Here is a 59,174-nt window from a genome sequence, read left to right on the forward strand (position 1 = left end):
ACATGGACTTTACCTTGGTGCTTCTAGGAGAGCACTGGGGCTATATATCTGTCTGGGACAGTTCAGTGACCAGAAGCACCAGGCCTTGGGTCAAGAAAACCATGTAGATTATGCATCTTAGCATCAAACAGGAATCATCAAGAGGAGGTTTATTGGTAGAACACTTCAATTCCCTGAAAGATTTGCTAACTCAAACATGCCAGCAACAAACCAAATGAAACAAAAAAGGCAAAATAAGAGAAATGGCAGAAACTAGTTGCCTTGGCAACATCTTGCATTTCTGCCTCTCTAACGGTTTTGCCCTCATATTTACAAATCAAAGCTCCTGAGACCACAGAAGCGAAGAGAAAGTGAACCCTGACTCCCCCTCCCTCCCCCCAGATAAATAGCACACATACAAACAAGCAACAGCCAACACATCCTCAATGCATTGCACGCACCCCCTGCTCATACCACTCCCTCCATGCTCTGAAACCAGAATCTGTTAGGCAATTCCATGAAACCACACTGCAAGGATGGGTAGGAGCAGGGGTTCTTCCAGAGCAGTGGCAACACAAGATGAGTTTTGTACCGGCACTGCCATAGCTTGGCTACTCTCTGGTTCTCAATCCAGTCCTACTACCATTATCTACTTAAGATATATTTTTTTCATTCAGTCCCCCCTTTTTAAAACTGCACAGCCCCTGGGGAGATGTTGAACATCGAAGGGTCAAACGTCTGGCCTCGGAACGGAGATCCTTCAGAGTCCCAGCCTTTCTTTAGCATATCATGGACTTTCTACAAAGCAAGAGAAGACAGTAAGACCATCTTGTGCTGTAGAACTAGGCTAAGAACTAAATCCCAAGTCCAGACACTTTATTAAAACACAGTGCAAACATCAATCTAGATATCAATGGTTGCTGCTGGGCAGGATTCAGGTAGATTGGTAGACAGTGCTGTGCGAGTCTCAGTACTCAACAGCAAGGGCTGCTGCAGAACAGGACTGAGGTGCACTGATCGCTGTGTGCATGGATCTCTTTACTTGTATAGTAGGATATTTCTAGCTTATCAGTGTGCTATAAAATATTTAAAGTTTCCAAACATAGGTATAAAATTAAAAAAAAACTGAAACAAAAACAATGCATTGGGTTCTTTCCACAATAAACATGAAGAAGGAAAAAAAAAAATCTTAGAATCATTACCAGCATACTATATTTTCACAGTATACATTAAGAAAATAAATCCAGCATCATTATTAACATCTCACTTATAGGTTAAGGATGCTGTTGTGAGGTTACCTCAATACACTCAAATCTTTGTGGAGCACAATATTCCTGGTTTGGAGTTTGACTTTCCAAATGATGTTCAGAATTCATGGACACCATCTCAGGATCCAGAGTGTGCACCTTCCTAAGTACCCAAGTGCACCTGGCTAGCCATATTTTATGTCTTATGACAGCATTAATTAGTAGGGATATTTGCTTGAAACATGGGATTTGCCACTGCATGTTATTTCTAACTCAAAAGTACAGGAATAAACACCAAAATAACAGGCTTCTTTATAGTGTCACACATTTCAGCTCCTCCATCCAGAGCTTCATTTCTCCCGGGGGGGGGGGGGGGGGGGGGGGGGGGGGGGGGGGGAGGAATGTGCAGTTAATCACCATCATTGGGCAGCCCGTGTAGCTGCGACCCCTAAGTCTTGCTGTGTAGGGTCTGCGTTGGGTTCTGCCGGGTCTATGGTTGAAGCTGAAGAGTGTGCAAAAGATTTAAGAACTACCATTTGTCTTCCGCTGCTATGAGGATGTGCAACTGTCCATGATTAGTTCCACCAGACGTTGCATGTATAGAAATGCTGGTAATGTTAAAAGAAAAAGAACTTATGGCTTTTCTAGCATGCAGGACAGCAGTTTCTCTTCTAAGCCGCCATCAGTGAGGTGACTTCACTTCCCCTCCAATCGCTGCATGCTTTCTAATGTCATAAATTTGCAAGCCATTAATTTATTGACATTAGCAGTAAAACAGTTTTTGTGTGCATTACAATGCTGTTTGCTGAAGCTTAGCACTCCATTCCAATGCACTACTTCCATACTTAGGCCTTTGTCTCTTTCAAAGTATTATCCCCATGTTCCAGCAAATTCTCTCACAACTACATACATTTAGCAGACACACACAAGGCCTCTGTGTAATGGCTTCTATTTCATCACCATGAACAGCATGTGGTACTGCGGGCATAGGCATCACTACGAGTTGGCAAATACCACCCCAAATTTGCTCCCCCCCCCACCGTGGTCCATTCCCTTCCCTCAATCTTGCCCTCCTCCTGTAGCTCCTTCCTGCTGGTAAGCTTGAGGGAAGAGGGGCACCCCACCACAGGAGGGGTGCAAGTTTCAGAAAATGCTGGGGGGCGGGAGGGGGGGGAAGGTGGCAGGCGGCAGCACAAAAATTCTGTCAATGACTGTAGAGCTTGGAAAGTTCTATGCACAGGACTTGAGAAATGAAAGGAGATAGTCACCAACTGGTGAGGCCTGGGGATCCCCAGCAGCCATAGCAAGGGAGATGTTAACTTTAGGGGACCCTAAGTCCAACGAGGGAGGCCTAGCCCCCTCCCCCGATTATGCCACCGATTGTGTTCAGTACAAAATAAAGTGCATTTCTGGTTTTATTTTTCCAGTGTTGCAGTACCTGCTGAGTCTAACTTCTTGGGATTCCCAGTTCAGTTCTGGTGTTCATATTTCTATTTCTAATTTGTGATCCTTTCCTCTGTATTTGGTGAAGGCCTGTATGTTTTGTGTGTGAAGAAGTAATTTAAAGTTGTTTTATGTGTGGTAGTAATGGTAAGTGGGGAGAATGGGGGGGAGGGGATTGGGGGGGGGACAATCCTTCATTTCTGACCTGGGCCCCAGAATGTCTAACAGCAGCCCTGGGAGCAATGGCTGACAAGTAAAATGAAGAACAGAGAAAAAGATGACAAGACAACAAAGGTAGAAAAGAAAAATCATTTTTAGGGCACATCTGTTTTTTATATATTTGCAAAATACAGAATGAAACGCATTTCAGTTTTTCATTTTCCAGTACTACACTTCTCAGTTTAGCTCTCTGGGGAGTTTCTATTTCACTTTGTCTGCATTTTGTGTTTCTAATTGGTGATCTCTTATTCTGTATTAGATGAGGGTGTATCCATATTTTTACATGTGTGCCAGAAATGAAGGATTCAGCTCATGTGTAGTTCCTGTGTAGGAATCTCTAGAAGTTTGATTTGTTGAGTTTCCCTAGTAGGTGTATTGATTTTTCTAGGGCCTGGTGCAATATTTGCAGTGTTGCCTTTTGTAGTTTGAATTGTGAGAGTTAGTACTAGTTTGGCATCGTGTTTGCTTGGTTCCGAGTATCTTTTTTGAATGGTTTTGTGTTACTTTACAAAGTGTTTTCAGTGGAAGAGGAGTGTGTTCCTAAGATGATACTAGAGTTTTAATATTTCTATATTTTTGTAAACTAAATTATGTTCTAGCTTCATTATTGGGGATGTGGAGTGGTTTACAGAACTGGGAGCAACAGTTTCTGTTCCATCCTGTAGTGCAGTGTTTCTCAACCCAGTCCTCAAGGAACATCCAGCTAGTCAGATTTCCAGCATATCCCCAATGAATATGCATGAGATTGATTTGCATAACAATGGGGCAGTGTATGCAAATCGGTCTCATGCATATTCATTGTGACAGGGGCCTTACATCTTGACCATGTGACACTGCTCCTGCACAAAGAACACTGGTTACCAATCACACTAAGAATCCTATATAATAATTTGCACCTCCAACGTTCCATTGCTGTCTGGCTGCCTGGGTTCGTAACATCTCATGACGTCAGCCAGCCTCCAGCGTTCCATTCCCCCTCACTGCCCCGCCCTTGTGTCAAAACGTAATGACGTCAGAAGGCAGAACAGTGAGAGGGAAGGGAATGCTGGAGGCGAGCTGACGTCAGGATGTTACCAACGGAAGAGAAGCTAGCCAAAAAAAGATGAGGTACAAAGGAAGAGAGAATCGCGGCACATCAAGGGGAGGGAAGAATCGCTGGATATGGATGGGAAGGGAGGACAGGGCAGGGGAGAGACAAAAAAAAAATCGCTTACAAGAGAGCCTTTCTAGGGCCCGTTTCATTGTTGAGGAAATGGGCTGGGTTCCACTAGTCTTATTGCTCCTCCTAGTCCACGAGGGCGGGACAGAGAGGGAAGTCTCTACTGCACATTTGCGGGTGAGTCGGTCACTTGTCTTTTATATGTTTGATTTAAAGGGAGAAGGGGAGTGGTGTGATGTGCAGAAATGTCACTTTGACTTGACTCCCCCAATACATGGGTTGTCTTCCCTGTGACCCCCCCCCCCCCCCCCCCCCCCTCCCCTTCACCAAATACTTTTGTGTAGTGACACCACTGGCTGCAGGGCAGGAGCATGTGCAACTGCAGAGCTGTGTATGTGAATCTCTGTACTGGTACAGCAGCAGGAGGAGGTAACCGTGCAAGAGTAAGGTACATGGCTTGAAAGTCACAGCACAAGTCAGAACTCAACTGCACCAGCTGAACAGCAGGTGATTTTGAAGCAATAAAAGACCGCAAGCCTTAATAATGAAATAAAACAATATCATCTCCCCCCCCCCCCCCCCCCCCCCCCCCCCCCCCCCCCAACTATAAGAAATAGAGCTGTACCGAATATTCGTATTCGATTCAGCCCCAATTATAGTATCCTTCTTCCGCTGAATAGTGATTTAAATTTGAATAATCTGGAGCTCTACTGTGCTAAATCCTACTGAAATAAACACTTGACCTCTGATTTTACATTTCTTCTTTTGTTATGTTAAAATGCAATGCCCATTATTCATACTTAGTATTTGTATTCGTACAACTAATATTTTTCATTATTCGTTTTCGGCTGAGTGGTAAAATATGCTATTCAGTATAGCTCTAATAAGAAATTATTATGTCAGAAATAATGAGACAAGCACTAATTCCTCTCCAACAGTCTTATTTTTACCTAACCAGGTTACTGTATTGGGAAAAATGGTCAGCAATTAGCATTGCACAAACAATCCACCCTCTACTCTGTCTAATTAGCAGCGAATGAATTGGAGAAGCTGCCAAGGTGGCCAGACACTCGCCAGGCCTGCCACTGCTTGTCTCTAGGAGGAAGCGGGAGGGTCGCTGGCACCATTTGCCAACCTTAAGCACTTAACACCAGCTGCAGGTGAAGAGAGAGAGAGAGCGACTGGGATATTATAAATTGCTCTAGTTCCCCAAGGGCTCCTTCTCATTTACCATACATAAGAGAAGGCTATATAGCTGTCATACTGAATTTCATATCCCGAGTCCATACACAGCATAAGAATTTCACACCAACAAAAGCAACACTCCTGGAGGGTAGGAAAAGGCATAGCAAAGGCTACTTGTGACTTTGATGTGTCAGTTGCAGTTGGACTCTGAACTGTTTATTTCACTACAAATCTAAAGCCATCTAAAGCCTCCAATATATAAAACATGAGGTATTCAGGACACACTATGTGACAGTTTGTGAGGACAGCCAAACAGACTGGACTAAGGAGAGAGATCACACATGATGGTGCCAAAGGACAGCAGAATGCTGTAAAAGGGAGTACAGAGAATAGCTAGACAAGTGAGAACAAAAAATGAAATGTCTCTCAGTGTGTGAGGAGAATGGCAATCCACATAAGCATCCCCAGAACACACAGCAAGAAAATGACATGTCTGTAATCGTTTAAGTGTTAAGAGTTTGCAGGTTGCAATATCAGCATGGCAGGATTGAAGCGCACTGCCATAGCTATATGTATGGTGGAGGGGGGAGGGCTCCATATTAGAATAGCAAGGAGTGCTGCATAATAGGACTTAGGTGCACCGTCAAAGCTCCGTGTGTGGGGAAGGGGGTCTCGGCACTGGAACAGGACCGAGAGCCTGATGCTCAAAGCAAACTGGGTTTGCAACGTTTCCTTTAGATTGGTTTTAGCCAGTCTAAAGGAAATGTTCTGCAAGCAATACACAGAAGCTTTCAGACACTGCCTTACTGTGCACAGAAGTAGTGACAAAGTCCCAGGCTAATGAGCTCATAAGAATTAAAATGAGCTCATTAGCAATTCTGTGCAATGCACAGAGAAACGGCTCATGCAAAAACACAGCCCTAACGACCAGAAACTACGGACAGCTCTTGAGCTGTCAACGGTGTCTGGTGCAAACTTTCCTGTCAGTGACTGAAGGTCAGGCCAAGGCCCCTTCCTCCCAAACCCTTCCCCTGCAACCAAAAAAATCCCTGGAGGTCCAGTGTACACCCTTCCAACCCCCTCTCACCCTAGGCAACCAAAATATCCCTGGAGGTCCAATGGACTCCCCTATTGACCCATCCCGTGACCATAAAACTGTGGCCGTGGTGGTCTAGTGAGCCCTCCCCCAACCCCTTCACATACCTGTTGTTGGAGGAACGCCTACGCCTTCCTATTTCTGGGCCCACTCACGTGAAAATGCACCTGTAAGAGCTGGGCACTGCCATATTTACGAGGGCAGGTCCAGAGGCAGGAGGGCATATGCATTCTTCCCGCCTTTGACAAGAGGTATGTGGAGAGGTCGGGAGGGGGGGGGGGGGGGGGCTCAATAGACAACCATGGCTACACAGTTCTTTGGAGGGGGTTCACTGGACCTCCGGAAATTTATCTGGTTGCAGTGGGGTCGGCAAGGGTCCAGTCACGGGACATATGCACAACAGATATACCAAGAATGCTCGGACCCCATTACAGACCAATGCTAAACACTAACAGCGTGCATATAATTTACATGCTGTTAATGTTGAGCATTGGTTGGTAATTCCAACTTGGTGTTGAGCCGGTGTTTTTTTGGCGCTGTCCACTACACCATCTGAGTTCTGTGCATCAGGCCCTAAGATGTACTGTCAAAAATCTGTGTGTGGGGGATCTCAGAATACTGGGGAGGGATGTCAGGCGTGAGCTGCTTTGGCAGAGCTGCGTGCAGAAGAGGAAGATAGTCAATATAGCTCTGTCTGCACTTTTCTATACTATCCATTGCTACCTTTCTATTACTTTTCTTTCCAGCTCCTTTTTAACACACCCTTAGTTTCTATTAAGTATTTCCAAATGTATTGGAGAAAAAGAAGTTGGATAAATAATGATGAGACAGAGGAATGGAAGCTGCAGTCGCTGCAGAGGGAGCTGGAGGCATTGTACAGAGCACAGCATTTCTGCTCTAAAATCAAATTAAGATGATGGCAAATGCTGGATGTTTGCCTTGGGCTTCATAGCTAGCAGAAGAGAATAGTTATCACATGGAATGGATCCCTATGTGTTTTGAGTCTTTTCCTTTTTAAATTCTTTTTATTATTTCCAATCCCACAGAACGTTAAGAAATTATACATAAAGGGTCAAGAATGTCTGTCATCTGTCAGGGGCAAAACAGCTCTGAAAATTTAATGGAATAGGTAAAATTTAATGGAATTTAAGGTAAAAAGATACACTTATTTCAAAAATGGGCCAGGTCAAACTAAGGGATCTAGTAAAATAACCCTCCCCCCCCCCCCCAAAAAAAAAATAGACCCTATGCATTTCTCTGGGATCTGTTCCAGCTTGTGCACCATACAACCACTGACATACAGCAGTTTGAAAAGTAGCAATTCCCTAACTACCTCTCCCCACATATCTATTCTTCTATTCACAGACACACACACAGCCATCATGCACAGAGATGCCAAGCGTGGACTATCCCAAAGCTGGAGATTTAAGGCACACACACACACACACTCATTTTCTACATAACCCTGTCACATTTTAACAAAGTTCAATAAAATTTGGAATACATCACCTGAATACATTTGGAATAAGCCTACACGCACATCAACCACCTCTCCTCACAATCACTTTACTACCTAGTTCTTCAACTGTTGTGATGTTTTCTTCAGTACGTACGAACTGATCGGACCCTCTGTTTCTTGGCAATTTGAGCCCGTTTCTTGCAATTTCTTCAAAACATATTCTACAGTTATCTTCTTTCACCTCTTTTCTGGAAACTCCTGCAGTCTACTGGAACCATAACCTTTCTCAATATACACATTTAAAATAAGGATCAGATTCTCCTGACTGAAAACCATGGCAACTGTTTTATGTTTAGATCAAAATGGCGTCTACATAAGTACATGAAGGTCCATCAAACCCAGCATCCTGTTTCCAACCGTGGCCAATCTAGAACACAAGTACCTGGCAAGATCCCAAAACAGTCCAATACATTTTATGCTGCTTATCCTAGGAAGTGGATTTTCTCCAAGTCCATTTTAATAATGGCTTAAGGACTTTTCTTTTAGGAAACTACCCAAACCTTTTATAAACCCCGCAAAGATAACTGCTTCTACTACATTCTCTGGCAACGAATTCCAGAGTTTAATTACACATTGAGTGAAGAAATATTTTCTCCGATTCATTTCAAATTTACTACTTTGAGCTTCCTTGCGTGTCCCCTAGTCCTAGTATTTTTGGAAAGAGTAATCAATTGATTCACATCTACCCGTTCCATTCCACTCATTATTTTATAGACCTCTATCATATCTCCCCTCAGCTGTCTCTTCTCCAAGCTGAAGATCCCTAGCCGCTTTAGCCTATCCTCAGAAGAAGTCATCCCATCCCCTTTATCAATTTCGATGCCCTTCTCTGTACCTTTTCTAATTCCACCATATCTTTTTTGAGATGCGGTGACCACAACTGTACACAGTATTCGAGGTGCGGTTGCACAGTGGAGCTATACAAAGGAATTATAAAATCCTCATTTTTGTTTTCCATTCCTATCCTAATAATACATAACATTCTATTTGCTTTCTTAGCCGCCGCTGCACACTGAGCAGAGGGTTTCAAAGTATCATCAACAATGACACCTAGATCCCTTTCCTGATCGGTGACTCCTAATGTGGAACCTTGCATTACGTAGCTATAGTTCGGGTTCCTCTTTCCCACATGCATCACTTTGCATTTGCTCACATTAAACGTCATCTGCCATTTGGATGCTCAGTCTCCAGGTCTTGTAAGCTCCTCTTGTAATTTTTCACAATCCTCTCGCGATTTAACAATTTTGAATAACTTTGTGTTGTCAGAAAATTTAATTACCTCACTAGTTACTCCCAACTCTAGATCATTTATAAATATGTTAAAAAGCAGCGGTCCCAGCCCAGACCCCTGGGGAACCCCATTTAACCCTACTCTCTGTTTTATTTATTTATTTATGTATTGCATTTGTATCCCACATTTTCCCACCTATTTGCAGGCTCAATGTGGCTTACAATACATCATGGGTAGTGGAAATATAATAGAAAATAGACATTTAGTGTTACAGAAAATTTTTGGCAACATGGTAATGATAAGACATGATAGTAGTATAACAAGCAAATATTATAAGACATTTCTAACTATGTGTGGAGGAGTTATGTATATTCACATTGACTGATCTTTGTGGTAAGCCTTGTTAAAGAGATGGGTCTTCAGTAGTTTGCGGAAGTCCGTTAGTTCGTAGATCATTTTTTAACCAGTTTTTAATCCACAATAGAACACTACCTCCAATCCCATGACTCTCCAATTTCCTCTGGAGTATCAACCGGCTCACCTTTATCCACATTTGTTCAACCCTTCAAAGAAATGTAGTAGATTGGAGAAGCAAGATTTCCCTTCACTAAATCCATGTCGGCTTTGTTTCATTAATTCATGCTTTTGAATATACTCTGTAATTTTGTTCTTTATAATAGTCTCTACCATTTTGCCTGGCACTGAAGTCAGTCTCACTGGACTATAATTTCCCAGATTACTTTTGGAACTTTTTTAAAAAATCAGCGTTACATTGCCGGCCCTCCAATCTTCCGGTACCATTCTTTATTTTATAGATAAATTACATATTACTAACAATAGTTCATTTTTCAATTCTGTTAGTACTTTTGAATAAATACCATCTGGTCCAAGTGATTTGCTACTCTTCACCTTATCAGCGCTTTGCATTTGGCTTGCCATTCCTTATGCCATTGCTTATTATTTTCAGTCGGATCCTTCTTCCATTCTCTGAAGGATTTTCTTTTAGCTCCAATAGCTTCCTTAACCTCACTTTTTAACCATGCCAGCTGTCATTTGGTCTTCCTTCCTTCTTTTTTTAATACATGGAATATAGACAGACTGGGCTTCCAGGATGGTGTTTTTGAAAAGCATCCATGCCTGATGTAAAGTTTTGACCACTAAGTTGCATTTTCACTGTTCTTCTCATTTTATCATGGTCTCCTTTTTGAAAGTAAAATGCTAACGTATTGGATTTCCTGTGTGTACTTACTCCAGAGCTAATATCAAATCTGATCCTATTATGATCACTGCTATCAAGCAGCCCCAGTACCATTATCTCCTGCACCAGATCACGCACTCCACTAAGTACTAGGTCTAGAATTTTTCCTTCTCTTGCTGGCTCCTGTACCAGCTGCTCTATAAAGCAGTCCTTGATTTCGTCACATTTACCTGGTTTTCATTTACCCAGTCAGTATCAGGGTTATTGAAATCATCCATTATTATTGTGTTCCCCAGTTTGTTAGCCTCCCTAATTTCTGATAATGACTATGCCAATCAAGCTCAAATTTTTACAGGGAAACTATTTATAGGCAGGGTAGGATTAAGGCATAAGCAAACTGGGCATGTGCCTAGAACTCAACTAGTTAGGAGGGACCCCCATCAAAGAACTAATTCAATGGCTACCAAGGAAGATTTCTGCCCTGGTATGCAAGCTGCTGACAAGACAAAAAAAAAAAGTCATGGAGAGGGGACAAGAACCAACCCTGCTCACAGAGGTTTATTTTCCTCACCCCTGTTGGCAGCAGAAGCAAGAAAGCAATGGTTCTTACCTGCTGCTTCTTCCTCTGTGGTCAGAACCATGCAGAGCTCCATTTGCGAGAGTTTTAAAATGTAATTATATGATGATGGCATGGGGCCCCCACATGTTTGATGGGCCCTAATCAAATACCAGCCCTGTTTAAAGAAGACTGTCCTCAAAAGAGATAGGGATGTGGTTGGACATACCAGTTCATGGCTCTGAGGTTTGCCCTGCAGTTTCTGGTGGTAGTCGAAGGTCAGCCTGTCCAGCACAGCATGCTCCTCCTCATCCACTGCTGCCATGGAACGTTCCTTGTTGATTTTATCAATGTCAATCTGCTCCTCGCCTTCGAGGACCGCATTCCACCAGTACTCGCCATTCTTGCTCAGGTTAATCTGTGTTTTGAGAGAGGGGAGAGAACATGATTCTAAAAATGAGCAGCTCATTTCGACGTTAAACCGCAACAAGCATGAAATGGGCATCTTAAAAAAACATACAAATAATGTAAAATAAAAATCTAATACCAATGCAATTACATCAGGCACTGATAGCTCCACTTGGGGAATTGAAATATTGGTCTTGTAAGTATACACATTAATATTTAATCTAGCATATATCTTCTGTTTTACCCAAATGAATTCTAGGTGGATTACAATGAAAAAAAAAAAAAAAAAAAAAAAAAATATATATATATATATATATATATATATATATATATATATAGCATACAATGGAGGCAGGGCATGCAAATAGATATCATGTATGTTCATTAGGGAAATCCTGAATACCTGACTGGACTGCGGCCCTTGAGGACGAAGGTTGGATACCCCTGCTTTAGAGCTTTTCATATCACCCTGAGTTCCAGGAATTTTACCTGATGACACTATTTCTGAGCAGACCACACACCCTGGGAGGAAACACACATACATGAGCTCCGAACCCAGTTTGGATGTATCTGTCATATCATTTGAATCTGAGGAATCAGAAAGGGTAATATCCTCTCAAACCAAGGATGAGTCTCAAAAACCACATGCCTAGAAGGGAAGGGTTAGGACAGTTGTTATAGTTGACGATTCAATTGTTAGGTGTGTAGATAGCTGGGTGGCTAGTGTGCCACAGCTGCTCCCAGGTGTGCTGCAGTAGTTGGGCCAGCTTAATTTGTGCTAGAATGGAGTAAGTTTTCTTGTCTCTAGCAGTCAGTGGCAGGGAGCAGCGATTCATATAGCCTGCTTGCGCCAACCCCAGAGCCTTCTCTCTGACATAACTTCCTGTTTCCCCAAAAGTGGGAAGCGTCGGAGAGAAGGTTCTGGGATTGGCATGAGTAGGTCTTATGAAATCGCTGTGCACTGCTGTCAATTGCCAGACAAGAAAACTTTTAAAAGGTACATGGGGGGGGGGGGGGGGGGGGGGGGAATCAAGAGAGAGACAAGGAGAGATGCCTGGTCACCAGCTACAGAGGAGACAGGAGGGAGAGATTCTGGACTACTTTTATGGTTGTGGGAGGAAGAAAAGATAAATGCTGGACTGTTTGTGAGGGTGGAGAGGAAGAGATTGTAAACGCTGGACTATTTGTGAAAGTGGGGGAAGAGAAGATAAATGCTGGACTCTTTGTGAGAGGGAGAGAAGGTAAAATGCTGGACTATGAATGGGAGGGAAAGTAGGTCAAGAGTAGGACCATGTGTGTATGTGCAGGTGGGGGTGGGAAGAAGATAAAATGCTGGACCATGAATGGGAGGGAAAGTAGGTCAAGAGTAGGACCGTGTGTGTAAGTGCAGGTGGGGGTGGGAAGAAGATAAAATGCTGGACCATGTGTGGGGGTGGGGGTAAGAAGGTAAAATGCTGGACCATGTGTAGGGGGTGTGCCTTGACAATTTTAGCACCGTATAAGTGTTCCGTGAGATGAAAAAGGTTGAAAATCTCTCTTCTAAATGGTTTCAGTGATCAATGGTGTGACTCCAGTTAAGGGCAAAGGTGTCCAGTGATGCTCTTTTCAGATGAGGACATTTGAAAGGTGGTGCACTTGAGCTGTTGATGTGTGGAGTACACAATAATTGCTATGCTACTTGCAGGTGGAGTAACCATTTGTATGTGTCCAGGTTCCCTACGAGGCAGTATGCTATTGTGTTTAGTATGGCCAATAATGTTGTCAGGAGAAATGCTCCACTGGTGATGGAATACTTCCAAATGCTGATAGTTTCTAAGCATAGCCGTAGGGATCCTGTGCCCCCCATGACTGTTGAGCTAGGATGGTTGCCTGTCTTGTTGGATATCTAGAAGCAGCAGAAGATGTGCAGTGTGAGACATGCTTGAAATTCAAGGTGGTTGATGTGTAAGTGTCTCAACTTGGGGCTCCATGTGCCTAAAGATTGGAGATGGGGGTGTGCACCTGAGCCTGTTGTGGAGGCATCTATGGTAACAGCTAGCTAAGCTTGGAATGGTTGAAAAAAGCTTGCCATGCATTAGATTGGAGCTGTGTTACCATCAGATGAAAGCTTTGCAAATCTCATCGTTGACTGCAATTTGTACAGCTTATTAAAGAAGGTCTCATACAAAACAGCAGACCTGTCCATTCAGGACTAGATGTATACAGTTTCAAACTACTGTGTCTGTTGAAAATCAGAATATTTATATATCTTGCCACAGGAGTTCAGGAACAGATTCCCATATGGGCCCAAAGGTCTGGGGGAAGAAGGGGGCCCTTCTCATTATCAAGGCAGGGCTTTGTGTAGCAGCCTACCTGTATAGTCCAGTGGTTGCGTTTTTCAAGAACTTGATAAATCTATTTATAAACACTGCTGAAATATTTACCATTTATTAATGCTTGTGTCAATACCCTATAACACTAAGAGTAATTTGATGTTATAAGCGTACTTGTATAAATTTAAAACATACATGTATATATATTGTGTTCCTTGTGTAACAGTAAAACTATGTACTTGGCAGTTGCAGCCAGGAAGGGGTGGGGGGCACTAAGTACTAGTTGGCCCAGAAGCCCACAAACTTGTGATTTGTCCCTGCAGGACCTAAGTCAGTAGCAAGTGAGCATGCAATCATTTCATTCTCAAACTGTCCCTCCGTATTAACCTCTGTTATTAAATGACACTAATATTGAGTAGAGGAAAATGTAACAATGAAATGTTGTTATTGCTGGAGTTTAATTGAGGGAATAATGCTAAGTGTGTAAAAAAGTCTTCTTCCTCCCTCTAACCCCTTCCTCTCTCTCTCCTCCATTTTACTTCCCACTAGCCTCTATTCCTGCCTTCATCCCCTACTGTTTTGCACCAAGCAATTTTTTATACTGACTATTGTAGCTTAATTCTAACTGGCACACAGGTTGGCAGTTTCAACAAAGGTCAAAGGTTCAAGGAAACTTAATTCCATTCTTAGTACAAGCAGAGGTGAATTCCATACAAAGCAAAGGAACTCTGGAGAAGAAAGTGCTATAGAAAGGAAGTCAACGCTGTATGCTTCCTGTAAGTAAAAGAATGTCTTCAGTTTCTAGGTGTCCACACGACACTAAAAACCAACTCCTCCCCAGCAAACGGGAAAAAAAAAAAAAAAAAAAAAAAAGAGGAAAAGAAAACGGAAGTAGCACAAGAGAAAATTCTTCCTTGCCAATATCAATTCTTGTCCTCCCTTGCACCACCTCAGGGTGCCAAGGCTGCACCCATCCATGCTGCTTGATTAAGACACTGGAGCTATTTGAAAGCAGAGGCAAAGTGTTGAGCAATGAGTGACTGATTCCAGCATGTGGCTGGAAGGAAAAGCCTCTCAACTTTGCCACACTCTGTAGCTAAGAATAAAGACAGTTAAATGTCTCAACACGATAAGTCCTATACACAGGTTTTAAAGCATGCAATACACAAGCAACATACATGACATTCTGCAGAACATACAAGGTATTTCATCTGCACATCAATATGATAGTGATCAGCACACCTCAGAAGTCTGCATGCATATGCCCCTGGCAACTCTCTCAGCTATATCCATGGGAAAGCTAACTTCCAAAAGAGAACAAGAACAGCAATTATGAAGGTAGACATGGATAAACAGTGTAAAGAAAACAATTTGTCCAATCCTATACTACAAAGGTGAAGGGGAAGAGATTCAAACTCAGACTGGACCCATGCTTTCTCTACCCTACTCCAAGCCACTGTATTGCTACCACTACATGGGTGATATTTTTAGAACATGTCAGCAAAATAATCACATGGTTTATAAGTTCCTTAGACCAAACTGCTTGCAGTCTAAATTTGAACATAAGGGAATTAGCCAATTTGTGAGTGGTATAGGGCTACTTGAAGCCTGCATTCTCCTAGGATCCAATAGTGTTTATGCTGCTAAAGCAAAAGAGCTGATCTTAAAGTTAACAGATGGCTGATTGATGCAAGCAGCCTGAATTCTACAGAATCACAAAGGGATTATCAGAGAAAAATTAAGGGCAATCAAAAACTACCGACATCCATTACAGTTACAAACATACCCAAGAGTCCAAAGTTGATCCCTGAACATTAAACATTCCTGCAGCCACACCTGAGGTAGAAAGGCAAATTCCCTGGCTTGCAACTTTCTTAATAACTAAGGAGGTAAAGGTAGAATATTAACCAATTCTGATTAAGCAGATAGAAGCCTAAGAATGTTTTACTATAGATCAAATAGTATGAACTGCAGACTGAAGATTACAGGTAATACGTATGCAATACCATCACCACAGCACTTTTCCAGATACTTAATTTTATAACTGCTCTATATAATCGTAGCCATGTGATAAGTTGACTGGATGGCTCAAAAGACCGGAAGAGACAGAAAATATGGGAAGTTCGCACCACCAAATACCTGTACCTGTTATGCAGATACACTTTGCTTCCAGTGAAGCCAACCTGGCAGCAACTGAGAAATACATGGTATGGTTACAGAGCTGGAAAAATATTGTATGCCTAGGCTACTAAAATTTGGCAAGTTACCTAGTGCTGCTCCAAGCATAAGACAGGCTGTCTCTAACAGCTTATGCTCCACTCAAAGAAGCCAGGTTCCCGGGTTGTCCCGGGGAAGGAAAAAGCTATCCTTAGGAGGAGGACAAGGGAATCCTGGAGGTAGAGGGATGAATCAGGTTGACTACATCTTCTGGTATACAGGCCATGGCAAAGTCTTACTGGCAGCCTTCTCCAATTCCTCACCCCAATTTGGTATGATTCCTCAAGACAGCTGTGCTTCTTTCTAGTGAATGCATCCTTCTCTGTTTCCTTCTTAAGCTTAAAACCACGTGTCCTAGTGTTGCATGGGACAAGCCAACTTTGGAAAATGTAAAACACTGGATGTAGCTGGAAAAAAAAGGGGGGAGAGGGAATGACACTGATTGGGTGGATTCCCACACCGGTGATTCAACCAGGCCTCATCTCCCTAAGGTCAGTCTTGTACATGGATAAATCCTTCTTATCTGTTCCCTTCTCCACTACTGCCAACTCCAGACTTCGCGCCTTCTGTCTCGCTGCACCCTACGCCTGGAATAAACTTCCTGAGCCCCTACGTCTTGCCCCATCCTTGGCCACCTTTAAATCTAGACTGAAAGCCCACCTCTTTAACATTGCTTTTGACTCGTAACCACTCGCCTCCACCTACCCTCCTCTCTTCCTTCCCAATCACATTAATTGATTTGATTTGCTTACTTTATTTATTTTTTGTCTATTAGATTGTAAGCTCTTTGAGCAGGGACTGTCTTTCTTCTATGTTTGTGCAGCGCTGCGTATGCCTTGTAGCGCTATAGAAATGCTAAATAGTAGTAGTAGTAGTAGTAGTACATACTAGAGTCACTTGTACACACAGAAGAGCTGAAATCTAAAATTGTATTTAAAACTTGTACACCACCCCATCTGATCAAAGGACAATCAAAATATCCAGATTTCCAGTACTACTACTACTTAACATTTCTAAAGCGCTACTAGAGTTACGCAGCGCTGTACAATTTAACATAGAGGGACGGTCCCTGCTCAAATAGCTTACAATCTAAGAGACAAATGAACGGTCAGTCCGATAGGGGCGGTCAAAATGGGGCAGTCTGGATTTACTGAACGGTAAGAGTTAGGTGCCGAATGCAGCATTGAAGAGGTGGGTTTTAAGCAAAGACTTGAAGATGGGCAGGGAGGGGTCTTGGCGTAAGGGCTCAGGAAGGTTGTTCCAAGCATAAGGTGAGGCGAGGCAGAATGAGCGGAGCCTGGAGTTGGCGGTGAAGGGTACAGAGAGGAGGGATTTGTCCTGTGAACGGAGGTTACGGGCAGGAACGTAAGGGGAGATGAGGGTAGAAAGGTAGTGAGGGGCAGCAGACTGAGTGCATTTGTAGGTAAGAAGGAGAAGCTTGAATTGAATGCGGTATCTGATTGGAAGCCAGTGAAGTGACTTGAGGAGAGGGGTGATATGAGTATATCGGTTCTGGCGGAATATGGGACGTGCAGCAGAGTTCTGAACAGATTGAAGGGGGGATAGATGGCTAAGTGGGAGGCCGGTGAGGAGTAAGTTGCAGTAGTCAAGGCGAGAGGTAACGAGAGCGTGGACGAGAGTTCGGGTAGTGTGTTCAGAGAGGAAAGGGCGAATTTTGCTGATGTTAAAGAGGAAGAAGCGGCACGTCTTGGCTATCTGCTGGATATGCGCAGAGAAGGAGAGGGAGGAGTCAAAGATGACTCAGAGGTTGCGGGCAGATGAGACGGGGAGGATGAGGGTGTTATCAACTGAGATAGAAAGTGGAGGAAGAGGAGACATGGGTTTTGGTGGAAAGACGAGGAGCTCGGTCTTGGACATGTTCAGTTTCAGGTAGCGGTTGGACATCCAGGCAGTAATGTCGGATAAGCAGGCTGATACCTTAGCCTGGGTCTCTGCGGTGATGTCTGGTGTGGAGAGATATAGCTGGGTGTCATCAGCATAGAGATGATACTGGAAACCATGAGATGAGATCAGGGAGCCCAGGGAAGAGGTGTAGATTGAGAAGAGAAGGGGGTCCAAGGACAGATCCCTGGGGAACACCAACAGATAGGGGAATAGGGGTGGAGGAAGATCCATGAGAGTGAACTCTGAAGGTGCGGTGGGAGAGATAGGAGGAGAACCAGGAGAGGACAGAGCCCTGGAACCCAAATGAGGACAGTGTGGCAAAAAGTAAGTCATGACTGACAGTGTCAAAAGCGGCGGATAGATCAAGGAGGATGAGGATGGAGTAGTGGCCTCTGGATTTGGCAAGGAACAGGTCATTACAGACTTTAGAGAGTGCTGTTTCTGTCGAGTGAAGAGGGCGAAAGCCGGATTGAAGTGGATCGAGGATGGCGTGAGAGGAGAGAAAATCAAGGCAGCGGCTGTGAACAGCACGCTCAAGTATTTTGGAGAGGAAGGGTAGGAGGGTAGTTGGAAGGACAGGTAGGGTCAAGTGATGGTTTTTTGAGGAGAGGTGTGACTACGGCATGCTTGAAGGTGTCAGGGACAGTTGCAGTGGAGAGAGAGAGGTTGAGGATATGACAGATGGAGGGGGTGACAGTATGAGAGATGATGTTAAGTAAGTTGGTGGGGATGGAATCAGAAGAACAGGTGGTGCACTTCGAGGAGGAAAGAAGGCAAGCGGTTTCCTCCTCGGTGATGACACAATCTACTGCCATCAAAAAAGACCAACTTCAGCAAAGTTATTCACCTGTAAGCAGGTATTCTCCAAAGGACAGCAGGATAAATATTCTTACTGTTGGGTGATGTCACCAATGGAGCCTGAGTCAAAGAAGCTCCCCAGCACTCTTTTCTAGAAGCATTTGGAAGCACCTCATCACGCATGTTGTCTTAGTGCAGGACCACGTCAGTTTAGTACAATAGCTGATAGAATGCAACTCCAAGGGGAGGTGGGCAGGCAGCAAGACTATTCATCTTGCTATCCTCAGAGAAAACCTGCTACAGCTGAATAACTATTCTTCATCTTGCCTGTCCTCAGAGAAAAATCACTCTCTCTCAAAAGGTCACCCCCTGGCCCATGGCATCCGCAAACCTCTGCTGGACTGCAGGGTCCAAGTCAGAGACACACAGCCAGGACAGTCTGTACATTGCTATACTTCTGGACGCCACATCAAAAAAGTGTAATAGGTGCCCCTGGCCAAGAACTTATGACACGCCTTGTACTGCATAACCAGCTGGCGAACAGTCAGTCTCTGTTCTGGTGGGACAGTGTCAGAAAGATCAAACATACTTCACACCAAGGACTGCAAGTACAGGCTCGTGTAGAGCTGGTAGGATTGGATAAGGGAGATGAGCATAGAGGCCCAATACATCTTCTGCCCAAAAGAATCCAGGGCCCTAGCTTCCCTACCAGGGGCACAGCAGTCTCTATAACACTTGCCTCTTTTGAGCATGAATTCCATGACTAGGGAATGAGGCATCGATGCTCCTCAGTGCTGATGTCAAATCCTCATGTCGCCTCGGGGTCGGGTCTGACTCTGGTCATTCCCGGGAGGCCTGCATAGCGGCCGGCATCGAGACCCACTCAATGCACCCAATGCAACTCTCAATACAGACACCGGAGACACCATGTTGTTGAGGCTTTGGACCTGGCTCCAAAAATTCTCTCTCTTTGAGCATCTCTGGCTAACTGGGTTCTTTTCTTCATAGAACACAGAAGGGGCATGTTGAGGCCCCAGACACTGGAGACACCAAGAAAGGGTGTCTTTGCCAGAGATGGTCCTATTGCATAAGGTACAGCGTTTAAAGCCACTGGGAGCATTCAATGACATGGAAGGGAAAAACAGTGTGACTAAAGCAAAAGACGCTATGGTGCTGAAAAAGGGGCAAAGCACCAAAGAAAAATTGAGGGAAGAACCCGACCGAGTCTCAGGCCTAAATGAGGCCTACGGAGCGTGGTAAAAATAAAGAAAACTTAGAAGAGGGGAAAAAACCTAAAATGTAAGGGAGGAAAAATACTCCAAACAAGGTACTGGTTAATAAAAAACAGAAAAAAAAAAAAAAAAAAGAGTGGGAAGGCACAAAAATAAGCTCTGTGTGAACCAAACCAACTGAGCTGTGAGGAGGGGCGAAAACATGTACTTAAGTACATAAGTACTGCCACACTGGGACAGACCAAAGATCCATCAAACCCAGCATCCTGTTTCCAACAGTGCCCAATCCAGCTCACAAATACCTGGCAAGATCCCGAAAAAGTTCAATACATTTTATGCTGCTTATCCCAGAAATAAGCAGTGGATCTTCCCCAAGTCAATTTAATAATGGTCTATGGACTTTTCCTTTAGGAAGCCGTCTAGACCTTTTTTAAACCCCACTAAGCTAACCGCCTTTACCACATTCTCTGGTAACGAATTCCAGAGTTTAACTGCACGCTGAGTGAAGAAACCCTTTCTCCAATTCGTTTTAAATTTACTACTTTGTAGCTTCATCGCATGCCCCCTAGTCCTATTATTTTTGGAGAGAGTAAACGTCCTCTCCTCACTGCAGAAAAATAGAACCGTTGTGCCCACACTCTCACAGTGGGTGGGAAGGCACTCATGTATGCGCGCAGTAGAGCATGCATGACTCGTGCTCCATAGAGCTCTGTAAAGCTTGTTAGAAGCACCAGACCGAGCAACTCAGATCATGTTACCCACATGTGAGACTTATAGGCTTGCTTGTCCTCAGAGAACATCTTCTACAGCGGAATAACTTTATTCTTCATTCTGCCTGTCCTTAGAGAAAATCAATCTTACTGTTAGGAGTCTCTGGCTAAGAGGCATTCCAAATTTAAAAAAAAAAAAATGTTTCCTTCTTATTATGTTTTTTGAACAGCTAGAACAAAAATAAAGAGACCGGGGGGGGGGGGGGGGGGGGGGGGGGGGGTGAGGGGATTGGAATCTAGGTCATAAATAAATTCTGAAGGACTGTAGTGACGCCTATGGGTACAGGGATAGATATAATGCCACATTGTTCCTTTCCTTTTCCTTATAGTCTGTACACCACTTAGTTCTATGTCAGTTACAGCGGTTTAGCAAATTAAAAAAAAAATCTATAAACTATGCTGACTTCATATAATATGTAATGATTAAGCTATGCTATGCCTAAATTGTTGATACAGTGGATGGACCATACAGTTCTTCATCTGCCATTATTGACTATAAGTACTTTGTAAGTTACCCATGCACATGGCTACTCAGTACCCTGTGGAACATCATGCATATTTTTTCCCATACAAGCAGGTCAATTTTAAGAGATTTTTCACTCAGCTTTACCCACAATTTACTGGAGGTGGAAGAGTCAACAATGTACAGTGTTTTGCATTTTTAAAACTAGTTAAGGATACGTATGGTACTTACTTATGAAATCACTATGAATTAGACCTTATGAACAAGTAACTCTCTTCTTATTTGTCGGAGGAAAGACTTCAGATTCTCTGCAATCACGATATTATTCCATTCGTGCCTCGCAGACTGCTTCCTGTCCTTTATAGACCATTTTGTCTGTTATATGGGATAAACTGCATATGATTGGGTAGAACTAAATGGCATCCGGTTTAAAAATTAGGGCCACCATCTTTAAGAATAGAAGTCCCGCAGAAAAATAAGCAGGAACCTGTACAGGTAGGTGCTTCACGCAGTTTAACCCATATAACGATTACTACGGTCTTCTCTCTAAAATGCCAATTTATATGTCTATTATAGGGCAGGAAGAAATAGCCGGGGATATAGCTCCTGAAGAAGCATTCGAGAAACAGAAGCTTGCTGTTGAGCGTTCCCAACGGTTCAAGCAACCGCCCAGATAAGTGTATATGTGACTTAAAAACAGTTGAACATTTGGAACTAAAAAGGAGGTTTTCTGACTAGCGAGGATTCTGCACCTAGTCCCGATAACAGACAAAATGGTCTATAAAGGACAGGAAGCAGTCTGCGAGGCACGAATGAAATAATACCGTGATTGCAGAGAATCTGAAGTCTTTCCTCTGACAAATAAGAAGAGAGAGTTACTTGTTCATAAGATTTTTAAAACTAGGCATTTTCAAACCAGAAACATATCCATAGAAAATGCAGACACAAATCTGAAAGCATTTTTCCCTTGGGCAATTTTTAAAAAGGACAATTGCAGAGAACTATTGCAAAATCTGTGATATAAAGCAGTGTGAGTTTAACACTTGCCTGAATAATTAGCCTATAAAAATATATGTCCAGAAACATATAATTGTTATTATACATACATATATGACATACATAAAAATTAACATGTATTACGGTAACTTTCTACTGAATGCATTTTTGTGTCACTAAAGTCAGCTTGAAATATTTTTACTGTAAATACTGTACAACAATGGCATCGTCATGATGACCTGCTGTAAACTATATGGGCGGACAGGGAAAATTACAATGTCCCACCAGGTGGGTAAATAGTCTGTTTAAATTTCCCTTTCTGTATGCTACATATATTTTGTGAGAGATTATGACTGATTTCTGCCATCATCCTTTATTGTATTGTTTTATTTTTTTTAATTCTTTATTTATAAGTTTCAATTTTACATTCATGCATTAAACATAAATATATGGAAATGAAGAAATTTTGCAAATACATCAGTAAACAAAGGAAAAAATATTCAATATTTAGTCCACAATATGATCCAAGTACAAAGAAATTAAACGATAAAATAAGAAATAAAGGAAATAGCAAATATATGCTAGAAGCAGAAGCATACATTTTGAACGCAGCCGGTACATAGTGTTATTATTCAGGTATTAAGAGCTCACTCTTTACTGGAAATAAATTCAAGTAACTTTCCTGGGTCAAAAAAAAGATAATTTCAGGAATTATATACTATCATACAGCGACAAGGATTTCAAAGCAGAAAAGTTCCACTCAAATTAAGTACTATAGATTTAAGCTGAAGAAATTTTTTCCGTCTTTTCTGGGTATCCCTGGCTAAATCAGGGAATATTTGGATTTTTGCTCCCAGGAAGTTTTCATTAATATGGCAAAAATACAATTTGAAAATATTATTTCGATCGAATTCGAGAGCAAATGTTACCAGAAGAGTAGTTCTCTCAGTTATGACTTCTAATGAATTTTGGAGAAAATCAGTTAGGTTCATATCTGTAGGACCAGGATCTCTTATATTTCTAACACCCGATATATATTGAACCCTTTTAATGGGTGGGAGATTATCTGAGGAGATAAGTAGGACTTCCATTAAGTATTTTCTAAACATGTCCAAAGGAGAAATCAATGGTGACTTTGGGAAGCCTAACAACCTCAGATTGTTCCTTCGTATTTGGTTTTCCAAATATTCAATTTTACGGGACTAGAAAGATTTATCCTTGGAAACAACTGCTGAAAAATTTTTAAAAGTCTGTATTTCATTTTCCAGTACCTGAACTTGGTTTCCATAGTCTCAATCCGAAGTGTAGTATGTTCCTGTTTCTGTTTGATCTCCGCCATTTCTCCTCTCATACTGACCAAATTTTGCTGCAGAGTGAGACTCATGCCTTGAATCGCTTCCCAAATACTTTCAAGGGTTATCACAGCAGGTCTTTTTATTCCTCGAAACTCTTCCGGCGGTATCACCCTGTTGTGAAGTCGGTAAGGATACGAAACTCATACCCTGTCCTCCCGCTTCTGATGATTTCACAGGGGAAGAAGTGGCAACGGGGCCTCCAACTCGAGCTGCCAGGGATAAACCGCTTCCGGGTGCACCTGGTTGCTGCTCCTCCGATGCCTCTCTTTCACCGCCGGGTCGCGAGGGAGCTGTATGCGAGGGAGGACTAGCGTCGCTTCCTCTACACTATGTTCCCGATCTTGTGGGTTTACCGAAGCGTTCAACGTGGATGCCGGCACTCTTAGGACCATCGTATCCAGAGTCGCCTGTCGCATGGTTGAGGAGTCTGTACGGCCTGAGGAGGTAGGCACTGCAGACTTTCCCTTCCTTTTCCCCATCATTGGTTCCAAGGAAACCCCAGGCTACTGGCGTTCATCTGGTAGTCAGGAGCTAACCGAGTGCACGTCTGCCTCAGACGCCATCTTGGATAAAAACATTTTCTAAACTTTTCCCCTTTATTGTATTGTTTTGATATTTCTTAAACAATTGGAGGGGGAAAAATGCATAAATGCAGGACCTCCCCCCAACCCCCCCCCCCCCAGAAGCCTACTTAAAAGAAGAAATCTAGAAGCATAAGTGCAAACTCCAGCACATCATCCTACAACATGAAGTGCTCTTAGCACGGCTCCTAGCTGGGATAATCCAAAAGTTGATCATGGGCTAGAAGTTCCTATAATGCTGAAAGCCTCTGCTGAGATTTATTTATTTTGATCATTTATACCCCGCCTTTTGCCGCAGTTTTGCAGCCTCAAAGCGGCTTACAATGAACCATTAAAATAAATGCAATGAGAACTGAGAGGGTAGAAGGAACAGAGAGATAAAGGAAGGGAATATAAATACAATCTTAAACCAAATAAATAGGTAGGCAGGGCGAGAGAGGGCAAGCTGTTAGGGAAGGGAATATGTCCAAATGTCTTCAGTGATCAGAAAGGCATATTTCTTGTTGCATGGTATGCCTCTATAGTAACAATCAGTTTAGAAGGGCTAGATACGCTAGAGACGTGCATATACCTGCACTTAAACGTTTATCTTGCATAAACATCTAAGTTCCCATTTTATAAAGCTGAGATATAGTATACACATTAAGACCCCAAGGGGGCTAACAGACATTATTAGCATGTACTAAGTGCCATGTGGTCCACAGATATAAAATAGGACATGCAGCATTTAGCGCACACTAAGGTCTTTTAGCTTGCGCCTAGAAGACACGTTTATTCCCCATTTCAGAAGGGGAATAAACATCGATGTCCTAATAGATTAACAACAGAATTTACACCTGCTACCAAGCACATTTAGGTTTTGGTAAACTGCTCTGATTGAGCGTCAGTGCACTGGAGGGATTAGAGGAGGTTGCCTCTTAATTCTCCAGTGGATTCGGTCCTCCAAAAAAGCCAAACAGTTCAGGAATACACACATTTATATTTCTGGACTGGCAAAGAAATATGTGACGGCACACACACGTTCATGCTGCTATTCTATAAAATAAACATGTATGTGCTGTCAGATACACATTTATCTGCTGGCTTTCAAACCGTTGAAAGTTTTTATGATTAGTTTTCTAAACTGAATGTTTATGGTGCACATACCCAGCAAAAATGTCAATTTCTCCTGTATTTTGGCTGCTGCAACCTCCCATGGCAGTCATTTTGACTATGGAAAGGGTGGAACTTGTGGTGAATGGGGGGGGGGGGGGGGCTAGGGGGGGGGAGTTTCAGTTTCAACCGAAAATGCATGGCATTTTTGGCTGAAACTGAAGCATAAGTGAACCTAGATTTCAGGCTGGTTTTGGTGCTGAAACAAACTCAATTGGCCTCTCCTGTCAGAGAAGAGATGCTGGGCTTAAAGGAATTTTGGTCTGACCTATTATAGCAATTCTTATGTACAAACTAAATGGTGGAGAATGAAAATTCTGCTTGCCCAATCATCTAGAGCAGGTATACTTAACCTTTACAGCTATGCAGACTCTTTATCAAGTTCCAAATCACTTTCAAGGACCCACTCGTCATCCCAATTTTTCCATCTCTAGCCAGTCTCCATTATTTTCTCTCTCTCTCCCTCTTGCCCCAGGTAATTCTCCCTTTGCCCATTAGTCTCCCTCTTGCCCCCGCCATCTCCATCACTGCCATTTGTATCTCCCTCACTCCTCTCACCTATTGCTCCTAAATTGCTGTTTCTAGAACCATGACCTGCAGCTCCTGTTTCAGATCTATGCTGCCACTGTTGATCCATTTCTGCTGTTTCTGCTAATTCAGGTTGTTCAGCCACCACAGACTCATACAACTTCAAGCTTTTACCCCTCCTGCTGCTTCAGACCACATGGCTCCCCATCATTTCTGCTTCTTTGGGGCGTTCAACCGTTTATTAATAAGATTTGATAGACCGCCATTCAAACATGTTATCAAAGTGGTTTACAAAGCCATAAAAAAAATGGGTATATTACAAAGCTTAAACACTATATACCAGAAAAAACACACAACAAAGTGATTTAACACAACATTTAGACCCCAAAATATGTAGCTGTAAACAGGCAGGGGTTAGCAGCCAGCTAGAAGCTACCCTAATTAAGTTAATTTAAAAGCTTGATTAAAAAGCAATATCTTAAAAACTCTTCAATCATAAATCTAGGGGAAGTGCATTCCAACAAGAAAAGGCTAAAGAATTTTACGAGCTATATTAAGTGGAATCCAATCTTAATTTAGCTAATATTTAATGATAAAATTTGCCTGCAAAAATTTCAGGCTGCAAAGGGACAACATGGAATTAAAACTGAATTTAAATAAACCAGGATCCCCATATAAGTACAATAAGCTAATATTAAAATCTTGAACCTTATGCTATTCCAAACTGGGAGCCAGTGCTGCTCTTGTAGTAAAGGGATGACATTATCATGTTTCTGGATTTACAGGCTCCTACTGCTTCCATCCATGCAGTCACTGTTATCACTGCACCTTCTTTTTCTGGCTGCTGCTTATGACTGAAAAGCTATAATCTTGAATATGTTTTCTCATTTTCTATGTTCAGCAGACCTCCTGCGATTCCCTCACAGACCACCAGAGGTCTGTGGACCACAGATTGAGAACCAGAGATCTTGCATGCTTACTAGAGACACAAAGAGAAAGCTTCAGGACTGGACAGCAAGGCTAGAGTTCTACACTGCCATCAACTTTCTGCTCTTTCAACAGTGGACAACTCCTTTCATAAGTAGTAAAGGTATCTGAACCAGCCTCACCAGAACACATTTCCCTGGCTCCAAACTCCAGAGAGAAGTCTCTGTATTGATCCTGTGAGTCAGCTTCCCTTCCACGAGGACAGTCTCGCCGCTTCCCTCCCTCACTGCCACACGGATTGAGTCAGAATGAAGATCAACCGAAACCTGTAAGGGAAAACAGGGAGAATAGTAATCCATTATTCCCTAAGGTACAGTAGTTTACCAATAAATGAAAATTCTTCCTAGCCCTTACATCATACAGCAGCCACCACTGCTATCTCCCTCCCTCAATCTACTGCTACTGCCTCCTTTTCCCTTCCACTTGGACACCAGATCTGCCAAGGTAGTGCCACTGCATTCCCCTCCCTCCCATATCTATGTCTGCTGCTGCTGCTGCCACCTCCTTTCTCTGGCCCAAATCTGCCTTCTCTTCCTCCTCTTATACTCCCCATTCCTGATTTGCCAATGGCAGCTAATTTACACTTTGTTCTTGATTTATTATGTTTGAAATAAAATTGGGCCTCCTCAATTATATTATACAGGTTCAGTAAAAAAACAAAACACAAAAACAAACAAAGAAAAAAGGCAGGACATTAGTCCCTGTGGTACAGATGTGCTTTAAAACAGTGCATGGTGCAACACTGGCCCTGGCATAAATACATATTACTGCAGAACACAGTGCACTATTCTCTCTGTGCATTACCTGTGGCATAAAAACATATTGTTCTCTGTGGTACTGCAGCATGTCAGTATTCAAAGTTTGGTGCAGCGCAAATAAGAGAGCACCAGCAGAAGCTGTTAGTAGTGAGGAAGGTAGTGATAGAACCGGAAGAGGACAAGTCAGGTTTTCGGGATACTCACAATGCCTATGAAGGAAACCATCTGACTGTGGAGTCACCAGGGCAGACTTGGAGCATCCCAATTTATAATTTTAGGGTTACAAATGATACAAATTGAACATGTCAGGGGAACAGAAGGAAACTATGGTCTCTTGTATTACAAAATGACTTCCAGTGGGCAATATCATCTCACTCTTGTTAAGTGTTGAAATCCATGGGTTCATAGATGCCAGGCCAAAATTGTACTCCCCTGGCTGGCTGGGGATACTGCGGAAGCAGTGTTCACATGAGAAGGAACATAACTGCCACACTAGACCAAGCCCAGTATCCTGGTTTGCCTGCTGATGGAAATTAGATACAAGTACCTGACAGGGTCCCAAAACGTAGAGCTTCTATGTTGATTATCCCGAAGAGTAGATTTCCCAAAGTTTACTTTAATGGTTCATGAACTATTTATCCAGGAACTTGTCCAAACTTTTTTTTTTTAACTCAGTTGTGTTAACTGATTATACCACATCCTTCTATAAAACAATTCCAGAGCTTCATTATGTGCTGAGAGGACCACTTGCAGCATGTGGCTTCTGGCCACAGACTGTTATAGCAATAGGAGGGGATAAAAGAATGTTCTCCCAGGACCTTGAACAGGCATGCGCTGGCTAACTTAACAGAAAATTTTATATTACTGAGCAGTACTCCCCTACCCCGGCTGGCAAAAATTTCTGGGAGAACACTGGCTATAAAATATGGTGAAATTTATACTTACCTGTTAATTCCTTTTTACACCACTTTACACCTACGATCATGTCCCTTTACAAGCAGATGGAGGAAGACTTGAAGAGTCCGATGACATCGCCGATATAAGGAGTGGTAGAGGCAGGAAGATTTCAGTATGCTAGTGCCAAAGCCACTCAACAGAAAGATCAAAACAATTAAGGAAAAAAAATCATAAGAAAACCAAATAAATCAGACCCAGAACATAGGCCTCTTAAGGCTACTTCCGCAGAACAGATTATATGCAGACAGGGAGCAGATCTAGGATCCAGGACTCTACTAAATCTCTCAGTCTGCTGGGGTAGGTCCTGGACTAGTCTAGCAGGACTCAAGGAAAGGAAATTAACAGATAATAAATCACACCTTCCTTATCCTGCTACACCAGTCCAGACCTACTGGATGTACCAGAGCTATCCTTACAGGGTGAGAAGATGACAACACCTTCCACGACTGCCCCAGAAACGGCACCTAGCCCAAACATCAAGCTTGTAATGTTTGAACAAAGAATTTAGAAAGGACCATGTCGTGACACTGCAAATGTTTTCCAGGGCTACGGTCCCCGCCATCAGACCAGGAGCGGGCCTTAATGTCCACTGTATTGTACTGTTTTGGGATCTACCCAGGCACTTGTAACCTGGACTGGCCACTGTTGGAAACAGGATACTGGGATTGAAGGACCTTTGGTCTGTCCCAGTATGGCAACACTTATGTTCTTATGCTTTGAAAATGAGCCCTATAATCATGCAATCAGAGTCTTCGAGGCCACATGATCTTGTGAGGGCAATGAAACAAAATAAAAGATGATTCAACGTCAAAAAAAGATTAGTAACCTCCAAGTAGCTGAGAGGCACTCTGCAAACATCCAGCTTATGCAGTATCTGCTATGGTCCTAACGCCAAGGGTCTCCAAAAAGCATGGAAAGAAACTGTATAGCTAAAATGAAAAGGAGAAAACACTTTTTGGCAGAAAGAAGAGAATAGTACATGCGAACAGTATCAGAAGACAAGGACAAATAAGGGTACCTAAAAGAAATCACTTGCAGCTCCGAGATTCTTCTAACTGAACAGATGGCCCACAAGGAACACTGCCTAAAGAGCTCCTTCAGAGAGGCCTGCCAAAGTGGTTTGAAGGGTCAACACCACCAAACAGAGATCCCACAACAACACCACCACCTGAAGCAGGAACAAAAACTTAATCACATAAAAATATACTACATCCAGCTGGGCTGCAACAAAGGACCCACTAACTTTGCCTTTGAAGCAGGTAAGGACTGCCACCCGACTTTGAGAGAATTAAGCACCAATCCTTGATACAGATTGCCCTGTTAAGAATGATGACTGGAATCTGTCCACCAGGGGGCACACCCCCGGCCAGCATGGCAAAGACTGAGGGAGAAAACTCCATGCTTCTCAGGTGTTGTCTTTCAAAAGCCAGACCATAAGCCAGAAGAAATCTGGATCTTCCATGAGAAATAGACCTTGGAAAAGAAGAGCCCTAGCCCTCTTAGCAAGGGTAGTGGAGCACCCACTAGTAACTGAAGGAGATCTGCTTACCAAGAGCAATGTAGTCAACCTGGCACAATCAGAACAACCAGAAATGGGTGACTTGAAATCCTGTTTATCACATGACTTACCAAAGGCCATAGGAGGAAGATGTATATGGGCTGAAGCAGAGGCCAGGGCTACACCAGAGCATCCAGCCTCACTGACCTGGACTCCCTTCTCTCTGACTGAAAAACCAAGGGCATTTGGAATTCAGGTGTGATGCCATCAGGTCAAACAGTGGAACTCCCTAGCTCTTCACACCAGGTGGAAGAGCACTGGACTGAATGCACCCATTCCCCCAGGTCTCATTGTCTGTTGACTGATAAAGTCATCTGGACATTGTCCACCACCATCACATGGACTACTGAGAGTGCCAGCAGGTGCAACTCTGCCCATACCTGTACTCCTGGTACTTCCCAGTTATGGTGTTTAACATCACATACACCACGACCACTGCCCGAGGTCCAAGCTCCATGCTGCTTGTGCAAGCTCTCCTCTTTCAGCCAGCCTCTGTCCACTCTCTCCCCCCCCTTTCATCCAGCCTCTGCCCTCCCTCTCGCTCCCCCTTCTCTGTTTTCCTCCCAATCCAGAGTCTGCCTCCTCTCTGTCTCTGCTCCCCCCAAACACCCATCTCTGCCGCTGCAGAAATAAAGCTTCCAGGATTGGCCTGCCTTGATTGCTGACAATGCTGGAACTTAATGAGAAGGTTGGAAGAGCGTTGGAGGAGGAGGAGGAAAGGAATAAAAAGCTGGCGGACCTCAGTGAGGGAGGGGGTTGCAGGTGAAAGATGCTGTTTCAGGTGTGTGTGGAGGGGGCTAAAAGACGCCAGTTCGGGTGGGGGCAGTGGTGTGCTGGAGCCGGCTCACACCGGCTCGCAAGAGCCGGTTGTTAAATTTTCTTCCGGCTTGCGAGCCGGTTGTTGAAAATTGCGAGCCGGCTCTGGCTCTCCTCCCTCCCTCCGGATCCGCCTCACCACCCACTTGTTTTTTTAATTCTTTGGGGCAGGCAGTCTTGCCTGCCCGCTTCCAGCGCTGACTGTCCTCCCCTGCTGGTTCGCGCTTTAAAAATGGCCGACGAGACTTCCAGAGGCGGCCTCGCAAGACTTCTGCTGAAGTCTCGGCGGCCATTTTGAAGCGCGAATCGGCAGCGGGGGACAGTCAGTGCTGGAAGCGGGCAGGCAAGACTGCCTGCCCCGAAGAATTCAAAGAACAAGCAGGCGGTGAGGGACCAGATCGGGAGGGAGGGAGGAGAAGCATTCGCCAAACAACTCGGGAGGGGGTGGCAGGGGGTCGCTGGGTATGGGTGCATGCAGGGCAGGGGAGAGGAGGGCCACTGCTGGACATGGATGCAGGGCAGGGGAGAGTAGGGACACTGCTGGACATGGGTGCAGGGCAGGGCAGAGGAGGGTTGCTGGGTATGAATGCATGCAGGGCAAGGGAGAGGAGGGTCACTGCTGGAGATGGGTGCATGCAGGGCAGGGGAGAGGAGGGGAGAGAGAAGAAATGCTGGACATGGATGGAGGGGAGAGAAGATTGAGGAAGGAGATGAGATGAGGGAAAAGGAAGAGAGGAGAAAAACTGCACATGGATGAAGAAAATAGGCAGAAGCTGAGGACCAGAAATGAAGAAGAAAGGAGGAAAGGAAAGAAATAAATGGAAAGGAAGCCCTGGAAACGGAGTTAAGGGGACAGATAGCAGCATAATCGGATACTGGGCCAGCATGATCAGAAAAACAGTCACCAGACAAAGGTAGAAAAAAAATCATTTTATTTTCATTATAGTGCTTGGAATATGTTCACTTTGAGAATCAGGTGCTCAACATTAAAAGTTTATATTTAATTTACTTATTTATGGCATTTTATCCCACATTAAACATGAATTAGATTGGAACTTGGGATCATTTAATTTTTTTTCCTGGAGAGAGTAATGCATTGCCCCCCCCCCCCCCCCACCCGGCTATAGCCAGCTCTGCAAATTTTTTTTTTTTGGGGGGGGGGGGGGGGCGCAGAGGTGGACCGGGGAGAGAGCCTGTTAAAAATTTACAAGCACACCACTGGGTGGGGGGCATACGACACAGGTGGAAGATGTAGCATATGGGATCTCCGTGGCACACCTGGGAAGCAGCCGTGGCACACTGGTTGAAAAAAACACTGGTCTAAATCCTCCCCTTGCTGCAGCTTGACCTTTTGGCAGAAGCTGTCCGCTAAAACTGAAAGAGCTAAGGAAGATTCTCAGTCTACCTCCTTTTCAATAAATCTGATGAAGTAACACAATAAAATTTGGAGAAGAAAAAAGAAACACTAGAAAGAGTTGAAAATATTGGTTCAACAGTCTCCTGCTCATGTTGGGAGAAGATAAGCATTGCTATAACAGAAGCCAGCAAAATCAGAAAAATTACAGCCTAAGTATTCCAAATGGCTGCCACTGCTCCAAGTTAAGAAACTGACTGGAAATCAGATCCAGAAGAAAGGTCATGAAGCTCCGAGGAAGACGTTTCCTCCACAGGATTTTCTCTGCTATCCCGAAGTCTGCTCAGTTTACAACAGGCACAGCAATTTGACATTGCCTGCCATGCTCAACTACAGGAGCAGTGTTCAATGCTCTCAGCTGGAGCTGCCATAAAGGAATCACTGCAGCGTGGGAAGCATCTCTGACTAGCAACGGTCCTGACAGCAAAGACGCTGAAATAACCCCACGTTACCCCACCAGGGAAAATGCAGGAGAAGTAAAAATAGAATACTTATAAATCGTCTTCTCACAGAATACCCTGAACTCTGTTTGTCAGCAAACACCAGTCGCAGAATACCAGCGCAAAAAGAAGCGGCGGGGGGGGGGGGGGGGGGGGGGGGGGGGGGGGCAGCACAACCAGGTATTCACCCAGAAGTAACAACTTTCCTAACGGATCCCACATGCCTGTCTCACGCTTTCTTAAATTCTGACACAGTTCTCATCGCCACGACCTCCACCAGCATCTTTCTGGCTTTTCTACCTGCTTGGTCACCTTAAGGTCATCAGATACAATCACTCCCAAGTCCTGCTCTTCTTTCGTACATAGAAGCACATCACCCCCTATACTGTACCGTTCCCTTGGATTCTTGTACCCCAAGTGCATGATCCTGTATTTCTTAGAATTAAATCTTAGTTGCCAATTATCGGACCATTCTTCAAGCTTTGCTAGATCCTTCTTCATACCATCCAAAGCTTCCGGGGTGTCCACCCTATTACAGAGTTTGGTATTATTCAACAAAGAGTCAAACCTTACCAGACAGTCCTTCCACAATATCACTCACAAAAATGTTAAAAAGAGCCTGCGGCACACCATTGATAACAGCCCTTTCCTCAGAGCAGGCTCCATTTATCACTACCCTCTGCCTTCTTCCACTTAACCAGTTTTTAACCCAGTCAGTCACTTTAGGTACCATATCACACCTAGCGCCCCTCCCACGTCCAATTGTTTGGTCACCCAGTAAAAGAAATCAATCAGATTTCTCCGACACGACCTGCCTCTAGTGATGCCATGCTGCCTCAGGTCCTGCAGTCCATTCGATTTGAGAAACCTCATGATCATCCGCTTTAGAAGCACTTCCATTAGTTTACTCACCATTGAGGTCAGACTGACAGGTCTGTAATTCCCAACCTCCTCTTTACCTCCGCTCTTGTGCAGAGGGACAAATCCATCCTTCTCCAATCCTCTGGGACCACTCCAGACTCTAAGGAAGCATTGAAAAGGTCAGACAGCGGTGCCGCCAGAACATCTACAAGTTCCTTGAGTACTCACGGATGTATCCCATCAGGCCCCGTCATTTTGTCTACTCCAGCTCCTCTTGAACAGAGTCTTCTGAAAATCGGTCCCGGTCTACCATACATCCATCCCCAATAGCATTTGTTTTCTGCAGTCCTACCCCAGCCTTTCATCCGTGATCACAAAACAGAAATAACTGTTAAGCAGTTCAGCTTTATCCTTATCAGCTTCTACATATTCCTCCCCATCTGTTTTGAGTCTCACAATGCTATTATGGCACTTCCTCCTGTCATTTATATATCTGAAAAATGTCTTGTCCCCCAATTTTGCCGTATCGGCTATCCTTTCTTCCATTTGCTTCATTGCACTCCTGACAGCTTTTCCAGCTTTTCTTAGCTTTTCTAGGTACTTTTGCCTATCCTCCTCCTTCTGAGTCTTATTGTAATGTATGAAGGCTAATCTTCTTTCCCTTACCTTTTCAGCTACTATGTTTGAGAATCAGAGCGTCCTTCTTTTCCTCTTACTTTCATGTAGTTTTCCAACATAGTTTTGTTGCCTTTAAAATAGCTCCTTTCAGATTTGCCCACTGCTGTTCTACTTCCTTCAGCTGTTCCCACCCAGCTATTTCCTGAGAAATTCTCTCATCTCAGCAAAGTTAGTTATTTTGAAATCTAGGACCTTCAATCTTGAATAAGCCCTCTTCTCCTCTATCTTAATACTGAACACCACCATTCGGTGATCACTAGATGCCAAATGATCTCCCACTGTAAAATCAGAAACATTCTCCCCATTTGTAAGCATCAGATCTAGGATAGCTCCATCCCGCATCAGTTTCACTGCTGTAACAATTCTTCCTGTAGAGAATACAAGATCTCTTTGCTTCTAGACAACCACATGGCAGGGACGTCCCAATCGACATGTGGCATGCTGAAATCACCTATCAGTAGTACTTCCCCTTTCTTAACTATTTTGTGGATGTCTTCAATTAAGTTTCTATCCATTTCTTCTGACTGTGAAGGTGATCTGTGTTATTACGCCAACATAAATACATTTTCCTTTCCTTTTTGCCAGTTTAACCCAGAGTGCTTCTTCCTTACCCCATACATCCTGCAGTTGTCACTTTAATACTATTCTTAACATAAAATGCCACTCCTCCACGCTTTTTCCTATCATGTCCTTCCTGAATAGATTATAGCCAGGTATAACTATATCCCAGCCGTGGCTCTCCATCACCACCACTAAATCCAAGTCGGCTTCTATCACTGAAGCTTCCAGATCTAGAAATTTGTTTCCCATACTGCAGGCATTGGTATACAAGTCTTTCCAGATGTTACTTTTTTCCCCCTTGTCTATAGTGGTATTTGAAGCATTACCTCCCTGGGGGTTATTAATTACTTTGGGGCATTTCTCACCCATCCCCAGCAGATTTAGCTAAAAGCCCTTCTTTGTACTTTAGCCAATCTGTTATTGAAGACACTTCGTCCCTTCCTTGAAAGATGGACATAATCACAGCTCAGTAGCTCTTGGAAAATCATCCTATGGTCCAGGAAACTGAAGCGCTCACATTGGCACCATCCACACAGCCACACACTTAGCTCCAGGATCAAGCTTCCCTCATTCATCCTTTACCTTCAACAGGATCAATGAGAACACCGCCTGCACACCTAGGTGCTTTACCCTCTGACCCAGAGCCATGAAGTCACATTTGATATGTTCAGTAGAATACCCAGCAGTATCATTTGTGCCAAAATGGATGAGCAGCATAGGATAGTGGCCATTTGACTGTACTAAGTTGTACAGCCAAAAGATAGATCTCTTCCTAGAGATGTTCTTTCCAGGTTCTCCCTTTTCTGTAACATCCTTGTGATATCTCTCATGGTTACTCAAGTACATAACCCTGTCCTTCCATTTTGTTCCATGTCCAGAACAGACTACAGTCACTTACATTTCCCCTTCCTTGGGAGAACAATCTTCTCAATTTGTCTCCTCTCATCTCCCTGTTGGGGCAGGCTCTGTGGTCGGACACCTAGTACTGAAGCGCCAACACTCTGATGCATCCTTAATGGCCTCTGCAGATTAAATTCCTCTGGTTCTGGAATTCTCTTTCCGGGTGCTGTGGCTCTGTGGTCGGGCAAGTCGTACTGAAGAGCCAACATTCTGATACATCCTTAATGGCCTCTGCAGATTAAATTCCTCTTGTTCTGGAATTCTCTTTCCAGGCGCTGTGGGCCACGGAGTATTCTCTATTCCTCACCCCACGTAATGGGGGACCGGTCTCTTCTGCATCCCATCCTCCGGGCTCTGGCCCACATGGCCTGGATGATCGAGGTTTCTCATTAGCTTCCTGGCGTTTTTCTGAAAGTGTCTCAGTCTTTCTGGCTTTTCAGAAAAATTCCCTTCGGAAGTGTTTCTCTTTCCAATGGGATAGGTTTATTGTCTGGCAGGCATACCTTCTACATCTTTCTGAGTTTAGTCTATGTTGACTCGGTGGAGATTCGCCTCAGTTTTCTCAGTGCTCTCATCTTTGAATAAAAGCGGAGACCTCAGCATCGGTATCCCCATTTCTTAAGCGCTTCCTTATGCTGCTTGTGTTCCTGTCGAGGGGAATTCTCAACCTCAACCTGTTTCTGATGGCTGTCACATAGGCTCATCAGGACTATGACCTTTGGCCCTGTCAGCAGTTTCATCGCAATATAGTGGTTCTCTGCATGTACCCTAGGTTCCTACCTCAGGCTGTATCGGGGTTCAATTTACATTAGTTGCTTCTCTTGCCTCCATCCTTCACACAGTCTCATGCATGGCAAGCATGTATTCCACTCATTGCACTGCAAGCAGACACTGGCCTATCCTTGATGCAGCCTCAGCCCCACGTTTTCTCTTTAGCCTTTAGTTACCTTCCTTCCTACAGGAGGTGGCTTGCCATCGGGGATTGCTAAATGTCTGTTTAGTTACCTCCTTATTTTTTCGTTTCCTTCCACCCAGGCTGGGCTACCCAGGATAATCCTCTTCAGACTGTATGAATGTTGGCTTTGAGAACATCTTCCCGTACTTAACTGCTTCTACTACAATAAAGTCTGTCCAGTTACCCATCTGCTTGTCCCACAGAGCACCCCCATCCATTACCTGTCTGCCTTTCCTGATCTCCTTTGGCACTGGTACTTTAATCTCCAGGTCGGTATAATCCTGAGACCAGATATAGTTGTCTCGTACGGCTCCATTGTAACTGTCAGAATTTGTCTGGAACTGCTCCTGATTCCTGAACACAAAAGAAAGAAAGTCAATGAGAGGCTTATGATATGATCCTCTCAGGAGACCTGAATATCATAGGTAAGCTGCAGATAAAGCCACAAAATTCAGTCACAAACAGCAATTTTGGATGATTTTAAATTCTGATTAGCTACTGAGCAGTTTGTGTAATACATATGATCTATATCAACCATTCTTCTGAATGTCAAATAGCCAGCAGATAGGGAACAGGGGAGGGGATTCCAAAAAGGGATCCTAGAGAGCAGATAAACAACCTGGACAGAGGGATTTTTCAGGCTAGTGCTCTAAGTCATAAGAGCTTACGTTTTGAGTTGCCTATCACGTAACATTTTGGGAGCACTGCAGGAAGCATGCAAATCTCAAATATGCCTTCAGAAGTTTGGAGTATTGCAGGAAAAGCTGCATCAACCCTGTTTCTCTGTATGGCAGAGCTCAGATGTATTGCAAATGATGATGCACCTGTGCTCCTGATGAGAAGGCAGGCAACGGGCACTTTTGTAAACAATATGGGAGATGAAGTGGTGGCTATACAGAGGTTGGCGGAGAGGAAGAAGAGACAGTATAAGCATATGCTTGGGTCCTCACCTGGGTGTTGCAGGAAGTTCCTTCTGATTGGCAACAGCAGGAGCAGCTACAGAGCTCCCTGCTAGTTTGACTGCCTCTTTCACTGGCTCTACCGCTACTGATTGCTGCTCACCCACTGCTCCCTGGGGCTCCTCAGTAATAGGACCCTGCTCAGTTGCTGAGTCTATCTCCACCTCCTGAGCTGGGGGAGGGACATTCATCCTCTCGGCACTCTTCTCTTCTTCTTTCTTCACTTTCTCCTCCAGTTTCTTCATCATTTTCTCATGGTCCTGATGTGCCATCTTTTCATAGATTTTAAATGCCTGCAACCACAAAATACACTGCTTTACTAGTCTGGATAATTATAGCACATCCTATCCTATATAATCTAATATAATAATTTGCTCCTCCAACATTCCAGTGTGTGTCACTGGGATCGTAACCACCTGTGACATCACTCCTCCAACGTTCCAATGTGTGTCACTGGGATTGTAGCCACCTGCTGACGTCACTCCTCCAACATTCTCCGTCCCCCCTCCCTCCCAGTTCCATGGGACCCTGGAACTGGGAGGGACAGAGGGAGGGGGGATCCTGGAAATGGGGGGGAGGGAGGGGACACTGGAACTCGGAGGAGGGGAGGGAGGGGGGCCTGGAACTCAGAGGGAGGTGGAGAGGGCAGGGGAGAGATGCTGCACATGGATGGATGGAGGGGGCAGGGCACAGAGGACGTTGCCTGCATATGGATGAATGCAGGGGAGAGAACATAATGCAGGGGAGGGAGGGACCCTGGAACTCAGAGGGAGGGAGGCAGGGAAGGGACGACCCTGGAACTCAGAGGGAGGGAGGGAGGAAGGGACGACCCTGGAACTCAGAGGGAGGGAGGGAGGAAGGGACTACCCTGGAACTCAGAGGGAGGGAGAAAGGGACGACCCTGGAACTCAGAGGGAGGGAGAAAGGGGACAACCCTGGAACTCAGAGGGAGGGAAGGAGGGGACAACAACCCTGGAACTCGGAGGGAGGGAGGGAGGGGGACGACCCTGGAACTCGGAGGGAGGGGGACGACCCTGGAACTGAGAGGGGGAGGCCCTGGCACACACTCTCATGCTCGCTCACACACACACTCTCTCTCTCTCTCACACAGACACACATGCACCTAGTCTCACTCTCTCTCTGTCACACACACACTCGCACATTCACTGTCTCTCTCTCACACAGTCACTCTCACACACACTCTCTCAAACATACACATTCCGAGGAAAACCTTGCTAGCGCCCGTTTCATTTGTGTCAGAAACGGGCCTTTTTTACTAGTAAATATAATAATTTGCACCTCCGTCTGGATGCCTGGGTTCGGAACACAGTTCCCATTGGTCCGCCCTGGGGATGATGTCACAGGGCAGACCAATAGGAAGTGAGAGGGAAGGGAACCTACAGCAGCCACCGGAGGTGAGTAAACAATTGCCCCCCCCCCCCCCCCCACGAGTTCCATGACCCCCTACCTTCCTCCCGCTTTCCACTCACGTCCAAGTTCCACCCCCCCCCCCCGATTTCCGCCGCCCAGCGCCTCCCTCCCTCTCTCTCTGTGGCCTCCGAGTGCAAGGAGGACATGTGCGGGTGCCCCAGCCCTTCGTAAGTGCCAGCTGTTGTTTAAAACTTTTTACCTCCTGCTCCGCCGGAAACAGTGCAGTCCGGCACACACGGATGCTGCTTCACAATGCCTTTGCTTTGGCTTCTGTTTCAACTGTTCCTCTGGTCCCACCCTCATTTCCTGTTTGCGGAATGGCGGGACTAGAGGAACAGTTGAAACAGAAGCCAAAGCAAAGGCAGTGTGAAGCGGCGTCCGTGCGTGCTGGACTTCACTGTTGCCGGCAGAGCACGGAATAAAACGTTTTAAACAACAGCTGGCACTTACTACTACTACTTAGCATTTCTAGAGCGCTACTAGGGTTATGCAGCGCTGTACAATTTAACAAAGAGAGACAGTCCCTGCTCAAAGAGCTTACAATCTAATAGACAAGTGAACGGTCGGTCCGATAGGGGCAGTCTGGATTCACTGATCGGTAAGGGTTAAGTGCTGAACGCAGCATTGAAGAGGTAGGCTTTAAGCAAAGACTTGAAGACGGGCAGGGAGGGGGCTTGGCGTAAGGGCTCAGGAAGGTTGTTCCAAGCATAGGGTGAGGCGAGGCAGAATGAGCGGAGCCTGGAGTTGGCGGTGGTGGTGAAGGGTACTGAAAGGAGGGATTTATCTTGTGAACGGAGGTTACGGGCGGGAACGTAAGGGGAGATGAGGGCTGGGGCACCTGCACACATCCTCCATACACTCAGAGGCCACACAGAGGGAGGGAGGCGCTGGGCGGCGGAAATTGGAGGAGGGGGGGCATGGAACTCGGAGGAGAGGGAGGCAGGTAGGGGGGGCATGGAACTCGGAGGGGAGAGGGCCTGGAACTCGGAGGGAGGGAGGGAGGGGGCCCTGGAACCTTGCTAGCACCCGTTTCCTTTCTGTTAGAAACGGGCCTCTTACTAGTCTAAGCATATTTTAAAGCTAATAATGCAAATATATGAGCAACCATCTCTGGCATGGATACCACAGCAGCCAATTTCACTGCTCGCATATGTTGCATACCAGCTCTCCTGGTGAAAAGGAAAGAACTGTATAATTTTATTATTTATTTGAATTTGATATATTGCCTTGTTGCAAAGAACCCAGAATGGTTTATATATATATAAAAAAATAATCAGAAACACTGTACACACACAAAAAAAGCCAGTCAAATCATGAAATTACCCCATCCCACTGGCACTCTATGTCTTTGCTCATAAGCTTGTAGCTCTACAAAACCAATAAAATAACACAACTCTGAAAATTCTATCACATTATGCACCCCCCCCCCCCCCCCCCCCCCACAAAAAAAAGAAAAGCTTGTTAAAAATACAAAGCTTTAAGCTTTTTCCTAAATATTAGGTAGAAAACTTTCAAATTTATTTCTAACGGGATAAGATATCATAAATGAGAAGCCCATGAACTGAAAGCAATCTGGCACATAGAAACAAGAAAGACCTATAACAGTGTGTCAGAAAGACCCAAGTGCCCTAGACGGTCAAGTAGCATATCGGTAGTTCTACAAAATACTTTGGTCCTATTTGAAGGTAAATTCAGTTTTAGCTGCTAATTTTCTTTTATTGAATTTTACAAAATCATTCCAGACAATTGTGTTTAGGCTCCCTGGTCAGATGTAAACACAATAAATGATAACAGATAAAGACCCCGCACGGTCCATCAAGTGTGCCCAACAAGGTGCACAGTTGCACCCACCACTCTGTGAAGGCCACAGCCATCCATACTTAACACTGGTTGGCAAGTCTCCACCATGCTAACCACATATAGGCAGCCAGTGGCGTACCTAGCATACTTGACACCCAGGGCCGACCTCTTTTTAACACCCCCCCCCCCCCCCCCCCCCCCCCCCCGTGCCTTTCCATTCAGCAGCGCGTGTGCATCTGCCCTTTCTTTCCCTTCCATCCAGCATATAACCCCTCTCTCTGCCCCTTTCCATTCAGCGTCTGCCCCTGTCGCTTTTCATCCTTGTCTGTCCCCTCTCTGCCTCTGTCCATACAGCCGCATGTGAGTCTGCCCTTTCTCTCCCTTCCATCCAGCGCATGCCCCCTCTCTCTACTACTACTACTACTATAAATCTGCCCCTTTCCATCCAGCTGTGCGTGTGCATCTGTCCTTTCTCTCTCTCCCATCCAGCATATGCCCCCTCTCTCTGCCCCTTTCCATCCAGCGTCTGCCCCTTTCCATCTAGTCACAGGTGCATCTGCTGCCCTTTCTCTCCCTCTTTGCCTTCCATCCAGCCTATGCCCTCTCTCTTGCCCCTTTCCAACCAGCATCTGCCTCCTTCTCTGCCCCTTTCCATCCAGCATCTGGTCTGCCCTTTCTTCTCTCACTTCCAGCACCGTCTGCCCCTCTGTCTGTCCCCTCCATCCATCTAGCCAGCATGCCCTCTTTCTCTCCCATCCAGACTAGTATTCTTGCCCCCCCCCAGTCCTTCCTTTTCACATTTTATGCCCCCCCTCCCCACTGCAGCTTAATGCTGTTGCCAAACTAGCACAGCAGCAGAAAATGCAATAATTTTTTTTTTAAGTCAAGGCAGCACAATTTAAATAAATGTTAAGATCGAACTGCAGGGCCTAATTACCTGACTCTGCTCCGGACCTGGAATGGAAGTGGCCTCCAAGATTCTTCTGCACAGTGCTGATACTACCGGTGGCCCGGCAGGGATGGAGTGCAAGCGCAGCAGGAAGCGGAAGGTGCAGGCTTGCGGCTGCACTGAAGACAGCGGGCAGCCGCGAGCTAGGAGGGAGAGAGAAGCCAGCCATCGGAAGAGACGTCAGTCCGCAAGGCGCACGGGGTGCCGCAGGGGAAGGCTGAGCAGTCGTCGGTCGAGATGGGCGGGACTCGGTGGAAAAGAGAAGGAAATGCACGCAGCGAGTGGCAGGTGGCAGAGATGTTAGGCGCACGCCGGTGCGAAGGCAGGCCGAACTGACTACGGAGCAGAGGTTAGAACATCCCCCCATTGGGTTGCATCCGGGGCGGTCCGCCCCCACCGCCCTGCCCTCGGTACGCCACTGCAGGCAGCCAAGCATGATAGAGTGGTTATACCCATATATTAACTAGTGGTTAGGGTGGTGGACTTTGGTCCTGGGGAACTGAGTTCGATTCCCACTTCAGGCACAGGCAGCTGCTTGTGACTCTGGGCAAGTCACTTAACCCTCCATTGCCCCATGTAAGCCACATTGAGCCTGCCATGAGTGGGAAAGTGCGGAGTACAAATGTAACAAAAAACAAAAACAAAAAAAAAGTATTGCTGTCAGTATTCAACTTACCAATCAAGATGTCTTTCCCTCCCCACAAGCTGCACAGCACCCTCACTTCCAGAACATGACGTGGTGCGGCATTTTCGAAAGGGATGTCCAAGTTTCGATTTGGACATCCTTGCAATACGGCCAAATCCAGAGGCGGGGAAACCCGTATTTTCGAAATAAGATGGACGTCAATCTTTCGTTTCGAAAATACCGTCAGGGACGTCCAAATCCTTAAATTTCGCCGTCCCTAGACATGGACGTTTCTGATTTTCGGCGATTTTCTAAACCAAAGACGTCCATCTCAGAAACGACCAAATGCAAGCCATTTGGACGTGGGAGGAGCCAGCATTTGTAGTGTACTGGTCCCCCTGACATGCCAGGACACCAACTAAGCACCCTAGGGGGGGCACTGCAGTGGACTTCATAAAATGCTCCCAGGAACATAGCTCCCTTACCTTGTGTGCTGAGCCCCCAACCTCCCCTAAAAAAACACACTACCCCCAACTGTACACCACTACCATAGCCCTTACGGGTGAAGGGGGGCACCTATATATGGGTACGGTGGGTTTTGGAGAGCTCGCTGTTCCCTCCACAAATGTAACAGGTAGGGGGGTATGGGTCTGGGTCCGCCTGTCTGAATTGCACTGCAGTACCCACTAAAACTGCTCCAGGGACCTGCATGCGCTGCCATGGACCCGAGTATGACATCTGAGGCTGGCATAGAGGCTGGCACGACATATTTTTAAAGACGTTTTTGAGGGTGGGAGGGGATTAGTGACCACTGGGGGAGTAATGAGAGGTCATCTCAAATTCTCTCCAGTGGTCATCTGGTCATTTTGGGCACCTTTTTGTGCCTTAGTCATAAGAAAAACAGGTCCGGGTAAAAAGGTCCAAGTGCCCGTCAGGGACGTCCTTCTTTTTTTCGATTATGGGTCAAGGACATCCAAGTGTTAGGTACGCCCAAGTCCCCCCTTCGCTACGCCTCTGACACACCCCCTTGAACTTTGGCCATCCCTGTGACGGAGTGCAGGTGGGGACGTCCAAAACTGGCTTTCGATTGTACCGATTTGGACGTTTCTGTGAGAAGGACATACATCTTCTGATTTATGTCAAAAGATGGGCATCCTTCTCTTTCGAAAATGAGCCCAATAGTGATCTATCAAGGGCCGTTCAAGCGTGGGATAGTCAAATGTCCTTTATTAGCAGACCCAACACAGGCCATGTTTCGGCATCAAGTGCCTGCGTTAGGGGTCTGATCAAAAGAAAAAAAATTACAAATCAATATAAAAACCACTGGGCAAAGAGGCTCAAAGGGGACTCACTGAAGAGCCATAAGAGCCACTTGAAGACTCCACTGAGGACAAATACTACACAGAGGGAGGCGCAGATGAGTGATTCCCTTAAGGAATCGCATTATAATCAGGGTGAGTAGCCAATGAGGCATTCTGTATCTTGCCTCTATGACATGCCAACGTCACCTGAACCTTGAGCGAATTGACAGCCAAGCCTTTTTTGAATCCCTCCTGAAGGATAACATTTGAGACAAGGAAGCACAAAATGGAGAAACAACCTTCTGTGCACACCATAAGTACATAAGTGTTGCCATGCTGGAACAGACCAAAGATCCATCAAGCCCAGTACCCTATTTTCAACAGTAGCCAATCAAGGTCACAAGTATCTGGCAAGATCCCAAAACAATACATGTTATACGCTGCTTATCCTAGAAACAAGCAGTGGATTTTCCCAAGTCTATTTTAATAATGGCTTCTGGACTTTTCTTTTAGGAAGATATCCAAACCTTTTCTAAACCCCGCTAAGCTTAATGCTCTTAAAAGTTCTTCACACTCTAGCATAAGAAGAAGTGGACCATTTTTGAGCTTGCAGCAAGGTAGTAGTAACATCATCCTCAATCGTGCCTTCTCAAGAGCCAGGCTATAAGACCAAATCAGCAGGGATTCTCCTAAGTACTGGACCTTGGTGCAATAAGCCCATCTGTGGAGGAAAAGTCAAATGAGGAGCTATTTGAAGATGAATGAGGTCTACTTACCAAGGACATCTGGGCCGGTCCGGAGCTACAAGAACAACCTTCTTGGGATGATGTGCAATCCTGTGCAACGTCTTTCTTATGAGAGGCCACGTAAGAAACACGTAAAGGAGGCCATCCGGGCCAGTCTGAAGATATAACAACCTTCCCTAGATGATGTGCAATAGTGCAATCCTGTGCAATGTGCTTCCCATGAAAGGACACGAAAGAACCACATAAAGAAGGCCATCCAATGGCAACACTGTACCAGTGAATCCATTCCTAGGGAGTCTCTCCCTGAAACGGCTGTAGAATCTGTGTACTTGCGCACTGAGTCTGGATGCCATGAGTCCAGAACCGGAAGGCCCCATAGTGTGAAAATGAGGCGAAATGCAGTCTTTTGACAGTTGCCATTCCCACGGATCCAGAGACACTCTGCTAAGGAAATCTGCTCACGAGTTCAGTGAACTCGCTATGCGAGACACTGAAATCATCGGAATGTTCAATTCCGCCCACCAAAAAAGAAGGCACGCCTCCTGGGCTAGAAATACACTCTTTGTTCCTCCTTATTTATTAGGATTTATTTACTGCCTTTTTGAAAGAATTCACTCAAGGTGGTGTACAGTAAGGTTACTATGGAACTTTTTAAGTCTGTGTTTTGAAAATACGCCTCTGTGAGAGCTATAGGGTCTGTCATGTGCGTGAATGAGTTGCACATTAACAAAATAAAATAAGGTTGTACAGCAACCTTTACATGTTGAAATTTAACAGCATACCTTGGTGAAAAAAAAAACACTGTAACCACTACATAAGCCGGAAAAAAAATCCAATAGAGGATATGAGACTATTCACCCTTCCGTGGACAAATTCTTTGAACATGCATCCATAGCAACATGGTTAATTAATAAAGAAACAGACTTATTTGGAATATAACAAGGCCACAGCTTTGCTTTATTGGTGTAATACAAAAATTATTACCTGAACAGAGAATAAGAATTAAAATCAAACCATACCAGATGATGAACATCCTGCCACACACAGCTAGGCATCCAAAGTAAACTGTAAACAAAACCAATGAAAACCTCTTACCCCACCACACCAGTTACAGCACAAGGACAGGCACTGACCACCCAGTGAATGTTAAGGCCTTGTTCAAAAGATCTCTTTTGAATGTGCTCCTATCTGTGGCGATACAATCAGATAACCTTGCAGTAAGGGTGAGTGAGTCAGGTAGCAAGATACCTCCGAGGAGCAGGAAGAATCCTACTGCCTTAAGAATCGCGGACCAAACTCCTCCTTCAGGAATGAAAAGGAAGTCACTGGTTGGATGCCACTTCCCACAGTGTCCCAAATTGAATCACTGCCCAATATCAAAGCTCCTTGCCCAGAGCAGCATAGCCTCCTGGGACCCCCACCACTCTGGCCAAGGCCAGTGATTTGGCTTCTCACTTCCCCCCACAGCGTGGGCAAGCAAGGCTCCTTCAGAAACCTGCCATGATCGCCCAGGCCACCATCATGGTAAAGCTCCCCCCTCCCCAAACCATTAAAGTCGGGATCCGGACCCAGTGGTTGCCCTCAAATTCAACATCCATCAGGTCACAACCAAGGAGCTCAAAATATATATAAAAAGGGGAAGAAGAAACTGATGAAGAGCTTTAAAGGCAAGTACTGTCTTACCAACGGAACCATCTGCTGGCGTTAATGCAGAAAACTTCAACTTAACACAAACCGGAACACATGCATACCAGTGTTTAAATGTTTGCCTTGGCATGAAAAAGGAGTACATAAAAACATACATACTCAATTTTAAAAATATGAAAACTCAAACTATCATGCATTAGGAAGAATGAAAAAGTGTCAACCTTAAATAGTATCATTTTCATCATGTTGGTATATAATATTGAAAATACGTGGTGAAACCTGTCTTACTGTCACATGCTATAGACTTGAGTTACTGCTGTAACCAAATTTTATCTGGATAAAATCAGACAAGGTCAGATACTTTTCCATAGTCAAAGAAAATCAGGAGCAGGACTGGGACTAGAACCAACAGAATCAGAATTCAACCTCCAGTTTAAGCAGTAATTCACAATTTCCTCTCTGGAGTGTTAAACCATCTGTCTCCTACACAATCATCCACTTAAGAAAAGAAAAGTGTACATTCAGGGGCAAAATTAAAAAGAACCAACTCTTTTTCCTAAGATCTACAAGTTACTCACACCTTTTTACAGGTAAAGCCCACACCCAATAGATGCTTTAACGGACCCAATAACATATTATAAGAACTGAACATGTAAAACGCAGGAAGAGTTTTAGTATCACAGACAAGATGATGAAAAAGATAGTCGTGAGATAAATAGGAGCCCAGCCCACTTCCTAATGCAGTAGCTAGAAATTTAATTAGGACTAATGGTCTGTCTTGGCATACACAATCTCTCCACTGCCAGGGAATCTTCAAGACTCCTGCTGCATAACAATTTGAACTAGGATGGTTTTTCCAAAGAGCTGAATTGGCCACAGCTAAACAAGTTAAACAAAAATCTCCTCAAAATGTGGCTAATTCACTTCCAAGTAAAAATTGGAATGATTTAAAATGCAATGCAATCTTTATTTTAAAGTATTCAGAAAAAACAAGTGGGGGGTATATTTAACAAGCACAAAAGATAAGCATCCACCAAGAATATACTGCACCTTGGAACACAGTCTTCAATCCCTTGAACATTTTTCACATTCTGCTGTCTAGCAACATGTGCATGTATGCAATTCATGTGTATCTGTGTTGTCTCCGTGTGACTCAAACTTGGAAAGGAGTGGGATCATTTTTATAGTGGTGCAAACATTCCATTCATTTTGAAAGAATAATAAAATCAAACCAAGTGTAATAATATATCTAACCATTAGATGTCACTATCCAATTTCAAAGGATGTATTTTACAGTTGATCAAAGGGTGCCATTCTCCCAAGACAACATGATATTACTGTGTTATTCCCAACAGTAAGAGAGTGTACACATAATAACAACTAGCAAGCTACATGGTTCAGTTACTAAATATCACCATATGTAGCAACCATTAAACTGAATGGTTCAGTCACTAGGTTTCACAGCATAATGTAACACAAATAAAATGAATGGCCTTTGTATCTGAAATCAACTCTGTCCCCAAAATTACCCTAACTATTCTCCAAACCTCTAATATAGCTCCATACCTAGCCCCACTCCCAAAACTACCTCACCAATTAGCCTTTCTCAAGACCACCTCGCTCTCCTCTATCAATGACACACAGACAATAAAGCTACACACACAGGTGTGAAGGCAGAAAATGTCACCAGCCATGATCCACATGCTTTCCGACTCAACTTGTTGGAAGGAATTATACACAAACCCCCAGATTCTATGTTAACTATGAATAACTGGACCCTAACAACCAATTACTGACGTTAACTGGCACTGACAGGATTTGCACGTGCATCTGGATGCCTAAATTCCATAGTACATGACCCAAAAGGAAATATGACCAGTAAAGGGACATGGGCAGGTCAGGACATTCCAAAAAGTTGCACACAGGGTTATAGAATGGGTCAGCGCTCACAACTTGGGAGCTAAGATTTACACCAGGTTTCAGCAGTCTCTGGAGCCCACAGAATTGTTGCTAAGAGCTATTCTATAATGAGTGCACACGACCTTTATAAATATGTATTTATTTGTTACATTTGTATCCCATTTTCCCACCTATTTGCAGGCTCAATGTGGCTTACATAGTACCAGAGAGGCATTCGCCGACTCCGGTATGAACAAGTACAAAGAGATGTTGTGGTAAGATAAGGTTCATGTGGAACAGATACATTAGGGAATCATAGAGAGGAAGAGTTGTGTTATGTCCATTACGTACTTTGATTCCGTTTTTTTAGCAGAGTTCAGGCATTTAAGTTTAACACTCTAATGACAATACCCATGTTCCCCGTCAAAAGAATGGATCCCCAGAGGCGAGCCTCCACCTGAACCCTAGGACCCGAAAAAAAGAAGTAGATGCATCAAATATCAGTTAGCGGCGCCTATTTTTAAACACCATTTATAGAATTTCCCCCCAGAGGTCAAGAATTTCTGCAACATAAGAACTACAACTGAGTGAAACGTAACAGTGAGGGAATTGCTGCTTTTAAACTGACTCTCCCCATCACAGATGAAGTCAAACATTTACACTCACACACACACCACAAGCAAACATAGATTGTGTGACTGTGTTAGATGTGTATATGTATGGACTCTGTATTTTTCTGCGACCAGGAAGCTGAAATGCTGCTCCCACTGAAAAGCATTTGGGCCGTTTTTTTGAGGAGGTTATTTCTCTGGGACTCCAAGTTTAATATGGCCCACTTTCAACTCTGTGTGTCTTTTCATTAGTTTTCCCCTCATTACAAGCTTCATCCCATTCCTTTAAAGTTCCAGAGAATTATGTTGTATTCAGACAGGTGTTTTCTACCACTTTCTATAATTCTCAGGGAATTTTTTCCAACCCCTCTACATGTGCATGCTGATGTTGGTATGTCTGATCATGAGGCTAACAGAGGAAAGCAATTTGGAATCTGCAATTCCTTCACCACTATATATTACAATGAATTAGCTGTCGGAACCTCTTCTCCCAGAGAAACATACTGGGGCATTTTTGAAGGGGGTTCATTTATCTTTGCCCCTCCCCCCACCACATGCAAGAACTTCATATTTAGAGCAGAAACTTCCTCTAGATCACCTCCTCTCTTCCGGTGACTACAGCTGCTTTCCAGTCTTCCTATTGGCTTTATCATACCTACAGTTTCTGCTGCTCATTACAATAGAACAAGTGGGGCAGGGCAGGCTTACAGCGACACTGCTCATAATCCATCGCCGGTCTTTTTAAAGATACATCACCGAAAATATCTGCGATACTTTTACCAAGATTCCTGAAGTAGGCACATATGTGCTGAAACATGGTACCATGTTGTGTCATTATCAAATAAAAGTTTTTAACTACACATCGAAAGTCCTTGGTCTGTTTCGAAGAGCCTGATCCTGCTCCCATTCCTTGTTTTACTGTGCTTTCTATATGGGACCGAGTTCTTTCCACTTCTGTGGTTCTCTTGCTTACGCTGGAGGACAGCAGGCCCAGTAATCTTACACGTGGGTGAAGTCATCCGACAGACCCTGGTGCGGATGCTGCCTACCACACATTGCTTTCTGAAATTTCTAGTAATGTCCCACCTCACATGTATGGGTGCCTTCCTGCCCAACACCTGAGTGTGGGTCCATCAGTCAAATGGACATAACTGAAGAAGACAACTCCTAGGGAAGTGGCAGAGTATGTGACAATACTTCTCTGCTATCCTTAGAGACCACTTGATATAGGTAAGTAACTTTTCTTTCACAAGGATAAGCAGGCCAGATGCATTCTCACGCCATTATGCAGGAAGCTGAAAGAGACCCCCTCCCGCTGACCGCCTGAAGACTCCCTGAGCAGGGACTCACCCTCCGGAGGATTTTTTTGTTTTTAAGTGAGTCACTGGTTGCTCCATTCCTGCCTGGGGAAGCCTTAAGGAAACCCTCCCTGTCTGAAGGGAGAGGGGGCCAAGGCAGACTGCAACCATGAAGGTTGGGAGGGGTGCCCACACCACTCACTGAGTGTGCACCCCTGAAGCCCTCAACAAACAAGGCTGGGCCCCCACAGCAGACAGACTAACCCATGCTCACAGAAGCTGTACAGACATCAAAGAAGACTGCATAGGAAAGTATACACTCCTCCTTCTGAAGTAATTCTTTCTTTTTTAATATATAAACACAGCTTCTCACTCTGTTGTTCCACAGAGTACAAAAGAGAGCAAAAAGACCATCCTGTATAGATTGTTTTATTACTACTCACTTTGTAGGTTTTTTTTGTGTGTATGTTTTTTTTTTTTTTTAAGGAAACCTAGGCAAAGACCCAACGGGACAGGACTACACAGGCACCTACAGATACTGAGGGACTCAGGTTTGCACAGGACTAAATAGCATGACGTCACTGGTAGTTCTCAATCTCCACATCTGCTGGTAGGAGGGCATATACCCACTCATTGGGAATGGTCTGGAGCAGATGCTAAGGAACAAATATTTGGCAGGAGTGGGGGAGGGAGCATGGAGAGAGTAAAAGACTCCACGGATAAGGGTTGGGAGGATTTGATACAAGTAAATGAAGTACAGGCTCACAAATGTGTTTGCCTATGGCCCAAATCTAGCCCTGATCACGTACAACAGCAGGACTCGCACTAATCCATGAGATGCTATCCTCACCATTGCACCCTCTCCAAAATCAACTGCTACCACACCTCTAAACTGCTGGGCTGGCTTTTAGTAATTCAAAACATAGCAAATAAGGGCAGAAAGACCAACATGCCGATCTTCCGATCTTGTCTGCCCAGTAAGGTGGCTAGAGTTGTACCTGCCGCTCCATGTCTGTTACAGTGGTGTTGAAATATGGCCTAGTAAATAAAGCTTTCGACACAGTTCCACAAGGCAGCTCATAAATAAACTGAGTACCCTTGATATAGGACCTAGAGTAACAGGTGGGTTAAAAATTGGTTGAACGGAAGGAGGGAAAGAGGGTAGTGGTAATGGAGCTTGCTCTGAAGATAGGGATGTTATCAGTGGAGTACAGCAGGGATTGGTCCTAGGGCCAGCTCTTTTTAACATCTGTGTGAGTGATATTGCGGAATGGCTGTCTGGTAAGGTTTGTCTCTTTATGGATGATACCAAACTCTGCAACAGGGTGGCCACCCCGGAAGGTGTGGATGACATGAGGAAGGACCTAGCAAAGCTTGAGAAATGGTCCAATATTTGGTAACTAAGACTTAAGCTAAATAAATGCAGGGTCTTGCACTTGGGTCCAAGAATCTGAAGGAAGAGTAGGACTTGGGGTTATGTGTTTGATGACCATAAGTTTCCAAACAAGTAGAAAAAACAGCAACGGTCATAGCCAGAAGGATGCTTGGATGTATAACGAAAGGGATGCCAGTAGGGAAAAAAGAGGTGATCGTTGCCCTTGTATAATTCTCTGATAAGGCCCCATTTAGAGTACTGTGTGCAATTCTGGAGACTGCACCTATGTAAGGATATAAATAGGATGGAGTCGGTTCCAGAGGGTGGCTACGAAATTGGTTAAGTGTCTTGGGCATAAAACATATAGGGACAGGTTATGAACCCCAACATGTACACACTGGAAGGAGAGGACGGCAGAGGAGATAGAAACATTTAAATATCTCAGAGGCACTAATTTACAAGGTGAGCCTTTTTCAAATGAAGGTAAACTCTAGAATGAGGGCGGCATACAATTGAAGCTAAGAGGAACATAGGCTTAAGAGGAATCTAAGAAAGTATTCGTTCATGGCAACGGGTGTTGGTGGAAGCATGAATGGCCTCCCGGTGGAGGTGTGGAAAAGAGGACCTGTGTCAGAATTTAAGAAACGCATGGACAGGATGTGGGATCCCTTAGAATTAGGAAGAGTTAGGGTTATGGATGATGTGCAGACTGGATGGGCCCTTTGGCGGGGGGGGGCTTTATCTGCCATCATGTTTCTATCATCACCAACTTGTCTGATTATGCCCTCTCTATGCTGTCTAGCATTCTTCTAGCTTTGGCCACTGCCTTCTTAACTGTTTTGCCAAATCCTAATATTCCCCAGACACTTTCTCACCAAGGTTTCTCTCTTGGGTCGCATACATCAGCCTCTCAACTTTTCTCATATATAGTTCCTTTGGATTTCCGCACCCCAAGTTCTTCACTCTACACATCATTTGCTAGTGCGTCTAATTTTCATAGACCATGTCTCATACTGACTTATGTTGTGTCCACTCTGTTGCAAATCTTTGTGTCATTTGCAAAAAGGCAAAAACCCTTCTAACCATTCAGTAATAAATCACTCACAAAGATTTGAACAGAATCAATCTCGGGACTGATCCTTAGGGCACTCCATTGCTCATCTTTCTTCTGAGCAAATTTCATTTACTATCACCAGTTCATTTCTTCTAGCAAAAAAAGGTGCCGGTACTCAAATGCCAGGCCACCCTTCAGGGGTGGGATGATCACTGAGGGACCAAACACACAATAGCCAGGTCCCCTGCAACCAGTCACAGAATCAATGACAAGGCAGAATTGGTGTGTACTACTACTACTACTACTATTTAGCATTTCTATAGCGCTACAAGGCATACGCAGCGCTGCACAAACATAGAAGAAAGACAGTCCCTGCTCAAAGAGCTTACAATCTAATAGACAAAAATAAATAAAGTAAGCAAATCAAATCAATTAATGTGAACGGGAAGGAAGAGAGGAGGGTAGGTGGAGGCGAGTGGTTACGAGTCAAAAGCAATGTTAAAGAGATGGGTTTTCAGTCTAGATTTAAAGGTGGCCAAGGATGGGGCAAGACGTAGGGGCTCAGGAAGTTTATTCCAGGCGTAGGGTGCAGTGAGACAGAAGGCGCGAAGTCTGGAGTTGGCAGTAGTGGAGAAGGGAACAGATAAGAAGGATTTATCCATGGAGCGGAGTGCACGGGAAGGGGTGTAGGGAAGGACGAGTGTGGAGAGATACTGGGGAGCAGCAGAGTGAATACATGTATAGGTTAGTAGAAGAAGTTTGAACAGGATGCGAAAACGGATAGGGAGCCAGTGAAGGGTCTTGAGGAGAGGGGGTAGTATGAGTAAAGCGACCCTGGCGGAAGATGAGACGGGCAGCAGAGTTTTGAACCGACTGGAGAGGGGAGAGGTGACTAAGTGGGAGGCCAGCAAGAAGCAGATTGCAGTAGTCTAAACGAGAGGTGACAAGGGTGTGGATGAGGGTTTTGGTAGAGTGCTCGGAAAGAAAGGGGCGGATTTTACGGATGTTGTAAAGAAAGAAACGACAGGTCTTGGCGGTCTGCTGGATATGAGCAGAGAAGGAGAGAGATGAGTCAAAGATGACCCCAAGGTTTCGAGCTGAGGAGACAGGGAGAATGAGAGAGCCGTCAACAGAAATAGAAAACGGGGGGAGCAGGGAGGTGGGTTTGGGGGGGAAAATGAGAAGCTCGGTTTTGGTCATATTTAATTTCAGGTGGCGTTGAGACATCCAGGCAGCAATGTCAGACAAGCACGCTGAAACTTTGGTTTGGATGCAAGGTGAGATATCAGGGGTAGAAAGGTAGATTTGGGAGTCATCAGCATAGAGATGGTAGGAAAAGCCATGGGATGAGATTAATGAACCAAGGGAAGAAGTGTAGATAGAAAAGAGGAGGGGACCAAGAACAGAACCCTGAGGTACGCCGACAGGCAGAGGGATAGAAGTAGAAGAGGATCCACCAGAGTGAACACTAAAGGTGCGGAGGGAGAGGTAGGAAGAGAACCAGGAAAGGACAGAGCCCTGGAATCCAAGTGAGGACAGGGTATCGAGAAGTATGCTGTGATCGACAGTGTCAAAAGCAGCGGAAAGATCAAGAAGAATGAGGATGGAATATTGACCTCTGGATTTAGCCAGTAATAGGTCATTGGAGACTTTAGTAAGCGCAGTTTCGGTTGAGTGGAGAGGGCGAAAACCAGATTGTAATGGGTCAAGAATAGCATGTGAGGAGAGAAAATCAAGGCAGCGGCGGTGAACAGCACGCTCAAGTAATTTGGAGAGAAAAGGAAGGAGGGAGATGGGTCGGTAATTAGAGGGACAAGTAGGGTCAAGTGAAGGCTTCTTAAGGAGAGGTGTGACCACAGCATGTTTAAAGGCAGCAGGGACAGTCGCAGTGGAAAGTGAGAGGTTGAGAATGTGACAGATAAAAGGAATAAGAGTAGGAGAGATGGCATTAAGAAGGTGGGTGGGAATGGGATCAGAGGAACAGGTGGTACATTTTGAGGAAGAAAATGTAGGGCCTGAGCTGTTTTATTAAAACTCGGGGACCATGGGGCAGTTTTAGCAGACAATGGAAAAGGTGCTGGTACTCAGTACCCACTCAAAAAAAGCCCTATCACCCTCTATCATCTGTCAGTGAACCAATTTCTCATCCAGTTCACCACCATGGGTCCCATTTTCAGGCTGCTCAATTTATTCATGAGGAATTGTATCAAAAACTTTGCTGAAATCTAAATAGACTGTATCTAGTATATATCTTTGATCTAGTTTTTTTATCATCTAGTGAAAAAATTCAACCAAAATGAGTTTGTCACGAACTGCCTTTGGAAAAGCCATGTTGCCTCATGTTTTTACTTCTGCTTGTACTTTTGCCTTCCTGATTTCTTTCAGCTGTATATGGTATATATTCTTATCTGTGTAGCTCATATTTGATGATCTGTATTTTGTGAACACTAACTTTATTGCCTTTATTTTAGTAGGCACTTCTTTGGCAAATCATATTGGTTTCCTTTTTCAGTTGCTTTCATTTAACTTCCTTACATAAACATCTCTTGCTGTTTTTATCTCCTGCTACCTTGCAGTGTATTCTAGTACTTCTCATTTTACTGCAGTCAGTGTGTTTGAAATCCAGGACTTAAATTTGGTGCATCTGCCTTAGCTTTAGGGGTATAATTAATATTAACGAAGCCCAGCAAATAGTTCTGAACTACCTGCTGCTAGACCTAAGGCACAGATATCGTCACCCCTCCCCCCCAACATGGTGCTGGAAAGGGGCAGGGGAGTGGAGAGAGACTCTCTCAAACACCCCCTCCCCGGCCCCGTCTAACCTCAAACTTATTTTAATTACTAAAGGTCACCAGCAGTGATAGGGCTTCACACTTGCTGCATTCCCCTTGCCCCAGAGCTTTCCCTCTGACAACTTCCTGTTTCCACGTGGGTGAGACATCAGAGAGAAGGCTCTGAGGCAGGCTGCATATGCAGCAGGTATGAAGCCCTACCTCTGCCAGCAACCTTTAGCGGTAAAGATAAATTTGAAGGTAAACAAAGGGGGTGGAGGGGAGGAAGAAATGCTAGACCTAGGGGTGGACGGAGGAAGAGAGGTGGAGGATCCGGGGGAGGGGGGGGGCAGAAGGAAGCAAAGAAAAGAAGCAATGCTGAAGCAGGGGGAGGTGGTACAGGAGAAAAGAGAGGCTGAGATAATGGACCACTTGGCAGGAGGGAGTTACATGGTGGGGACTACTGGCATAGAGGGTAACAAAAACTATTGCCCTAGAGGAATAACACCCTCCTCCCAATGCATTTTTGTACCTGTGGCACAGATTTGAAATGGATGCAGCTGACTGACTGTCCACACTGATAAGGAGATATCCCAAATGTTTGGTGTAGACGCGCAATAGTCTGAAGAATTCCACTCCTTTCCTAAATTAGTTTTAACATCTTTCACCTTTGTTCTATCCACCTGAGTACAAGAGCCTATACTTAAATTCCTCTTCCCCTCCCCTTTACCTCTAAAGCTTTGTAAACAAAAAAAAAAGTACCATCATCTCCTGTAAGGGAGGATTTAAATTTAAAAAAAAAATACATTACTAGCCACAAGTTTCCCTACAGAACATGTTACTAACCAGGTCACCCAAAACAGCTTGTCAGGGTAGCAGCCCACACCTGTCTTTATAGGTTTTCAGGACACCCACAATGAACAGGTATATGCATGGGATAAGCATAAAGGAATCCTGTGCCGAAGGAATGGATCTTCAGGAGCTTAGTCAAGATCGGGAGGCGGGGCTGGTGGTTGGGAGGCGGGGATAGTGCTGGACAGACTTGTACGGTCTGTGCCAGAGCTGGTGGTTGGGAGGTGAGGATAGTGCTAGACAGACTTATACAGTCTGTGCCAGAGCCGGTGGTTGGGAGGCGGGGATAGTGCTGGGCACACTTATACGGTCTGTGCCCTGAAGAGCACAGGTACAAATCAAAGTAGGGTATACACAAAAAGCAGCAAATATGAGTTATCTTGTTGGGCAGACTGGATGGACCTTGCAGGTCTTTTTCTGCCGTCATCTACTATGTTACTATATGTTAGGTACAAAATACAGCTGTATACGTTTGAGACCGAATATATACTGACGCTATCACAGGCATAGTCATTATGCCTAGCTTGAAAATCAAACTGGCTGTGGAGTCCATTAGGACACATCTGGAAAGCCCTGGAGCAAGAAAGCTACCTTGAGCACCATGTTCTGTGCAACACCTGGAGGAAAGCCCATGCGATCATGATCAGATAGCAGAAGGCGAAAAAAGTCCGTCTTGCGGTACAGGAAACCAAAGTAGATGTGCAGGAAGTCCTGGATGTTGCCCACGTGTTGCAGAATAGCCAGCAGCGCCGGGTCATATCTCTCCGTCATGGTGAGGTCCATTGTGGCTGCTGGTGCTGATGATGCACCATACGTTGCTCAAGTTACCTACTACAGCAACTTTCTGTGTTCGGCGAATCCGGATTCCGGCAGCATCCCGCCCCGCCGGAAACAGGAAGTCGTATTAGAGAGGGCGGGGCACTGTGCAGGCGGAAAAGAAGTTGCGTCAGAGGGGGCGGGATGTGATTGACAGGGAAACCTTCTGGTAACTTACTGGTACTTGTAACCTGAATAAATTAGTGTTCCCGGCGCTGGGAAACGGGCGGCCCGTTTTAGAGAGACATGCTGAAGCCAGACCAAGGGAGGGGAGGTGGATTGGTTGTGAATGTATTCTCCGGTTTGTCTCTTAGAACACGTGGAGGTGTTGATGCCCACGTGCCGAGGCTGTACGGGAGCTACCTGGAGAAAGGGCGATGGGCGAAGGACTCGTCGTCCTTGGAAACCCTTCAGGAGAAAGCGGCCGTCCCATTCAGAGAGAGCCGCAGTTTGCTATAGGCCTTGTGTGTCCGGTAATGGGTATCTTGAGCAAGGAGGTTGAAGAACACAGGAGCCGGGATGACGTCGAAAAGTTGAAGCCAATTATGTTTGTCTGTGTGTTTCCCCTTCCCCGCGCAGTCGTCATCTAGTACACTCAAAACAAATCAAGCAAACCTATGAGCTAGCTGCCTCATCGCATGGGCATAATTATATATAAGAAATTATATTAAGTGTTAATTCTGTTTAGGGTTTAAAAGTTTGGTGGTTAAATTCTCAGTTCTGTACAGTAAAGTGAAGGAATGCCAGATGGTTCAGATTATTTTGAAAGTCTAGCTTTAGCTAAGCTAAAGGTTAGCAAGGTCAGCGACAGAAATTTCTTTCACCCCTTGTGAGTGATGGATTGCTAATGCTAGCTAGCACATCTGTATACTATTATGAATGAACAAGGCATGAGCCAGACATACGGTAGTTTAAAAGATTAAGCTGAAATACTGTTTAGAAGTTCTTGATATGTAGATTTGTTATAAGGAATACTGATTCTGTGTATTTTAGAATATGTCTTCTTTTAGAATATGTGTATTTTGTGTAGTTAATATGTAGAATACCTTTTTAAATCTAATGTTTGTTCAACTCTTTGCCTTACGTTCTGAGTAGGGCTGCAGTGAAAAGGTCAGCATATGGTTTGAATTTTCTGCAGTCCTGGCTGGTTTAATGTATGGAGCTGATAGGTGAAAAGGGTCAAGAAAAAGTCTTGATTAATTATAGGTAAATGTAGGAATGGTCCTGAAAGTAATAACCAACTATAGCTGTATGCTATTAAGTAAGACTGGCCCTTGACCCCTTAATGAATGCCAGAGTTCAGTTAGCAGTTAGTATGGAGTTGACTAGGAATATGAGAAATTAATAATAATAAAATGTAAGAGACTGGTGCCAAATTGTCTAGCATGAGAGGCCCCAGGTCATAGGTCAGTTTGAGAAATATCAAACCTATGTAACTGATATTTTTAAAGTAATGATTGGCTGAGGCAAGGTAACCAATCTATTCTTTACCATCTGGAGAGTAAGGGGGGCTAGGAGGGGGATAGAACGGTATATAAGTGGGAGCAGAAGCAGCTTACGTCAGAAGGAACAGACAGAAGAAGGAGAGCTGAAGGAAGACAGACAGCAGAAGAAGAGAAGCAGCTGAGACAGAAGCCATAACATCCAGAGCGCTAAGAGAGAGAGAAGAGAGCTAGAACTGATGTCCTACTTTGTTTGCTGGCAAATAAAGAAGATTTCTCTCTCACTCTGGTGTGTGCTGTTTGACTCCTGAAGTACCACAAGTTCTGCTAACAATAGGGGTAATTCATGCATCAATTCCTGCAACAATTGTTGTTGTCGATCTTTATTGTTGGTAGCATGTTTATTTAATCTCACTTATATTTTCAAACATGCTAACTTGTGCAGTATAATTACATAGGCGGTCGGTGGCCCAACTGTTTGGGGAGGCTAAAGGGGGTGGGATTAGGGGTGGAGCTTAAATCCATAATTGTTTGATAACACAGAAAAATAAATAAAAATAAGTCACAATTAATACCTTTTATTAAATTTAGATATTAGATATGTATCATATGTCAAAGAATAAAGTGGTTGCTCAAAGCATATTCTAAGCACAATCGCTCAACTGCAAAACACTATGCACAACTTTGCAAAAACACACTCAGAACCTTACTGTACCATAAATATTACACTGGGCAGAACCTAATACACCAATATACCACCCATACGGAAAATGCAGACCGTCAACAATATGAAACAAGGGATCATATCATCACAATTCTCATGAAAAACACCCTAATTCATGTTTAATGTGGGATAAAATGCCATAAATAAATAAATATAAACTTTTAATGTTGAGCACCTGATTCTCAAAGTGGACATATTCCAAACACTATAATGAAAATAAAATGATCTTTTCTACCTTTGTTGTCTGCTTGTCCGATTCTACATAGTAACATAGTAGATGACGGCAGAAAAAGACCTGCATGGTCCATCCAGTCTGCCCAACAAGATAAACTCATATGTGTATACCTTACCTTGATTTGTACCTGCCTTTTTCAGGGCACAGACCGTACAAGTCTGCCCAGCAGTATTTCCCGCCTCCCATCTCCGGCTCTGGCACAGAC

At 44.5% G+C, this 59,174-nt stretch overlaps 1 protein-coding gene across 1 annotated transcript; it reads right to left on the bottom strand.

Moving 5' to 3' along the window:
- Positions 1 to 650: 650 nt before the first annotated feature.
- On the bottom strand, positions 651 to 57,082 carry NUDCD3 (NudC domain containing 3). The gene is made up of 6 exons (XM_030201736.1): positions 56,344 to 57,082; positions 37,385 to 37,686; positions 36,656 to 36,788; positions 26,659 to 26,802; positions 11,062 to 11,250; positions 651 to 777 (listed from the first exon to the last, which is right to left on the bottom strand). The coding sequence occupies exons 1-6, from the start codon at positions 56,533 to 56,535 to the stop codon at positions 667 to 669; spliced, it is 1,071 nt and encodes a 356-aa protein (XP_030057596.1). The 5' UTR covers positions 56,536 to 57,082; the 3' UTR covers positions 651 to 666.
- Between the last annotated feature and the right edge of the window lie 2,092 nt (positions 57,083 to 59,174).

The sequence above is a fragment of the Microcaecilia unicolor genome, chromosome 4 (genome assembly GCF_901765095.1).
Source record: "Microcaecilia unicolor chromosome 4, aMicUni1.1, whole genome shotgun sequence".
In the NCBI taxonomy this organism is placed as follows: domain Eukaryota; kingdom Metazoa; phylum Chordata; class Amphibia; order Gymnophiona; family Siphonopidae; genus Microcaecilia; species Microcaecilia unicolor.

What these genes read in the sequence shown, in the direction of transcription:
- NUDCD3 (XM_030201736.1), bottom strand. Translation starts at nt 56,535, where the DNA reads ATGGACCTCACCATGACGGAGAGATATGACCCGGCGCTGCTGGCTATT. An exon ending in AGATCAGGAAAGGCAGACAG is followed by an intron (nt 26,803 to 36,655) that starts GTAATGGATGGG and finishes TTTCCCTTACAG; the next exon opens with GTTTCGGTTGATCTTCATTC. An exon ending in AACCTCAGAGCCATGAACTG is followed by an intron (nt 778 to 11,061) that starts GTATGTCCAACC and finishes CTTGCTTTGTAG; the next exon opens with AAAGTCCATGATATGCTAAA.